The 72,089-nt window shown below is 39.5% G+C and overlaps 1 long non-coding RNA gene and 1 other non-coding gene across 2 annotated transcripts; one reads left to right on the top strand and one right to left on the bottom strand.

The window, feature by feature from the left end:
* Positions 1–39,064: 39,064 nt before the first annotated feature.
* Positions 39,065–39,195, bottom strand: LOC131489992 (small nucleolar RNA SNORA18). Its single transcript, XR_009250889.1, has one exon. It is a non-coding gene; the product is annotated as a small nucleolar RNA SNORA18 (small nucleolar RNA).
* Positions 39,196–43,239: 4,044 nt separating this feature from the next.
* LOC131510119 (uncharacterized) lies at positions 43,240–45,556 on the top strand. Its single transcript, XR_009260913.1, has 2 exons — positions 43,240–43,323; positions 45,242–45,556. It is a non-coding gene; the product is annotated as an uncharacterized LOC131510119 (long non-coding RNA).
* The last annotated feature ends 26,533 nt before the right edge of the window (positions 45,557–72,089 follow it).

The following is a 72,089-nucleotide window of genomic DNA, read 5'->3' as shown; positions in this document are numbered from 1 at the left end:
AGCCCGATGCAGGGCTCGATGCAGGGCTCGAACTCATGAACCACGAGATCATGACCTGAGCTGAAGTCAGACGCTCAACTAACTAAGCTACCCAGGCCTCCCTAATTCTCCGTTTTAAAAAAAAATCTTGGTAAAGACCCATAAAATTAATTTCATACCCACTGTAGGTCTTGGGAATAAGAATCCTTGGAGAATGAAGTCAGGAGACCAACATTTTAACAATAAGCACACTGATGATTCTTTTGCACACTAAACTGTGCCTTCAACCCTCAGCTGCCTCAACTTATCTTCTAAAGGAACTATTGAAATCATCCAGGAATTCTCAAAGTCTGGAGGTGGCATGCTCTGTCATGCCTATTCTAGGTCTGTTAGGGTTAATTTTATGTGTCAACTCACCTCAAACACTAGTCTAGATATTGTTGTAAAGGCATTTTGTAGATATGATTAACTTTTACTATCAGTTGACTTTAAGTCAAGCAGATTATACTCCATAACATGAAATAGCCTCAGCCAATGGGTTGTGGGCCTTCAGAAGAAAGACTAAAACGACTAAGAAGAATTTCTTCCCAAAGAAGAAATTATGCCTCAAGACTATAACAGAAATCCAGCGGGGCGCCTGGGTGGCGCAGTCGGTTAGGCGTCCGACTTCAGCCAGGTCACGATCTCGCGGTCCGTGAGTTCGAGCCCCGCGTCAGGCTCTGGGCTGATGGCTCGGAGCCTGGAGCCTGTTTCCGATTCTGTGTCTCCCTCTCTCTCTGCCCCTCCCCGTTCATGCTCTGTCTCTCTCTGTCCCAAAAATAAAAATAAAAAACGTTGAAAAAAAAAAAATTTAAAAAAAAAAAAATAAAAAAAAAAAATAAAAAAAAAAAAAAAAAAAATAAATAAATAAATAACAGAAATCCAGCCTGAGCAGCCAGCCTGCCAGCCTGCCCTACATATTACAGACTTGCCAACCCCCACAATTTCATGAGCCAATTCCTTAAAATACATCTGATTTAATGCATTATATATATGCATGTATATATACATATATACAAATATATACGCATATACATATAAAACTCCTAGAAGTTCCTCCTTCTGTTTCTTTCAAGGATCCTAACTGACACAAGGTCTTAAGTCACATTTACTACTACATAAACTTCTTAAAATAAAAAAAGAGAATGTTTACTCTAGCCACATGCTGGAAACTAATACTAAAGAGTAGGAAGAGTAGACAAAGACTTGAAATCTAGGTGAGAAACAAGTACCTAAGGTTGAGTAGTGGGAATGGAGAGAGTAGGGTGTGTTTCCAAAACATTTATGAGCCATGGTCTGTGAAATTAATAGTTAATTTCTTAAAAGGTTGAAGGAGAGTAAGAATTACAGAATGACACCCAGGTTTTGGCTTGGTTTGGCAAGTAGAAATAAAAAAACAGAGTGGGCAGTTTGGGAAAGAAAGATGATTAATTGAAATTTATACATATTACATTTGTGATGTTTCCAAAAACCCATAGGTGAATATATCTAGTAGGTGGCTGCTACATATGTCTGGAGTTTAGAATCAGATCCAATCTAGAGAGAGATTTTGGAGTCATTCACTTCATAAATGGGATTTGAAGACATGAAGAGTAGATATGTATATTAATTAAGACATTAGTTAAGACACAAACTGAACAAAAAAACGTTGGAGTCGGGGGAGGGGCAGTAGTATTTATTGGCTCATGTGTTTAAAAAGTGCAAGAATATGCTGGCATTAGATACAGAGGGGTAAGGATGTCCAAATGTTCAAATATCCAAATGTCCAAATATTACCACTAGGAATCAGTCTCTCTCCACCTCTTATCTTAGTGTTTCTCACCTTTCGAGGTGGGATAGTGGACACCAGCACTTCCAGGCAGACATCCTACAAGTTTAAAGTTACCTCCTTGAAAAAAGACCTCCTCTTTCCAAATAGATCCAGCAAAATTTCCAGGGCTGCAAGTTTGGGCTATTTTCCCAGCTCTTACCTAGTTCACTTCCCCTCATTCAGGTCTGAGCTCAAATGTCAATCTCTAGTGAAGACTTCCCTGACTCCACTGTCTAAGATAGCTCTCTACCTCACTCATTTAACCTTTATTCTACTTTATTTTACAGCACTTGTCATTGCCTGATATCGCCTTGTTAATTAATTTGTGCACTTAATTGTTTTTATTGATCTTCACAACTAGAATATAAACACCACGAGCACCAAGACTATTTAGGTTCTATTCACCTTCAGGATTCCCAGTACTAAAAACAGTACCTCCTGGTACATATTTGGTGTTTGATAAATATGTCTTAAATTAATAGGCTCTGAGCATGGTAGGAGTATTTACACCAGGGAAATGTTAAAAATCATGGCTTTTTCCCCCTGAATGCTGATTGTTAAAAATTCACCAGCATACCAGAATCACATATACTAAGAGTGGGAGAGGTTTTGTTTTTTTCCATCATAACAGAATAATTTGCTTTAACTAAAGGAAGGGTGGGATGGATACTGGGAGGGCCAAAACAGCAGATGGCCACCATAATAAAGTTGACCAGGAAGAGTTCATATGCCAAGAGAGATATATCAGAGATAAAAACTTGTAGGGTACCAACATTAAAAGATAAGTGGTTAAGTAGAACCCACAGAGCATATATTGAGAAGAAGCCACCAGAAATGAGAAAATCAAGTCATGGGGTGTCATAGAAGTCAAGGAAAAATTGAATTTCAAGGAAGAAGAAATGAAACATTCTATCTTATACTGCAAAGATTGAGGGAGCCTAAGGTAGTAATTAAAATTTCGGATCCTTATTTGATTGACAAGATGGCAAGATTCTGACATTGACTGGTCCACATTTCTCTATTGGGCAGAATTAACATGTCAAAAGTTATTGAATACAAGACACCTGTCTCTTTTTTTCAACTGTTGGTGTTCTCTGTGCCTACAGAGTAAAAGCGGGCTCTACACTCTATGTGGCTCATTGGAGTACCACTGGTGTAACAAATCTTACTCTCCCCTTGAGTGATATCACCTTAAAACCCCAATTTGGTGGGTATGGAGGAGAAATGGGTGAAGGGAGTCAAAAGGTACAAACTTCCAGTTATAAAATAAATAAATCATGGGGATTTAATAATGTACATCATGGCAACTATAATTAATAATATTGTATTGCATATTTGAAAGTTGGCTAGGAGAGTAACTCTTACAAGTTCTCATCACAAGAAAGAGAAATTTTTGTAACTATGTACGGTGTTTAGATTAATTGTGGTAGTCATTCCACTGTATATACAAATATTAAATCATTGTGCTATACCCTGAAACTTATATAATGTTGTATATCAATTATACCTTTAAAAAAATCCCAATTTGGGAATGAAGGAGAAAAGTAATAGTGATGCTATGGAAAGACTTCATATCAAGTTTCCAAACTAAGTTTTCAGCTTAAGCTGGAGACCTCCATCTGTGTTGCGGGGGGGGGGGGGGGGGGGGGGGCGGGGGGGGGTGTGAGTCTTGGGTTATTTGGTTTCTGCAGAACTACTGAGTGGAAAAAAGAGGAGTGCCACTTGATGCAAGGCTGAGTTTGCCAATTGCTCCCTCTTTGCATACCTCATCTTCCCACCCCAATTCCAAGAATTTGATTAGAAACCATAAATATCACTGACCTAGGCAAAAAGACCTAGGTCATAGGTCCCAAAACATAGACTTACCACTATGCTTTGTGATCCTACTTAAGTCACTGAACTGTACTGAGCCTCTGTTTTCTCGTCTCTAAGAATACGAAGGGTTGAACTACACCACTTTAAATGTATCTGCCAGCTCCAAATTTCTGTTTGTGTATCTTGAACTTCTTCTCTATTCCCAAGCATCTACCATTATGTGTAGTGCTCTCATAAATATCTACTGAAGGACTGAAGGGTAAAGAAACAATATATTACCTAGCCATCATATTATCACCAAAAAGGAAAGAGTGAGGAAAACAGAAGGCAAGTTATAACCAAGAGAATTAACATCAGACCATGAGTTAGAAATTCATGGATTCAGAATAAGGGCACTCTGTCTTGGCCCCTATTTGTAAATGGTTTTTTACCGTAAATTCTAGAAGGCCCTCATATATCAGTCTCATTTACATCATGATCCTACCCCACAGACAGTGTTGTAACAAAGCAACAAAATGCTCCTTTCTTTCCTTCAGCATTTCACTGGCCACAATTCTCACTGGAATGCACCCCATCACTGGTATTGGCTAAACTGAAGAGATGATTTATATCATTTAGCACTTTCTGGTGGCAAGCAACAGAAGTTGACTTAAGGGATAAAAAAGCAATTATTGTAAGTCTACTGTGCAGCTTGTGGAATAAAAGAAAGAGCTGGACAAAGCACAAGAAGGACAAGAAACAGGCAGCTCAGGGATATCAGTCACTCATGTTTTCTCAAGAGCACTGCTATCAGATGACTCAGCTTCCTCCTGTCTCTATGTATCTCTGCTCAAGATTCAAATGCTGGGAGGAGAAAATGATTTTGCCTGTTTTGGGTCATATACTTACCACTGCAATCAAAAAAGAGCAGTGACTTTTCCCAGCAGAATAGTGTTCATATGGTGTATGTATATGTGCATATATTTATATGTGTGGTATAAGTATGAATATGTATGTGTGTATGTGCATATATGTGTGTATATGTGTAGCTATATCTGTATGTGGTATGTGTGTATGAGGCTATACATATGAGATTGTATGTATACATGTGTATTATGTGCATATATATATATACACGTATATATATATATATATATATATACGTGTGTATATATATATATATACGTGTGTATATATATATATATATATATACGTGTGTATATATATATATATATATATATATATATATATATATATATGTGACTTTGCACATGTGCAAGGGAGGACATGCTGGGAAGATAAAGTCCATGATATCAGATATTTTTTGGCAAAGTCTTTAAGATGTTTTTGAACTCCAGTAACATTCCCTACCAGCTATGTAACCAGCTGCATAGCCCATTATCTTTAAACATTAGTTAATCCCCTTTATAAAATGTGAATACTAGTACTTCCTTTCAGGGTTGCTCCAAGGATAAAATAAGACAATGCATGTATGCAGTAGTGGTACAACAGGTGTAATAACCCTCATAAATAGGAGTTAATATTCTTACTATCTTATTATCTCTGATAGGCTATGTTGTTCACAAACAGGTCTAAATCAAGTCCAAAAAAAAAGGTCTTATTCAATCTCATTGTTTCTTCCCCAAGAGCATCACATCAGGAAATTCACTCTTGTCCCCAAACCATAGGAGGCTACTCCTTCAATCTCATCTCGGGACCCTTACTAATGTATTTCTTTTCACCTGGATATCCACCTTTCTTGAAATCCCACTACTAAATTTTCCCCCTTTTTAAAGGCTGGGCTTCAACCCACCACTCCCATTTAGCCTTCACTGGCCCCTCCAGACCTCCTCAATCTCCTGCATGAAAACAACACTTACAGGACAGATGGTGACTGTATCCACCAGTTGTGGCCACCTGGGTGCTATGTTGAGAAGGATTCTGAGACTGAAACCATGTCCAGAATCAGGAAGAAAAGAATTAGAGTGTTTGGCATGGGGTGCAAGAAGTAGATACTGTGAGCTACGTGGTATATGGTTGGGATGCTTGCCATATTAGTCTTTGATCATGTAAGGTGTTACACTGTTCACTTAATGCTTCATGTGTGTTCTTTCCTTGAAACCAGGGACCTCATTTCATATTTTTTTATTTATGCCCACTCTAACTAGTGGAGTGCTGAGCACAAGGCAAGGAATCAATCAAGGCTGGTGGGAGGATTAATTCATTCCTTGACTGGTAGCCAAAAAGCATGAGGTCATGTACTATAAACTCAGATCATCTGGGGACAATGAGCAAATACAATCCCACAGTCTCCCCAGCAGGGACCATGGGGACAGTGGTGTGATCATGGTTTTTTGAGTAAGACAAAACTGAGCTAGACTCCAATCTATTGATTAATTGGGTGGCCTAATGGCCAGGTCATGTAACCACACTAAATGTCAGTGTCCCTCCCCATAAAGAATGAGGCTAATAATATCCACATTGTAGGATTATGGAGAGGATTAGAAAAGATCACACATATAAAAGTCTTGGCCCAGTTCTGGGCAGAAAAGAAACATTCAGAATATCTGAGTTTCATTTTAAGATATGAATAATAAATTTGAAAAGAATTCAGAAAGTCATCATCGTGTGGCAATCTGGTTTCCCAGGAAGACAGTCCACACCAACTCCTTGAATCATGCCTTTGGGCGGCATTTATGAGGAATCACCTCTTCCCTCCCACTTAGTCTCCTAGCCTACTACCCACCTTCTACACTCTCACCACCCCCTTTGTAGGTAATTTGGAGCTCTTCTCACTAGCACAACAGGCTCTCTTTATAAAGGAGGAGTGGAGACTGGAATGCTCAAACACGTTTTCCACTGAATCAAGCCTGTATTTCTCAGGCAGGAGCTAAGCATACTTAGACATGTGGAACGTCAGCCAGGATCAACAGAGACCCTGGATTACCCTTGCTTATGTAATTTTCTGGGGAAATCCAGGGCATTAAAGTCACTAACCACCCTGCTTCAGTTGAAATAGTGTCTCCTTCTAGAGCCAAAAGTCAATCTAGAATAAACCATACATTCCAACCCATAGATGGAGCATTTATTTTTGAAAACAGCGACCATTTACTGAGTGCTTACTATGTGCTAGGCACTATGCTAAGAACTTAATAGACATAGCCATACTTTACCCTCCCAACAAACTCAAAAGGTAGTATGAACTACTGTTTCTCCTTAAATCTATATAAACCCAGTCATTACCACTGTTTCAGTGGTAATTAAAATGCACAGAGATATTACTGCCCCCTGGGCTATATCTCTGCCCTGCCAAACACTCAGCACAATCACCAGGAATCCAATGGAGAGAGATGCCCAGGGGCAAAATTCCCAGTCTTGCTCCAGAGCCCCCAGAGATTTCCTCCTAGAACATCCATTAGCCCTGGCAGGCGTTGCTGGTGTAAATCACCACCCAGCACTAGATGAGAATATAGTTATTATAACAATTGCTGCATTGCATGATGCTTGTGCCATTTGGAAATGTAGGTCTAATTAGCTCTAAGCTGTAGAAGATTTGACTATGGTAGTTTCATTTTGGCTTAATGCTCGGTGCCTGGTGTAAAATCTGAATTTATTACTCTTTTTTTAATCATTTCTGCATGGCTCAACCAGTCGTATCAAAACTACTGCATGTTATAGACTTTAAAAAGTGATTCCCTGTAGGCATTTTAAGGTATAGGATCTATTATGGGAAGATATATATTTGACAGCATTCTGTTTATTACTCAGTTCCGCTACATTGTTCACGAACCCAGTGAAAGATGTTCACAGTGGTAAGTAACACTTTATTCCAGGAAGAAGAAACGCAGGGCAACTTCCTTCGGTAAGTACTAGAATCAGTGCGTGGTGCAATTACAGGACTAATGGGCAAATGTTTCACACACTCCATCAAGATCCTCAAAAACAAGAAACTGCTTTAGTGCTCCGTAGCCCCCTAGATTTTGTCCAAGAATATTTTTCCATTAAAAGTAGTGTGTCTCAGCAATGGATAATCTATGGTACATTTCTGAACATTTTAAAGGACAAAACCCAGGTAGTGTCATCCTTCCTAACCCAGTCCCTGAGAATAGCTGTTTGGAAATACGAAAGGAAGACATCCTTGTTAGTCTTTATATATATATATATATATATATATATATATATATATATATATATATATATTTCTTTATTCTATTTGTGCCATAACTAGTCCAGAGTTGGGGCAAGCATCTGGGGAAGGTAACCCAAAGGTCTGACCCCACCAAGCTACCAAACCAACCAACCCTGGCACTTCCTACCTCCAGAATTCTTCTTAATGTGCAATAATCCTATTGTTTAAACCACTTTCTGTTGGATAGTCAAAGCATCCTGATTAATCACTAGAAATAATACAATATTCCATCCTCAAACTATACAAATAGGTAGAGAAGAAAGAAAATGTACTTGACACATAGACCTAGATGCACATCTTTACTCTGTTGGTAGCTTTTTTATTGATTTATCTGTCTCCCTACTGTACTGTAGGCCTCTTGAGGATAAGGAATATGTCTAGTTATTCTTTATCTGTAAAGAGAATGTCCTAGTCTTTTACAAACTCAAACATCTTGATTGCAATCCAGGCTCTGCCACTTACTAATTCTGTGATCTTGAGCAAATGATTTAATTACTCTAACAACAAAAAAAAAGTAACAAAAAAAAGTACCATAACACCTACTTTATAGAATTGTTGTAAGATCAACTAAAATAATCCATGTAGCAAACTACTTAGCCTGGTATCTGACACAATGTAAGAATTTTTTTCAAAAGGCAGTTAATAATACTAGTTTTGTATAATTACCACCTACCAATTTGATAAGAAATTGTTGAATGAATGAGTGAATGAATGAATAAATTAGTGAATAAATGGATGAATGAATAATAACTTTGCTTATGTTGCTTTGAGTGTTCCATGAGGCATAAATCTTGGAGTCTTGAGACACTCAAAATTAACTTGGAGTGTGATATAACTTTTTAAAGTTATATTTTATATTTTAAAGATATATTTTTAAAGTTATATTCAGCTGGTTTGTATCAAGTTTAATGGTTCCATTTTTTAAGAATCTCTAGGAAAGATTTGCCCAAAAACAACATGTTCCCTTCTTAGGAAATATTCTCACTTGATCTTGTTCCCAAGGGCATAGAGCAGAGATGCCTCCCACTCTCTTGTCCAGTATCAGCTTTCTAAAGCTCAAAAGCCAGCTCTGGCTTCTAAGGCTGGTCCTCTGCTAACTCTGCCTATGTCCTCTGCATTTCTCCACTCTATCTCCTGGCTTTAGAAAGCAAATATTTTAGAACATCAGTCACATTTCAATCACACATAGAGGATGCTGTGGAACACCACCCAAACTGACATATTCATTCCCATAGTTGCTAGGAATATTGGCTCCTTCTCTGGTAGCAGCCTACATCCAATGACTGCTCATTTCTGCAATGCAAAGGTCTAGCCCCCTTGCCTCAATTCAGTGCAACCCAAGGACTATGCCAGTCCTGAGGCCACAGTCTCTGCTGTAATTACCAATCCGTTCTACATCCACCTCTATCCAATCCTACTACCTCACTCCCTCACAAGTGTTGCTCCTGCAAACACATCCCCAGAAAATCTCTTGCACACTAGTTTCAAAGCCTATTTTCAGGAAATCTGATCTAAGACAGAATCATTCTAAGTGCCAGAGATGTGGCAGTGCATTTTTCTGGAAGCTCTGTTACACAGGCATGATTAGTTAAATCATTGGTGATTGACAGTTAAACTCAACCTCCAGCCTCTTTACCCACCCCCCAGGAGGTCAGAGGTGTAGGATTGAAAGTTCCAACTCTCTAACCACATGCTTAGCCCCATAGGCAACTGCCCCCCATCTTTAGATGCTTTGGGTGCATTCCAAAAGTCACCTCATTAACCTAACAACAGACACCTTTATGTTCTCATCTCTTAGGAAATTCCAAGGGTTTCAGAAGGATTATGCCAGAAACTGGAGGAAAGAACAAATATATATATATATATATATATATATATATATATATATATATATTTTTTTTTTTTTTTTTCTTATTATAAACCACAATATTATCTCCTTCAATTCTCATTTCTGAAGACTGTCAGCTGGAGGGAATTACTTTCTCCCAAAGTAAGTTGTCCACTCAGCAGGTATTTAACAAAAGACCCAAGGACAAAACAACTGTAAGGGTGGTAAGAAGTAGTTAGATTCCAGATACATATTTAAGATTTTCTGATGGATTATACATGGTTTTGAGAGGAAGGAAGGAAGGAAGGAAGGAAGGAAGGAAGGAGAAGGAAAGAAGGAAAGAAGTAAGAAAGGAAGCAGTCAACAATGATATCAAGATTTAGTATGAGCAACTAAAATAAAAGATATTACAGGGAGAAATAGGTTTGAGGGATAAAATTAAATTGTTACATTTTAAGCATGTTAAGTTTGAGTCACCTAATAGACACATAAATGAAACTTTAAATAGGGAGCTAGGACTCAAGGTCAGAAGAGGGGTTCAAGCTAAAGATATGATTTGGTCATTATTGGCATACAGATTGTATTGAAGGCCGTGAAACTGATGAGACCATCAAGTGTAAGTGGCGACAGATAAGTCAGGGTCTGAGGGCACTCCAGGATTTAGAAATCTAGGTGATGATAAGGAACCAGGAAATAGTACTGAGAAGAAACAATGATGAGGTAAAAGGAAAACCAAGTGAGTATGGTGTCCTGGAAGCCCAGTGAAGAAGTACTTTTAGAAACAAGGAGAGATCAACTGCTAACAAGCTGAGCAAGACGTACTCTAAGAAGTGGCATTTGGTCTCAGCAATATGGAACTGAATCACCAGTAACTTTGACAAGAGTTGTTTTCGTCAGTAGTAGAGATGAAAGCCTGCAAAAAGGGTTCATGGAAGACCAACAGAACAGACGCTACTCCAATGACACAACTGCCTAGAGCTCTATGCTAAGACTCTGAAATTAAGCCGGAGTTTAAAGAGTGCTGTGCTCAATTAGTGATGTCGGCCATGAGTGCAAGATCGAGAATTAGTGGTATATAGGATACATTTTTACTATTTTTAATCCAGGATATAGAGTGGCTCATTCCATATCTTTATTTTATTTATTTATTTATTTATTTATTTATTTATTTATTTATTTAGCTATCCATATCTTTTTTATGCTATCATCCATTTGGGGCACTCATTAACAGTTAATTCAGTATTGTCCCATTAAACTTCAGCTTTTTCAATGTCCCAATATTCTTGAATAGAAAAAGATGTTTTATTAAATTCTACACCCTAGCTGGATAGTTTTAAACCAGTTGCCGGTGTGCCATTAAAGTGATTTATGAGAGTCCTGAAAGAACTCTGTGTGTCTTAAGAAGATAGCACATCTCTCTGAATAACTAACTTACTAAGCAAAGAGCCTTCAAAAGAGTAAAAAAAGAAAGAAAAAAAATCAACGTTTGACTATGTGATGCATACTTCCATTTCCTGTCTCCTTCTTCCCTGGGAGTCAGAACTAGATAAGAGAGATTTTCACATATTGATGTATTTTGTACAGTTATTCTTTTTCATTGAAGGTCAAATGAGGCTACTTTATCAAATGGGCACAATGTACAGTAAGAGAAACTGAGAAGAACAAGAGGTGTACAGAAATATTAAAATTTAATTCAATGGCCAACTGATTCCCAATATGACCACACTTGCTTCAGTCTTATATTTTATCCTAGTCTCCAAAAGCAGTTCTTTGTTACTCAATTCCTTAGGAACATATTTCCTAGAAGGGTATTTTCTATGGTCTTCAAAAGTTAATTTCCCTTTAAATTTGCATGCCTGCATTCTCACAAATAACTGCTCAGAGTTGGAAAGTGTCTTGAGTTATCTTGTTCAAATATCTACTCCCTATGTGAATGAATCCTAAGTGCACTATCCCTGACAGATGGCTTTTGGATCTCTGGTTAAACACCTCTGGTGATGGACAACTCACTTCCTCGGGAGAAAGCAGTTCCCTCTAGCTGTCAGACTTTTGAAATGAGAGTTGAAGGAGAATGTGGACATTCAAATAATTGAAGGGTTATGCACATAGGTGAGTGTCTTTTCTCACACAATTGACAAGTTTACATAACAAGATGCTCAGATTCTTTGGTTACCTGAGGCTGACTTATTTTGATGCCTCTCTGATTTCTGAGACTCCAAGACAGAGTAAACATTCTTCATCTGTCAAGTAAATGCCCTCCAACTATGCCCAGACTTAAGAAGGTTCCCATTAAAATGAACTCAGGACTGATTTTTAAATGTCTTTTGTTCCTGGGCTAGCAGAGAGGCATGTGGTTGGGAGGGTGGAGGGACAACTGGAATAATGACCTCCCAGTTCTCTAATTATGGCACCAATAATTCCCTTTATATTCTGGTGTTTTGTAGCATGTTTATGGTTTTGTCTTATTTCATCTTAAAGGCCAAACAAAAGCTGACTCCAATTGCTACAAACTCATGAGGCCCCAGCCACAGGCCTCAAGCAAGGAAACAAACAAATAGAATGCATGGGAACCAAGTTTCTTAGATTAAATATGACAATGGTGTAGAGTCCATATGTCTCAGGAAAAAGGGGACATTGAAAAAGTCTCCAGGGTGCTCTGTCAAATAAGGATCATCCAGGATCCAAGCAATTGTTCATTTTTCATCCTCAGTGAAATGTCATATGGATTCCGTCCCTCACTTGTGCTTAAAGATGGATGGCCTATTGTTTAAGCCTGGTGTTTTTCATTAATTAGTTCTCTGCCAACAAAGCTTTAAGTAAAGTCATTTAATTTAGACTTTGCCTACTGGATTATAGAAAATCAGTATTTATTACTATTTTTCATTAATTTTTATTTTCCATAGGACTCAGCCAGTCAAAGAGACTAGGGTTTTGAAATTTTACAAACCAATTCCCCATAGATAACAGAAAACATTGGATTTATTGCCCTAAGTAAGCAATTTTGTAATTTGTGCCTAAGTATGTCCAGAAAACAACAACAACAACAACAACAAAAAAGAGCAAGAAAATGAAAAACAAAATTTGGCTTTTTCCACCTGTGGAGGGATGAACTAAGAATGTGTTTTAGTTAATCTGTGGATTCTAAATGCTTCTTTCCAGACTCAAATATCAAAATGACATTCTCATTCATTCTGGGGATGGTGGGAGTTTGGTAAGGAGTGATTTTTTTTTTAAAGGCCAGCAAGGCAATCTGGTTATATCCATCATTACCCTTAGTTAATGACCTACTTGTTAGTTAGCAGCTGCTGTTGCCAAGGAAAGGTACCTGGTTTCTAACAGTAGTACCTCATTGCTAGTTGGAGTGAGAGTAATCAATGGCCTGTCTCAGGGCCATGTGGGTGAGTGAACCTAGCCTGAAAAGAATGCGCTTTTCTTCAGTTACCTAGAAGGACTGTAGGTCTCTCCCTTGGAAAAAACTTAGAAAAAGAGCAGTCCACGTATAAAGTTATCCTAAAACTGGGCAGAACTATTTGATAGAAACAAGGTTATAATGAAAGCATTTCCTTGGAAAAGAGTATAAAATATAATTTTGGCAACAAAATGCCAATTCTTTTCATTTCTAGTGAGAAACTAATCATTGAGCAAAAAGAAAATATTCATACCGGTATGATTGGGGCATTCTCCTCTTGTCAAGCCACACAGAAAGTCAAACATGAGGATCAAAAGGGGGCTTGGAGTTCATGAAATCAGAAGAGAAAAGAATGGATGAATGGGATCTTTACTAGCATCCATCTGATGGTGACAAAGATGTTGACAATTGGACCATAAATTTTCAAAGTCCCTCAGCTAGAATTCTTTATATTCATTGCCACAAGCCCTAACCTGTAACTAAAGCTGAAAATAAACACAAAACTAAAATCAAGCCTCTCCTACTGGTCATTGAGCAATCCATGGAGAATTTGGTTGCTTCCTTTCCAGGTGATTTGGAGCCAGGGAGATAGCCAAGTTCCAAAGCACAAACACTGACCTATGTATTCCAAACATTAAAGACAATGGAAATATAAATTAAAAATGCAATCTAGGAACCCATCAATTAATGCTCAAGTCCTTGAATTTATAGTGATATTTAAAAAAACTAATTGGTTACCTTCAGAGGAGGATAGGAACCAATTTGTCATCTTTATGGTAAATAAGGAGAAACAATTAAGCATAGCCTCAACTGTACCACTGGGTAATCAAAGAGTAGATGAGGGAAAGCGTCTGCTCATAAGTTTTCTAGCTAATAAATGCAAGGGAAATGGTAGAATTAGACATCACCATTTAGTAATTCCCAGTAAACTAATGGATCCAGACATTGAGCATTGGGTGATGTTAACATTTAAAAAAGAGCAAAAATTGGACACCACGTACCTCCTGGTGAAACAACTCAATGCCACCTGCCAAATGAACCTAAAATTAATCATGTCTCAATACAATTCCCAACTTGTAGAAAATACAGAGGACAGAGGAACATATTGAACTGTATAACGAATGTATAATCAACATCCATATCATAGGAAAACTCTACAGGTCAAAAGGTAAACTGTAAGAAAAAGAAAGGACTAGATGAGAAACATATACATTAAAGGAGACTTGAAAGACATGTTATTTTTTTAATGGCCAAGACTAAACCTGAGCATCTTGGGATGCTCACTTGGATGATAAAACTATACAGGACACAAGGAAGTGTTTATTATAAAAACCAGGATACAGGTTACTTTGGGGGTAAAGGAGGGGTGAGATTGGATGGGGCAGATAGCCTTCTGGGGTGGATGACAAAATTTTATCTCTTGACTTCAATAACGGTTAGAAGGGTGCTGCCTTATAACTTATTAAACTACATAGCTATTTTGTGCAACTTTTCGTATCGGTGTTCTATTTAACAAACTGAGCAATCTACTCTTCCTCTTTCACTTTGGTTTTGTTTTATGAGTACTTGGCCTGAGGAAGACATCTTACCTCTATAAGAAACTCAGAGCACCTGGGCCACTCAGTTGGCTAAGCATCCAGCTCTTGATTTGGGCTCAGGTCATGATTTCATGGCTGTGAGACTGAGCCCCATGTCTGGCTCTGTGCTGAGTGTGAAGCCTGCTTGGGATTTTCTCTCCCTCTCCCTCTGCCTCTCCCCATCCCTTCCCTCAAAATAAATAAATAAACATTTAAAAAAAGAGAGAAAGAAAGAGAGACTCAGCCAATCAGCCAATCATTCAATCACTGCTCAATGTCATGATATTTTGGAACAACTGTGTGATGGGTTATGCCCTTTTTAATCTGATGGTCTGGATTTGACTGAAACCTCTTGAACTAATCTGGCCCAAAAGCAACATTTCTAAGAGGCCTTCCAGAAATGCAAACCCAACCCAGGAGCCCTAGTAGGCTATCTCCTAGTGGTGACAAATAGGACTGATAGTTTGAGATGGCCAGAGTCATTCTCTTGAATAGTCATCCTTCCCATGGACCAGTGTGTCTCTTGGGAAAAAGAGGGTGACTTCAGCTTCTTAGCACATTATCAACATGAAAAAAAAAAAGAACTTATCAAAGCCAATCAAGAAATTATACACTGTTTAGGACAACTGCTCACAGTTATAACCAAGTGACAAGCTACAAACAGTTCATAAAAGCCTTTCAGGGCATGTAGTAGGGTGGGGGAGACAGGATGGCTTCAACTGTATCCGTTTTTACAGATCCTTCTCCAGCCCCCTTCTGCTGCCTGAACAGGTCTTGGCTGTATACGTGCCTACCCTGCCTAATAAAATAAGAGCTCTGGCACTTTTCTTGGATGAGCCCATCTCATTCCCAGGAAGTTTTCAGTGAATGCCTGGATAAAAGAAAACTGGTGCCTTGAAAAGAGAAGTGAAGACCTCAGCTTCAATCCCACGAGATCTCCTTAATGGTTTTTTTAGCTCCCTGACCCAAAATCATTTCTATTATTTTCAATAATAATGATTATAAATTATTTTTGGAGTTCATGACTCAAGAGCACTTGAGACTGGTTTATATTAAATTGGCCAATAAAGCATCTTGAGTTGATTCAAATTGTGAAAGGATGCAGAAATTTGGGAGTATGGCACATGGGAGAAGAGGGAGCTATTGGAAGAAAATCTCCAAGCACAAAGCACTTTATAAGTTTTCAAAGTACTTTTAAAGTCAATCTGATATGTAAGTAAAAGCTAACAAAACTGCACATATATATCCCTCACCTAGATCACATTCACATTGGGCATGTAAAATCCAAGATGCAAGATTTTATGGGAGCTGGAAGCCATAATGTGTCTGCCTCTCAGGAAGCTGATGAGACAAGACTTTTGATGACCTAAGCCAGTAGCACCCTGGGGCATAGACAATTGCTTTGACGTATCCAAAGCCCTGTAAGGAAGTTTCAATTCCATTCCTTAAGGGGAAATGTCCGTGGACTCTGTGATAATAATCCTTGCATTAGAAGCCCATTTGTCCAATATCCTCAGTTTATCAGTGGAAGAATTAAGGTCCAAGGAGGGACATACTTGCTTAAGGTCATTGAGGTAAACACTAATTCTATCCTCCTCTTCTTCTCCTTCTTCCCAGAGGGCAATTTTTTTGAGTAACCACTTGCCATACAGCTATGTATTCAGAAAAGGGGTCCACTGCTACCCCCAAAAGGAATGAACCATGGCTGGCCAAAGACAATCACAGCCACATCACTGCCTTAGTAGCAGTGACTGGTTAGACACAGACATGTGACCAATCCTAGGCAATGGGATCTGGGGATAGTTTCCAGGGAAATTTCCAGTAAATACTTTCCTCAAATAAAAACAGGGGAAAAACCAAGTGCCTGGGTGGCTCAGTTCGTTAAATGTCCAACATTGGCTGCTGTCAGTGCAGAGTCCACTTAGGAACCTCTGTTCCTCTCTCTGCCCCTGCCCTGCTCATGCACACATGTGCACACTCTCTCTCAAAAATAAATAAACATTTTTTAAAAAGAAGAAAAAGGGCACCTGGGTGGCTCAGTCGGTTGAGCTTCCGACTTCGGCTCAGGTCATGATCTCGCGGTCCATGGGTTCGAGCCCCGCGTCAGGCTCTGTGCTGACAGCTCAGAGCCTGGAGCCTGTTTCGGATTCTGTGTCTCCCTCTTTCTCTGACCCTCCCCTGTTCATGCTCTCTCTCTCTCTGTGTCTCAAAAATAAATAAAATGTTAAAAAAAATTTTTTAAAGAAGAAAAAGAAACACATAGGAAGAAATACTCTTCTTCTTCATGGGATACTATGTCTGCCTATGACACCTGAAACTTCTATATCCACCATACAACCATGACAAAAAAGGCCAAGCAGAAAGATGGCAAACTCTAAGTCCTCAGTGATATAATGAAGCTGTAAATCTGGGCTGCCTGTTATGCATGATAGTAAATAACCTTGTTTAAGTTACTTTTTTGCCGTACTTTCAATTTCTTTCAACGTAAAACATCCTCACTGTTACAATCTCTCAGAAAGTTCATGGTAAAGCTAGGATTAGAACCAGACATCATCATTTCCAGGCCAATGAAAGCCTCCATGTAAGGCGTGGTGAAGTCTGTTAGCAGCTATATCCGTCTAGGTTATGTGGCAGTAAGAAACAACCCCAAATCTCAGTGGTTTACTACAGCAAGGTTCTATTTCTTGCTTGTGTAACATGTCCATCAGTGTTGGCCAAAGCTCTGCTCCTGGGACCTAGGCCAATGAGTAAACTCTTTTCTGAAATATTGCTGATTTTGTGACAAAGAGAGAAACAAAGCATGCCAAACCATGAACTGGCTCTTAAAGCTTTTTCAGAAATTATGTGTATCACTTTCAGTCACATGCCATTAACCAGAGCAAGTCACATAGTCTAGCTTGATATCAATGAGGAAGGGAAAAAGAACAATTTCTTATGTAAATACTACATTTAGTCTGTATTCAATTCTTCTAAGAAATAGCTGAGCACCCTAGGGTTAACTAAAATGGGTACTGAATTATTTTGATAACATCTCTAAACTTCAGGATATTTTAGCAAACACAACTGCCATGCCTTTTTTATAATAAACTCCTCTTAAAATATCTTTTGTTTTAGCATGATTACATGCTCATTGAAACTCTTTCCATAGTGTATTTTGTGTATACACTGTATTTGTGTGTAATAGTGTATTTAGTGAATATTGCTAAGAGAGCAGATCTTAAATGTTCTGACCACAATAAAGAAATGGTAATTTTGTGATGGGAAGAATATATTAGTTAAAGCTATGGTTGTTATCATTTTGCAGTATATAAATGTATCAAATCACCTTATACCTTAAGCTTATACAATGTTACATGTTAATTATATCTCAATAAAGCTGGGGGGGAAAAAGAGAATAAAAAGGTCCAAATCAGTGAAAGATTAAAAAAGATAAAATGTCTTGCTTTCCCAATTCTACCCACCATAGATAAATCACTAATAATTTGGTGTATGTCCTCTGGTCCTTTTTCTATGTACGTTCACATCTGTATACATATGTAGATTTATACATATATTTGTGGCTTATTGCAAAGAAAAATACCGTTTTACACAATTATACATAATGTCATGAACATTTTTGCTTGTCAATATATAGCTAATTACTTTTCTTTTTGATGATTGCATAGTAGTACACTGTGTGTATGTACCATAATTTATATATCATAATTTCTTTCAGGATAGACGTTTGGTTATTCTCACATTCATCATCACAAATAAGTCTGTACAGAAGTACTCATTAGGAGTATGCAGATATCTATATCACTCTTTTATATATTGGTATAGATATCTGCATACTCCTAATGAGTACTTCTGTAGAATAAATTCCAAGAAGTAGAATTGCTGGAAGAGAAAACATAAACATTCAAAAACTTGACAGGTATTGTAAAATGGTCCTCCAAAAAAAGATTATATCAATTATACCTTTGAACTGGTGGGCCTACTAAATCCAGCCAACAGTGTTTTAGACAGTGATCCTTATAGACACACACACACACAAAGTGCTGCGTTCATTATATGTAGTCAGTATAAAAAGATTCTGGACATATTTATAATGGACCCCTCTCCTCAAGGAGCTTAAATCTAGTGAAGGAGAAAACAGAGACATATGAAAATACTAAAAATACATAAATGCTTAGTATAAGAAACTGAATCAGGCACAGTCTGAGACAGCTGCAAGGAAGCAGATGTGATAAGAGAATGTTCAGTGAAGTGAAGGGTGTCAGTGTAGGGACAGAAGAGCTTTTCAGAAAAGAAGCAATGTCATCCATTACAATTGATAGAAGGGGGAGCTGAACCTTGGAAGACTGTTGCAGATGGGGTTGATGACAGCACTGGGAGAGGAAAGAATAGCTTGTATGGGCAAATGAGCTCACAGGGTCGGTGTGCTGGGCAAATCACATTAGGGTCAGAGTCTCTTTTTCAGGCCAAGATTTTACATAACTAGATCTGTCCTGGGTAATTGTCTGTAGACTCTCTTAGCAACAGGGAACTGGTCTGAATGGCCAGTCTAAATAAGTGAGACTAGAAGAGTTCTACCTTCTTGCTTAGAGTCCCTAAGCTATAAACAATCACTATATCTCAGCCTTTTGATCCCCTGGAGAAAAAAAATAAATCCATCAACAGGATAGAGCCAAATCCCCAAAGGATCTGGATTCATAGTCCCCTCCTGAATACCTTAACCTTTAGCTTGCACAACAAATAGACTACTGGGGGTATCATTAGGTCCTCTGTGAGCTTGGTTTCATGGGAGAGACCAGAACCAAGTTCAAGCTTAGGGGTCAGGATACAAATGCACGAAGCAAATGCTCCCACATCCTCCCTTCAAGCCCAAGACATCTCTGATTGCAACACTCTTTTCCATTAGATCTAGAAAGCCCTCAGAATCCTTCTCAACACAGCCTTCCAAGCAACTATTACCAATCAAATGGAATGGGCATGGGCATGGAAGCCCATTTGTCATCCCTGATTTATAGCAACAGATTAGTCCTTTCTTCACCAGTGTTTTCTCCCACCTATTACTTCACCAAGCATAAGCCTTTCTCAGAAGAAACCATAGTCATTAGGACCTCATACAGACCTAAATAGCCCACGCCAGGAAGGGGGGAAGCCACCTTTACCCATTATAGCATCCACTCCTCCAAGCCCCCACATCCAAGAGGAGTTCCTTCAAAGATATTAGCTTTTCATCTGTTTTTACCTCTGCCTAGAGGTGGTCACTTCCACTCATTATATCAACAAATATTTACTTGAGCACCTACTATGTTCCAGGTCATGTTCTACAGACTGAGGCTACAGCAGTGAACAACATACACAAAACCCCCGTGCTCATGGAGCTTACTTTGAGGGAAAAGACACAGATGAGAAGCAAGTGGGCTGATACAAATGCTAAGGGGACCCCAAAAATGCAGGAAAGGGGAACAGGCAGCATTGGATGTAGGGGGACGGAGAGAAATTTTAAAAAGAAAAATCTGAGCCTGGGTGGCTCAATCAGTTGAGTGTCCAACTTCAGCTCAGGTCATGATCTCATAGTTTGTGAGTTCAAGCCCCACATCAGTCTCACTGCTGTCAGCACAGAGCCCACTTCGGATCCTCTGCCCCTCCCCAGCTCATACTCTCTCTCTCTCTCTCAAAAATAAATAAAACATTTAAAAAAAAGAAAACTTTACTTGGGAGATGAAATGTAACTAAAGACCTGAAGAAGGTGAAGAAGCATGCCATTCAGATATCTGTGGAAGAGCCTTCCAGAGAGAGGTTCTGAGGCAGGAGCAGGTCAGGAACAGTGAAGAGGTCGATCCTAGTGGACAAATTGGGGAGTATAGAAGATGAGGCAGAGGATGAAGAAAGGGGGTAGATTTAGGGGATCGGGGTTACAGATCATAAAGTGTTTCATAGTGGGGATCAAAAGAAAATCTCTGACATAGATGGTTTCTGACTTCACCAAGTTTCTATTTATAATGGAAGATAAAGAGTAAATACAATATTATAAATAATTCACTCTAAATGTAACAAATGTAGCACATTTGTAAAGGGGGGTGGGTGGGTTCAAGGTGCCATGGGAGATATAACAGGACAACTGATGGCATTTGGTGATCATGGATGGCTTCCTGAAAGATGGACATCTAAGCTGAGTCCTGAAGGGTAAGGAGTTTTCCCAGAAAACAAAACAAAACAAAACAAAACAAACAAACAAACAAAAAAAAAAAAAACAAAGGAAGAAGAATGTGCCAAGCAGAGGGAACAGGGTGTGTTTAAGGAGGTTGGAGGTAGAAGGGCTATGTCCTCAGAGCACAGACATCAAAGGGCAGATGGGTATGCTATCAGTCTGAAGAAGCCCACAGGAATCAGAACACTCAGGGCCTTGCAATGTTTAAGCGTCTTCAACTTTTAAGCAAAAGAGGAAGTTTTTGAAACATTTAAAAAAATTTTTAACATTCATTGATTTTTGAGAGACAGAGAGAGACAGAGCATGAGCAGGGGAGGCGCAGAGAGAGAGGGAGACACAGAATCTGAAGCAGGCTCCAGGCTCTGAGCTGTCAGCACAGAGCCCGACATAGGGCTCAAACTCACAAATGGCAAGATCACAACCTAGGCTGAAGTTGTATGCTTAACCAACTGAGCCACCCAGGCACCCCAGTTTTTGAAAGGTTTTAAGTTTAAAAATTATCAGTCTTACCTTTTTTGTGAAAAGATCTCTCTGATTACCATGTCACCGTCCATACCAACCTCTTAGATCCTTGAGATGACACAATAAAGCAAAATTGTTTTTAAAAATTGCCCTTGCTTCTTTTCTAATTAATTAGCACCTTGAAAGCCCACTTTTCCTTTCTGAACTCCCTTCCTGACCAGTGGAGGTGACCAGAGATCAGAGGAGCAGCTGCTCTCCCATTCCTTCTTGTAAAACAAAGCCTTGGCCACTCCTTACCTGTCCTGAGACAGGTAAGTCCCCACAGACGTTTTCTAAAGCAAGACAGGATACACATGTATGAAAATACTTCTCTGAGAATAAGGAGAAGAAAAATCTGGTTTACTCTATTTGCTCCAGGCTTTTACCGGACAGAAACTCAACAGATCAAAACCATTCCAAACTGGGATGAAACCATATGGTTTCCAGAATCACACATTGTTTTACAAAGTTCAGTGGTTGAGACTGCCTTTCTCTATTGGTGGAAATAAAGCAGATTTTTTCCATTTGCTATTCAGGGTCAATACCTGCAGGTTAATTAATTCATTTGTTCCCATGTAGACAACATGTAAGGTGCCACAGGTGATCTGGAATATACAAAGCATCAAAGACAAGATTCCTTCCTTCTGCCTGCAATCATCTTGAGTTCTGTTTTTCTCAAAAAGCCGTGAATTTGTAAATCTTCAAGCAGCGGGAACATGTTGTTTTCTTGTGTTCTTTGTATTCTACAGTCTTGGTATATTCCATACTCTAAATTAGGCCTCAAAAATATTTCTGATTAAAAATTTATACAGCTCATGACAGCCTCTTTCTAGAACATAACCCCTAACTAATTCATGTTCACTTACCCTGCAGTTTTCTATTTATAATATTTTACAATTTCTGTGTATTTGTATTATAAATTATTAAATGACATCAAGGTTTTTATTTTGATGAGGGAATTTTTGATGAATTTGACAGTGTAATTACTTCAGATACTGCTCCGGATTGCTGGGAAAATATTTAATTTTATTTACCACGATGAATAATTAAAGCATGCGAGTGGTGGGCTCTCTTGCTGTGCCTTCTAGCTCCTTACTTCTCTTTGCTCCTAATTAAAATAGTGATGCTTATATGTGTAGTGCCTTAAAAGACATAAATTACAACTTTGGGGCAGTGGGGAAGAAGTGGGTATGGGATAAGACTTGAGAAACATAAAGTAAAGAGGAAGGAGGGAGATGATGAAAACTTGGCTGTGTTTAATTTCATGTTTTTCTAGTAAAAGTAGGGAGAGGGAAGTGCAATCTCCTTGTTTATTTGGTGAACTACTCTCCCAGTTCTAGAAATGTCTTATGTGCAAGCTTCCTTGATTAAAACAGCAGAAATGGTAATGGAAACAAAAGCAACAAAGAACACCACAACTTGCATTTCTAAAGCCCAGAAGATTCCTGATTATAATATGGGATATCATACTGGGTTCATGGATTACATCTTTATATGATTTCCATTTGGTTATCACAAAACCCCGTTATGGTACACACAAGGCCAATCTTAATAGTTCTACCTGGGGATGAGAAATTTGAAGTTCAGTTTGATGAACAGCCTAGTCCTACATCACTCACAAGTACAAGGTCCCAGGTTTCCTGACTCTTAATCCACTGGGATTAAGAAATCAAGGAATAAACTTTTTCTTACCACCTGATCTTAAGTTATCCAAAATACTTGTTAAAAATAAGACAACATTCCCAAAATAGAGTCATTATGCTAAGCCCCATGTCACCAAACCAAGACTTCATTACAATTTTGGCTCTCCCAGAGATGGAATCTTAAACCAGTCAATCAGGGATCGCCTGATCAGCATTAGTTAGGTAATCTGCCCAATTGATCCCTGCCATCCGGTAGAGGAAAGTTACCTTGCAATAACCAATCTGCTTTTTTGCATCCTTGTTCCTGCTCTCTTCTGCCTACAAAAGTCTTTCATTTTGTACAGCTCTTCAGAGCCCCTGTCTTCTAGAGTGGATGCTGCCTGATTCATGAATTTTTTAATAAAGCCAATAATATCTTTAAATTTTACCAGTTAGATTTTGTTTTGTAACATAACAAACATGTTACTAGGCATTCAGTATATTTTACCAAAAGACAATTTACATATATATACACATGTGTGGGTATGAATTTCAAATGCCAAAACACTTGAGACATCAGTGGAAATAATACTAAACTGTTGATCAGTACCAATCACTCCTCTACTCTAGATCTCAGTCTCCTCATCCAAAAATGGAGACAATATTGGTATCCATCTCTTAGAGTTATAAATGTTTAATAGGTAGTGCAGAGAAAGAACTCAGTAAATACTAGCTGTTCCTAGTTTTCAATGGCATATAGAGTTAAATATGGTACCAGGAGCAGCAACCACATCTTAGCCTTCTTTGTATCACAACCTCTAATACGTTGTGGGTTATTCAGTAAATGACGTGGATGGATGGCTGAGGGGTTTTTGGCTATTCCATGACCAGACTGAAGGCTTCCAATTACATCATAAGGTCCTTGAGGGCAGGACATTACCTTGTTCTTTTCCTCCATTCAGTATATTGCTTGAACACAGATGATGCTTTAAAAAAAAATGTCTGCTGAGTTTTACTGGAATAGAATACTCAGTATCATCCACACACAGCCGAGAAGGGTTTGGCAGCAGCTTTTCCCAGGAGTGTTGCCTGAGGCAGGGGCTGTAAAAATCCTGGAAGTGCTGAAGCCACCTTAGTAAAGAACAGGGCATTGTTTGGGGCCAGAACCCCTAGTGAGTGAGGTCTTTTCTAATCAAAGGCCCAGTCACTGGCGTGTGTTCCACAAGCCCCTGGGGCCCAGCTCTCATTGTGTGGCAGGGCCACTGGAGGTGGGGACGCCCACCTCCCAGACTGTATCGATTAGCTGCTCCATCTGCCACTCTGCAAACAAGCTGTATGGTCCCCCATTGGATGAAAATGTCACCCATGGTAACAGATCCTCACAGCTGGCGTCTGACCACAGGACCCTCAGGGAGGGAATAATCAGATCCTGAAAAGCAGTCAGCCCACACCAAGCTAAATGCAAAACGAAAAATAAATAAATGTCTATTGTAATCTCTTCCCTCCCTTCTCAGCTCCAAGCACCAGATATTATTCTCAAGTTGCACTGCCACAGCAGGGGACTGTTGGCCCTCAAGGTAGGTTGCTTGAGGGTCCTATGTATAGTCTGTGGGAATTATAACTCACAGACCTCCCCTGGCTGGTTCTGGAGCTATAGAGAATGCACTGAAATCCTGCTCTAACCACTCCAGATTTCAGTTCTTTCCTAGGAGATCTGTCTCTCTTCAATCTCTCTCCCCACCCCCATCCCTATATCTATCCCTGCCCTCTTCCCTCCCTCCTCCTTCCCACCCTTCCTCTCCTCTCTTTGCTTTCTTTTTCTCTCCTACACCCAATACTCCCTCTTCTTCCTGTCCCCTCTCTCCTAATTTTGTTCTTTTTGCACAGGACACTCTTCCTCGTAGTCTTTCCTAGATTTCTTCTACTCCTTTTTCAGACCTCAGTTTAAACATCTTTTCTTCTGGGCATTCTGACAATAACACTCCCCCAAACAAAGTGAATATCCCCTAATACTATGCCCCTCCCACTCTGTGCTTCCCCTCTTACTCTTCAGCTGTCTCTTTGACTAGGAGTGGTAACCTTGTCTGTCAGTTGACTATTATGTTCCCAGCACCTAGTACAGTGCCTGGCACATAGAGGATGCTTAATAACTATTACATGACTAAACAAACAATGCCAGGTACAAAACAATTCTTATAAGGCTTCTGGATTTTTTGAGACTCTGAAGATATCCATGCCATGAGATTCTCTTTGTCAGTTTCCAGTTACTGAACTAGCCTAAGTTGAAAATCAAGAAATTTGTCAGAAGGGCTCACAAAGGTAAAGGAAGCATTGCCATTTTGGACTAGAGTATTCTTTATAGTGGAGGGCTCTCCTGTGCATTGTAGTTCTACCCACTGGATGCCAATAGCACCTTCTGCCCCCAGTTGTGACGATCAGAAATGCCTCATGCCGTAAGGTGAGGATTCCAGAATAACAGGAAAAAGGTTCAGCTGCTCATAGCCAGATATAATGACAAAAGTCCACTACATTTTTCCTGTTAGACCAGTGGTCCCCTGGGAATGATTATGCCTGCCTCTACTAGGGTGTATTTACAACGTCTGGAGATATTTCTGGTTGTCACAATTAAGGGCAGGGGATCCAAAGCCCCCCCCTCCACAACAAAGAATGCTCTAGTCAAAAATGTCAATAGTGCAACTATTAAGAAACCCTGATCTACATGGATACGATAAAGTTTCCACTAGATATTTTAACTTTTCACTTTAAAGCCTGAACTATCTACTTCTTAGTCTTAAATTCCAAAGATACACCAGGCTCCTTGCTTTTTTTTTTTTTTTTTTTATGCCAGCAGATACTCTTTCATCCTGTGGATAGTTCCTGGCATGAACATAGCAGGCTGTCAAGAGACCCAGTGAGGCATCTCTGGTAGACAGCATTATGTAGTGTGATTAACAGTATTGTTATCAGCATTATTAACAGTATTCTTTTCTGGTTTCAAATCCAAGTCTGCCACTTTCTAGTCATGTCCTTGGACAAGTTACTTAATTTTTCTGAATCTTAGTTTCCTAATCTATAATATGGAATGATAATATACCCACAGATGATAATCCAAGGAAAGCACATGACACATTACTTAGCACAGAAAGAATATTAGCTACTATTTTATTCATGTGACAATAAACAATCGAGATTTTGTAACAGAGTTTTCACTGACTCATAGTTACTTTCCTTTTTTGACAAGTGCACTGGCTATTACTATTTGAACTATGACTAATCCATAGCTGTAACAAATGCTTCTGTATAGATGAGTGTTGCCCCTGGGCACAGAGCTGTAGAGGTATGAGAGGGCAGGGTGTATTCTGGCCCAGGTGAGGTTCCTAGCACAGGAGGAGCTTAAAGTGCATGGATGTGGGGGAATGGAGGTCAGCAGAGCTTAGCCATACACTGAGGACAGATCACAAAAGGCCCAGCCAAGGGGTTAAAAATTGATTTCTTGGGGATCAGAGGCAAACAGGGACTTTAATTAAGCAGGTGAGTGGCAATCAGGTCTGTCTTTTAGGAAGCTGCAATGGCAGCATATTGGCAGTTGTTCACTTCCCTCATTGTAAACCCTGTTTTACTCTCCTAATGGTGGCTCTTCATGTTCAATTGGAACAACTTTGAAGTGGCCGAGATGGGAAAATGCCCACCTCAATTACCACCCCTAGTACTATAAATAAATGCCACCTTTCTGCAGGCAGTTTGGCAATGGGTCTTAGGTGTCTTAAAATAGGCACACCCTCTTACCCCAAAAATTCCACTTCTAGGAATCTATCCAGAGGAAATCATAGAAAACGTGCACAAATATCTACCTATAAGAAAACTCATTTTCAGCACTGTTTTTAGGAGTAAGAAGATGAAAACCCTAAAAGTTCAAAAATAATTAATTGGTTAACTAAATTAAGGTACAATGACTTGCCATAGAGTCATGAAAGCTACATTAGTGACATGTGGGAAAATAGGTTACTGCATAGTGTATGATGCCTTTTCAAAGTACCTACTTACACACACACACACACACACACACACACACACACACGTCTTTTCATGTTACAGATATCCTTTTGTCCCAGCAAATTCTTTCTGGCAATTATCCTTAGGAATGAATGAAGGTAGTAATAGCAACATATGTAAAAGTATGTATATATACACATAAACCTACATATATGCACACAAAATAGTCCGGAAGGGTAAAGATACCAAGGTATTTAGTGCTTGCTATGGATGAGGGGATTATGGGAGACTATTTTATTTTCTTCTTTTTGCTTTGTCAAATTTTCAAGTCTTTCTAACAGCATTTATTATATTTATAATGGACTTTTTTTACATTAAGAATAATAATAAAGGCAAAGAAAGGTCATCCCCTATAATTATGCCCAGAAAAATTTTATAGAATATTTGATCATCCTGTAATTTTTGAATGACTAGAGGGAGACGGGCTGAGCTATACTTTGAAAGTTGTTGTTGATTTTCCTTAGATTTCAGTATAAATTAAATTTGTTGTCTACTGAGTTTAGTGTGGACTGAGCTGCCAATATCTGCTTAGCTACATCCTGAGTGATGTGCCACTACAATGAAAATGGAATCTATATGATTCCTTTCCTCAAATTACTCATAGTCGATCCAGGATAAATGATATATGTGAAGGAGATACTAGGACTAATTCAAGGCCACTCATGGTAAAGTGCTAAATCATAAGGGAGAGCTGCTGAGTTATACAGAGGTTCAGAGAAGGAGAAGATAATTATGTATTGGAGGGGTCGGGAAAATCTTCACACACAAAGAAGATGGGATGGCAGAAAAGAGAAGAGCGGCAACATCAAAGGCATAAAGGCAGGAATGATCAGGGTGGGTTTCAGAGACAGCAAGAGGCCAGCTTGGCATAAGCACCGAGTTCTAACTGAGGGCCGAAGGTAGTGAGGACCAATTAAGGAGGAGCCTCCGTGCTGGAGTCAGAATTTTGGACAATAATGTATGTGTAATAAGGCTCTGGGTTAAAACATAACATGGAGATAGTGACTTAAAAATACCAAATATGAACAAGATGTTGATAGTTTAAGCATTAACCATCTAGAAACTACCTAAAAGAAGAAAGTAATACAAGGAAGGACATTATAACCTCTTTTAAATGAGCCCCCAAAACCCACTCTAAAAATATGTTTTGGGAAAAGGGGTAATAGTGGTCCTTTCAGTAGGAAGTAGGCTTTATGAATCCTCAGGAAGTGGCAGGAGAGAACTGGGCTTAAGGAAAGGAAAGTTCATGCTGACAAACGGTGGTTGAGAAATTTGGATGAAACCCTAAGTGTGGAAAATGTGTTTCAGTCCCCAAAATGCAACTTCTGTAATGAGTAAAATTCATTATCTTAAACTTTTGGCTATGATGTGTAATTGTTAACCTCTACTGCTTTGGTTCAAGGCTCCCTTCAGTAAAATATATTGTTTGCCATCAAAGTTGATGTGGATTAGAAGCTGAGCATGTGGCCTCCCTTTTAGGTTATATTAATATACCAAAATCGATAACATGCCATAGCTTTCAGAAGTAGTAATAAAATACCTTAAAATATTCCCAGAATATGTCTATAAATTATTTGTTCAATGTACTTATGTTAAAAAGGTTGTCAGTTACAATGCTCTGGAAAACTCTAAAATTACAAGCCATCGTATTTGTATTTGATAAAGCTCTTGCTGTTTTGGGTCAGAGAGGGTTATGCTGTGGGGGGAAAAAATCATTATTTTCCCTAATAAATAAATTACTTGCCTATATTTCATGTATCACTCAGGCCAGCCAGTATTGAAGGTTTAAATAATAAATAACAAATAGCTCCATTCATTTATTAATAATGATGCATCACGTGTGTGTGGGTGTGTATGTGTGTGTGATAGTATGTGTGTCTCGAGTACATGAGTTTCCCTTTAGAGCCTTGGGGTGACAGATTGAACAGTAGTCATCTGAAAGGACAAAAAGTCATGCCTCTGAGATCATTACCATTTTTCCAGGTTGAGGAAATCATCTAGTGATAACAGACCTTTCCACTCAGTCAGTACCTAATGTAGAGGACCGTGCTGGGATAAAGTTCTTGAAAGGCACAGAACCACCCAATGCCTTTAGCCTAAAATTCCTTAAAGGGCTCTCCTAGTATTAACTCTTCTCAATTGGATCACCAAGGCAGAGTTCTAGGGGAAAAAATAGAGGGAAAAGAAGACAATCAGACTCTCTTCAAAACACTCTCCTTTTATTCAGTATAAGAAAGGAGGTTAGCCACATCTGCTTCAGGCAGTTTACATCACCATTAGTCCCAGTTAATTAACTGACCTCACAGATGTAAGTATCAATCTCCACCATATTGTCACAAAGTGACCCTCACGATTCCCTGCGATGCTACTCCTTTCATTTGAAACAGACAGAGGCAGGTTGAGCCAGGGTACCCAGTCCCACAAAAAGCCAGCTAAGAAATATATTGCACTACATTCCATTCCCAAAGGAATACCTGGACCAAGGAAACGACTGGAAACGACTGGAAACAGCTGGACCTTGCAATGAGTTACTGTTGGCACTAAGCCAAAGCAAAAGCAATCAGCCTTGCGGTGAATCCTAAAACAGATGGATCCCCTCCGTTTGTCCTTCCCTTCTTCACACACCTAGGGCAAGCACAGGGCTTGGCAGGAGCTCTGGGGACATGCACATATATTTAAAAGGACATAAGTCTTAGAACTACTCTTTTAACATAAATTGCATACCTTTTTTCTACATTATTTAGCTCAAGGGCAAAAGATCTTTCACCTCTGAAAATACATAAGAAAAATCTGGCCTGCTCCAGTGACCTAGCTAATTGGGCCCGAGAATGCTGGGTGGAAGAGTCAAGTTCTGACTACTGTTTGGGGTCTGTTGCTGATTCCTTTTGCCCCAGGTAAATCGCCTCTCATTCTTTGCTCTCTTCTTTATGTGACCCTCACCACCAAACAGCAACACAGAGCAGGGCACAGCAGGCTGCCACACCATCATCCTTGTTTAAAGAACAAGGTCAGCTCCTTGCTGTGAACAGATTTTCCTCTGTGGAAACAGGTTCATGTTTATCTTTCAAGTTCCAGCAACAAACTCAGGGTCGCCAACATGTGCCGCACAGCTGCTGCGGTGCCTGATTTATGAACAAATCTGCATATAATTGTGTTGGTTCTTTTTTTCCCCCTGGCCTATATTTTTTCTTTAAATAAAATGGCTTAGTCCAGGCTGCAAAAAGCCCCAATTCTAAAGCCATATAATTTTATGGACAAGGGATGGGGGTAGGAGTAGGGGAGTTCTTTTGTATGGCACCTGAACTCATTAAAATCCTAAATTCCATAATTTTACACTACCATGTGCCACAACTGAACAGCCTAATTGCTTACCGTCTTTATGAGAACCACAAACGGGGCAAGAAAACCAGGGAACAGGTGGGAAGGCCACACTGGGGTTTGGGTCCAAGCCCTGTCAAGAGGCGGTGACCAGACTAGAACTGGATGATTTTGTATAGTAAGAGACTTTACTCTTTACAGAGGCCTGAATTTAGCCAAGTCAGTGGTGGTGTGAGGTATGTGTCAAAATTAAGAAATTCCCAAAATTAGACATCTACTTTTAGTGACCACACAGTTGGGGTTTTTAAAGAAAGAGAACTACAGGATAGGTAAGAATCGATGGCTAATAATATCATCACTGCAGGTTCCTGGACACAAATAAAGACTGGATCTTACAATTTAGAAAAAAAAATGATTTGGACTTCAAGAAATCAAGTTCCTTCCCTGGCCCCTCATGACAGGATATGGTGATGTGGAAATTATGGATATGAAAATTCTTTAGCATCTGTTCTGTAGATAGTAAAAGCAATTGATGGGCTAGAATGACTGGTATATTCGGCATCTTGGTTGATCACTTTGCTTTCCTCACAAAGGAAACTAGTCCCTTTGAAGAGAATATTATAGTTTGGGGATTGTGGAAAAGGGCCCAGAAATGTAAAATTAGGAAGAAATTTTCAGCATTTTCTTATCTGCCAATTGATAGCAAAGAGCAGGCCACCCAAGTTTCAATTGTCACACCCCATTCTAAAGACTGGACAAGCAAGCTTATTTTCTTCGCTTAAAATGAAGGAAAAATTCAACATATTTCCAAAATTCAGTACTTCTTTGAAGCCTCTAAAAGCTTCACCTCTGAAAATTAAGAGTGCTAGTGTTAGACTATCAGCCTAGGTAACCATGAGATATGAGAAAGCAAGTTGATGAGATCCAGAAATGTACTAAATTGAAAGAGGTTGGAAGGTGACCAAAAAAAAAAACAAAACAAAACAAAACAAAACCCAGGGAAATTGACAAGTCCATAGAGGTTAGCAGTGGAAGCTACAGTGAAGACTTTTTCAGAACCTGAGAAAAAAGTCTAATATGAATAAAGTAAGCATTAATGGTAAATGAAGGGTTCAATGGATGGATGGATGGATGGATGGATGGAAAGATAATGAGTTAAGAAGAAAACTGCTGATGAGATACAATCTCAAAAAGGAGAGTCCTAGAGGTGAGAGTGGAAACGGAGTAGCCATGGGAATCCTGATGATGATCACAATCAGAAGTTGTTGAGAACACTGCTAGTGAATGCTGTCACCTAACTAAGAGATCGAGATACCTTACCAGAGATCTAGTAAGGCCTAGAATTAGGGGTAAGCTCTTACTCCCAAAGGAAACTTTCAGAGTGAGCTCCCAGGTCTAGCCAAAGCTCTGGCCACTCAGCAATATTTCCATGAGCACTGCCAACTTCTTCAGAAATGTGCAGAAAGATCTTCTCTCTAAATCAGAGGGACAGAATGTTTCAGGCTAATCCTCTGCAGAGGCCTAGGATCTCACACCAAGAACATAGTGTTTTGCATTAGGAAGTCACTGAGACAAAGTGAGGTCAGATGGATGTCTGGTGTGCCAGGCAGTCTGTGGGGGTACAGAGGTCTCTTATTTAAGCACACTAATTAGAAAGTAAGACTGATACAGGAGAAGAAACATTAGACAGGGAGTCCTGCTTCTAGCTTTGCTAATTCCAAAATTAGGCCAAAACTACGAAGTAGGACAATTCTTTTTGTTCACTTTCCTTCCCCACCCCTCTCTTTCTCTTTCCTTCATTGCTCTCAGAATCTGTTTCCAGGTACTTGTCCTCATGAAACATCCCAGACATTCCTCACCATTGACCAGTTCAAAACTATGTAAGAACTTACTTACCATTAAGCATTTTGCATTCATTGCTTCATCCAACCTTAATGACAACCTGGTAAGGTAGATACCATAATTATTCCCATTTAGCAAATAAAGAAACTGAGGCTCAGCAAAATCATATGATTTGATTAAAGGTAACCTTGTCAATGTTGATGTTTCACATCTGGTCACCTGCCTTCCCTACTTGTGCTTTGTTCTTATGGATCTCCTCGCTCCTAAAAGCTGTGACTTTTTTTTCAGACTACAAGGTTTTTGTTCACCCAGGAATGACTCATGGCTTGTTATACTCTGCATAATGGTAATGACTATAAAAGCATTTCATAAACCATAATAGCGTGTGTGTCTGTGTCTGTGTGTTGCATCCATTTCTGCTTCTGTTTGGTTTCTGACTTTGCCTTTCTCCTGGATGCATTCACCTGAAATTCAGAGTCCCCAACCAGAGTAATGCCCACCTCCTAGGCTAGTCTTCATACATCTGCAGTATGCCTGAGTGTTCCCAATTCTAGTTCCTTTCAAATTTGGAAATGACCTGGGGTCATTTCTGTGCTAGACCTAGTGGCAAGGTGCTGGCTTGCTGATTGAAATTCTTTATGAAGCATCCTCTTTCCTAGCATTCTATGGCTGTCTCATATGTCCCTATGTCCTTTGCACTGATTTGTACTGCCCTTTAAATTGTCCCTATGTACCCTTTTAAAAAGCTTGAAATAGCCTTTCCTATCATATGTTTATAACGCCAACAACAAAATTCTATTGTGTCCAAGGAAAATGGACACATAATCATAGCTAATACTACTTGAGCATTTACTATATTCCCAGCACAGGGCTAAGCATCTCACATACATTATCTCATTTACCCTCATAATATCTCTGTGAGATATATAGAATTGTTATCTCCATTTAATGGATAGCAGAACCAAAACAAAGAATGTACCTAATATCACACACAACTAGGGGCACCTGGGTGGCTCAGTTGGTCAAGCGGCCGACTTCAGCTCGGGTCATGGTCTTATGGCTCATGAGCTCAAGCCCCATGTCGGCTATGTACTGACAGCTCAGAGCCTAGATCCTGCTTCAGATTCTGTGTCTCCCTCTCTCTCTCCCCCTCCCTCCCTCTCAAAAGTAAATAAACATTAAAAAAATGTAATAAAAAATAAAATAAATAAAATAAAATAACACACAACTAAGATGCCAAGCAAAGGTTTATTTTTTTTTAATTTTTTTTTAACGTTTATTTATTTTTGAGACAGAGAGAGACAGAGCATGAACAGGGGAGGGTCAGAGAGAGAGGGAGACACAGAATCTGAAACAGGCTCCAGGCTCTGAGCCATCAGCACAGAGCCCAACGCGGGGCTGGAACTCACGGACCATGAGATCGTGACCTGAGCCGAAGTCGGACGCTCAACCGACTGAGCCACCCAGGCGCCCCTCCAAGCAAAGGTTTAAATTGGATCTCATGTGTGTCTCCAATGCCATATGCTCTTAATTAGTTAATACAAGAGATACTTTTGTTATTGTTGTTTTTGTTTTTTGAGAAAGAGAGAGAGAACACAAGTGGGGGAGGGACAGAGAGAGAAGGTAAGAGCGAATCTCTGTGCTGACAGTGAGGGGGGCCCACCCAGGGCTTAATCTCACAAAACTTGAGATCATGACCTGACCTGAAATCAAGAGTTGGATGCTTACTGACTGCCACCCAGGCACCCTAAGATAATTTGTTTTTATTCTTTGAAATGAATGAAGGCTTTCCAACTCCAGATTCACCAGAAGTCTCCTGGCTCCCAGATCAAGCATATTCCCAGAGGGGAACTACACATAGGACATCTTGTGCCTATGCTTTGTGTCAACTGGCAACTTGGTTCAAGATCCTATGAAACCACTGTTTTCTGGTCACCAATCCATGAATGTTGACACACAGCTACTGCCAGAATTTAGAGAGCAAGAGAACTTGTTAATACAACTCAAAGAAAAGAACCAAATGCAAGTGGATCTCACACATAAAGGAGAAGACACATTGTAGGTTGTTTTTGTTTGTTTGTTTGTTTATTAGTCAATAGGACTCATCTGCTTTCTGGATATCAGACCCAATATTTAGAAGCCGGAGTGTCCCATTCTAGACTCCTGTATCCATTTCAGTACTCCTTCTGCCCATCAGTTTACTCCTTAAGTGGCAGAGTATTTTAATAAACCCATTCATGTCACAGAAACAATATACAGTATCTGCATCTAATAGTGTTTGCTTCAATTCAACTGACACTTGAGCAAGTGTTCTGAAGTCTGACCTCTTAGGTTAAACCCCTGCTTCATCAACTTTTTAAATCTCCCTAAGCCTTAGCTTCCTTAGCTGTCATGAGTATCCAATGAAATAACGCATGTAAATTACACTCAGATGCTAAACTAAACCAAACCAAAAATAAGAATAAACCAAGAATAAACCAAACCAAGAATAAGTAAATCAAGGCAATGAGAAGGCCAAAGTGATGCTGGGTAGCAAAGCTGTACTTCTCTAATTTTTCTGCCACAGCCAAAGGGAAATTAAAGGGCAGAGAAGAAATAAAGCTCATCTTTTCCTAGCCCTTCTAAATGGCGTTAGGACTCAAAATGGAGTTTCTGTGAAGGGTTGGCATGTCTATCTCCTTGTCCCTGCAGGTCAGTGAAGCATAAGCCCTTCAGGCAAGAAGGGAAGTGTTTCAGCCATGGTCAAGAGCCAGGTCTTATTAACCAAATTCCTCCCTCTTTTAGAGAAGGGAGCTCAGGAAGGAAATGAATAAGTAAACAGGAAGGGACGGGGTAGTATGAGTTAGTGGAGAGTGTGAAAATTCTGATGTGTTTTCAACAGAAAGCCAATCTTTCGGCTATACATACCAGACATCGTTGCCTTGGATGTGAGTTAGGACAATCGTGTTGTATAAAATAAACAAGGGGAACAAACAAATCCAGAGCTGTGAAACATCCTCTTCTGGAGTCCACGAACATCTCCCATTGCCAGTTCGGCAGTGGCAGAAATCAGCATTTCACCGTTTAAGAGCCCATGAAACCTCCAAGTAAGAACAACTCGTTTCCTGGCTCTCTTTATTACAATTCCTTCTAATTTAAAATTTATAATGAATGCGAACAATAATCAGTTTGTAAATACTGTTTTTAAGTTCACTAGAGCTTTGCCGAGATATTCCTTCTAGGTAACAAGTATGTGGCTCATTACTCTCTCATTAGCAAGATAGAAATAAAGATGCAAAAAAAAAAAAAAAAAAAGGAAGAAAGAAAGAAAAGGGAAAAAACACCCACTCCAAAGATACTGTTGAAGTCTAATTGCCTGCATGGAATTCTTAATAATGTTTACTAATGCCTTTTCAGCCTTGCCAATTTTAATGCTCATTCCAGATTCCAGGTGTGACGTCTGTGGTCCCTGCTGTGATCTTAGTGAGTGAGTTTAGACACCTAGAATAGCAGCTTTGGAGAGTTTTTAGCCCCATCTTATGTCCCCAGAATGCAATCACACCCAATGGGGCTTTAAAAAGGAAATCTCAAGCAAGCTCTGGCGTTTTTATTTAAAATTAAATCTCTAATTGGACAAGGCCTGCCCTTTACCTAGATAAGACACGATGACATCTCAGCCAGTCTCATAGAGGGCAGAGCTCCAAGAGTGAACCTTGTACTAGACATTGCAAATGGCTAAGCATTTCCCCCCCTTATCTCCTAGAAACTCTGGGCATGGTAGATTATACTCTTTAGACACATAGATCCTTTGTAATCTCATTTGGCATTCTGGAAGTCAAAAATCAAATGGAAAATATTCTACAGAGATGAAGAGTTATAGCAAAGATTAGCTTCTTGAATCTTACCGCTGTTAAAGCAAAGAATAACAAGAGGACTTTCAGTAAGAAACTATAGTAGTTTGGGGTGGGGTGGTGTTGGGGGAAGCAAGGCCTATTGGTTTGTGGGTTTTTTTATTCTAAACAACAAGTGAGTTATTTAAGAATAAAATTTAGGAAATAATTCATTGACCCTTGCCAGAAGAACTTTGCATGTGAAGAAACTAAGGCAGGGAATTTGTAAGTTCACTGCAGTTTGGATCATATCCACTGGAGGTTTATCCTCACAATTCCATCCTGGCCACCTTTCTGCCTCTTTCTCCTGTCCTCTAAGAAGTTGAAATGGCCTTCCTAAGCCCATAGGATCAGGCTGAGTGTGAGGCTTTCATTTTGGGGGCTAATTTGGGGATGCAAATTTAAAAGGAAATTACTCCATTTCCTTTATGCCAGTGAGCCTTTCTCTTACAGTTTTATAGTGAGAAAGGAAGGAGGAGAGGAGAAAGCAAGTCCTAACTCCATCAAAATTCCTTGTAATTCTACTGTTTAAAGAAAAACTTTTGGAACTGACATTTGCAGGAGTCTGCTGTTGATTACAGGGGGGAACTAAGCAGAGAACTGTGAATAAGGTCCTGCAACCATGTTCATAAAACAAGATTGAAAAAGTTATAAAAAGCCATAATATCAAAACCATCATGCAAAAAATCGGATATTGTGCCCAGATATAGAATCCATTCCTCAAGCAGGCCAAAGCCTCCAAAGGGCAAGCAAAAGCTCCTTTCAGCCCAGGATGGTGAAACAGACTTGGGCTAAGGTTCTGCCATCAACTAGCTGTGTGATCCTCAGCCAGGTGTTCAACCTCTCTGAGCTTCAGTTTTAGGATCTATAAAATGAACAGGTTTAACTTGAAACCAGGTGAATTCTGCTGCTCATGTTTGAACCCTGGCTCTGCTACTACTTAGGTGTGTAACCTTATGCAAGTTATTTAACCAGGGTGTGCCTCAGTTTCCTAATTTGTGAACTAGGAATAACTATACTACTTCCCTCACAAGGCTGTTGTGAGGATTAAAGGAAAAATAATACAGGTAAAGGGCCTATAATGGTGCCTGGAATGCAACAATCAGTAGACACTGGGTGCTGCTGCTACTAAATGTTGCAAAATGGCTGCAACTCATTGAAACTAACAGATGCAAGAAGGACAAAGCAGTAATCTAAGCTGATTTAGGGTGAAAAGCTTCTGATTTCCTGATGAGTTGGCCTCACCACTAATTGACTCTTCCAGAGACTCAGAAATGCTGATCCCTACCTCCACGAAGAGGCATTTTTACCTGCTCCTCTTCCAAAACACATCTGCAGATACTAACGTTTGTTTTTTTTAAGACTATAAGTTTTTTATTTAAGAAATTTTACCTGTGATTCCTTCCACTCCCAATCACCACAGTTCCTCCAAAGTCAGAATCATAACCTTCAAAATAGCCCTTTTATTTTTTTAATGTTTATTTATTTTTGAAGGAGAGAGAGACAGAGTGTGAGCAGGGGAGAGGCACAGAGAGAGGGAGACACAGAATCCCAATCAGGCTCCAGGCTCCAACCTGTCAGCACAAAGCCTGGTACCGGGCTTGAACTCACGAATGGTGAGATCATGATCTGAGCCAAAGTCAGACACCCAACCACCTGAGCCACCCAGGTGCCCCTAAGACAGTCCTTTTAAAACGAACCTTCAGGGAACCTGGATGACACAGTTGGTTAAACATCCAACTGTAGATTTTGGCTCAGGTCATGATCCCAGTTAGTGAGTTCAAGCCCTGTATCAGGCTCTGTGCAGATATCATGGAGCCTGCTTGGGATTCCCTGTCTCCCTCTCTCTCTGCCTCTCTTTCGCCCTGCCTCTTTCTCAAAAATAAATAAACACACAAACAATTTTTTGAAAAGAAGAACTTGTGTTCAATCCAGTTGTCACTATCAGTCCAGAGTTCTTTTGGTTGGGCTTCTTTGATCACCACTTAAATATGGACATACTTCAAAATTCCCCACTTGTGGGAATGCAAGCTGGTGCAGCCACTCTGGAAAACAGTATGGAGGTTCTTCAAAAAACTAAAAATAGAACTACCCTACAACCCAGCAATTGCACTACTAGACATTTATCCACGGGATACAGGTGTGCTGTTTCAAAGGGACACATGCACCCCCATGTTTATAGCAGCACTATCAACGATAGCCAAAGTATGGAAAGAGCCCAAATGTCCATCGATGGGTGAATGGATAAAGAAAATGTGGCATATATATATATATATATATATATATATATATATATATAAAATGGAGTGTTACTCAGCAATCAAAAAGAATGAAATCTTGCCATTTGCAACTACATGGATGGAACTGGAGGATATTTTGCTAAGTGAAATTAGTCAGTCAGAGAAAGACAAAAACCATATGACTTCACTCATATGAGGACTTTAAGAGACAAAACAGATGAACATAAGGGAAGGGAAGCAAAAATAATACAAAAACAGGGAGGGGGACAAAACAGAAGAGACTCATAAATATGGAGAACAAACTGAGGGTTACTGGAGGGGTTGTGGGAGGGGGGATGGACTAAATGGGTAAGGGGTATTAAGGGATCTACTCCTGAAATCATTGTTTCACTATATGCTAACTAATTTGGATGTAAATTTTAAAAACTTAAAAATAAAATTAAAAAAAATTTTTGAAGATGAAAAAAAATATATAAATCTTTCCAACAAACCTACAAAGTAAGCATATAATTACTCACTTTAAAAATAAAGAGGGGCAGAAAGAATCTAAAAAAAAAAAATCCCCACCTGTAATCTTTGGGATCCAATTCCTTTACTTTAAGGCCATATTTAGGGTCAGAGTAGATGAATCTCCCCGGTTTTTAATGTCAGACGCCCTGTAAACATGAATGAGTTCAAATCATATTCACCCCTAAACTATCACACCCAAGAACTATACAGATTGTTGGAACACGCCAATACCTAAGATTGTAAAAATCTGACTATTAGATCTTTCTCAGAGTGTCAGCAGATAGATGTCTTGTAGTTCTTTCCCACAGATCTAACACATAGTTCTGTGAGTAAAGGAAACCACACATATCCTCTATGAGGCGTTTCCAATGATGTACGTCTACAGAAAAAGCCCCCTCAGGATAGACCTCAACCAAAGTTTAAATTCCAGGTTCCCAAACCACACTTGGCAAACACCAGTTCCTGTCCTGGTATAGCTGCCCTCAAAGGCTTTCTGCATGCTCCTTTCATAGAGAAATGTCTAATTCTAAGCTGGCTTTTTCAATTCATTAGCTATATGCCCTTGACCAATTCATTCCATTTCTTGACCAATTTCTTTTTCTGGGAAAACACACACACACACACACACACACACACACACACACACACACACAATATAACATCAGTATCTTGCATGGCTTTAGAGATGAGCAAATAAGGTAATTAATGCTCACAACTACCATTTATTGCCACTACTAGGTACTAGGCACTGTACTAGAGATTTTACATATGTTATTTCAGTTAAATAATCCTCACAACAATCCTAAAAGGCAAGAATTAAATAGCCCTGTCACTTACCAGTTGCTCAGGTCAAAAATCTTAGAGTCCTTTTTTGCATCTTCTCTATTACATTCTATACCAATCCATAAGCAAATCTTGGCTCTACCTTCAAAAAAACAGATTCAGACTAATTCTCACCAATTCTATCTCCACCACTCTTCCAGGAGAACTGCAATAGCCTAGTTTGCTACCATGTTTGCTTGGCCCCGTTTCACCTGCTCCCCACTAGGAGTCACAGCAGTTGTGTTAAGAATGTGATGTGCCTGGTGGCTCAGTCAGTTAAGCATCCAATTTCAGTTCAGGTCATGATCTTGCTGCCTTAGGTTCAAGCCTCGCATCAGGCTCTGTGCTGACAGCTCAGAACCTGGATCCTGCTTCAGATTCTGTGTCTCCCTCTCACACTCGGTCTCTCTCTCAAAAATAAATAAAACATTAAAAAATTTTTAAAAAGAAAAAAAAAGAACGTAAGTTAGGTCCATAGTTTACAGGTCAGCCTCTGCTAACATTTGCAGGAACCAGGGCAAGAATTCAAATGAGGGTCCACATACCATATTTAATTTTTTTTAAGTTTTAAATCAAGATAAAAAGTATTTTTAAAATATTTTTTTCTAAAGAGGTTAGAGTGGAAGAGAGCCAAAGCATACGAGACTCTTAAAAACTGAGAACAAACTGAGAGTTGATGGGGGGTGGGAGGGAGGGGAGGTTGGGTGATGGGTATTGAGGAGGGCACCTTTTGGGATGAGCACTGGGTGTTGTATGGAAACCAATTTGACAATAAACTTCATATATTGAAAAATAAATAAATAAAAATAAATAAAATATTTTTTTCTGTTATCTACTTGATAAATCCATAAAATGGTGAGATCTAAAAATATATGTAAATCAGGGTGCCTGGGTGGCTCAGTGGTTGAGTGTCCTACTTCAGCTTAGGTCATGATCTCATGGTTCATAGGTTCCAGCCCCGCGTCAGGCTCTGTGCTGACAGCTCAGAGCCTAGAGCCTGCTTTAGATTCTATGTCTCCTTCTCTCTCTGCCTCTCCCCTGCTCACACTCTGTCTTTCTCTCTCAAAAATAAACATTAAAAAAAAATACATACATATACATATATATATATGTACATCTATGGCCGTTAAAATGACTAAAAGTATAAATCTATGATTAAATGCCTAAAAATTGTCAAAATATCAAAGATTATTCAACTTAATTGTTATTATGAATATTTGGCTGTTTGGATGAATAAGAAGTAAATATGTGGATAAATTATGAATTATTATGTATTCGCTCCATAAGTTTTTCTTGTCTTAACTTTAACAAAATTAATCATCATGTCATAATAATCTAGATTTTCACATCATTATGTTCTATTGATAGCAATAATCTAAAGTATTAAAAGGTAATTATATTGAAAGTATATAATATTTGAGTAAACTTTCATTAAAAAATTTAATTAATATAAATAAAAAGAACAAAACACTTAAATTTTTGTTCGCAAAAATGCTGTTTTTATCCTGAAATATTCAAAATTATTTACTAAAATTAAAAGGTGTAAGGTTAATTCTAGTAATTAATGTCAATATTTTAAATCATTTAAATAAAGCTGAAATCTATTTATTTTTTTGAAAAATTAATTAAATCCATCAAATATTATTATTAAAATGAAACCATTTGTAGATTTGGCTTGAAAGGTCATCTAGTCACCAGTATAAAGACTCAGAATCACTCTGTTTCACGCTTTTCACCACTATATATAAAAATATAGATACAAATTTAAGAGTAATATGGATTTCTTACTAGTGCAAAATCTTCCTCAGCTACCCCATGCAACTGTGTTCATGAATAGTTTCAGAAGCATATTTTTGAATTTGAGGTGATGCAAGAAAAGAGATGTTTCACACAACTGGGAAATAATTTTGCACTTCATTATGCAAACGTTTTTTGATATCTGAGAGGAAGAACTTATCAAATTTGTCTTTTCTTTTACCTAAATACTTCATCTAGTCAAATCCTTGCCACACTCCAAATTTGTGTCTATTTACAAAGTCAGCAGCAGTAAGTTTCACTCAAAACTTTACAGCATTTGGATACATTGCTGACCTTTTGTTTTGAGGACACAGGGCAAGAGATGTGGGAAAGTGTTCCTCTGGGGCCTGAACAGAGTTAGCTGCAAGAGTGGATGTTTCAAGTTTGGGTTGCTGTGTGTTAACACTGAATGCTGATTCACAAAGAATGGAAGCCAGTGTGCTTGTTAATAAATTGATGCTTTCTGTGATTGTGGCACTTAGGATCTTTTAATGCTCTTGCCTGGGGATAAGGGCAATACCGCCTATAGGTCCCATATGATCTGGCTCCTGGTTATCTCCCCATCCTCTCTTGTCCCTCTCGTCCGCTACAATGCCAATACAATGGGATTTGAACTGCCTTCTTGCAGTTCCTTGATCACAACAGCCGTGTTGAACACCTTCAAGGACTTGCTGTCTCCTCCATCTGAAGTGTCCTTCTTCTAGATATTGATGCAACTCACTCCCTCCATATTCTGTTTCTGTTCAAATGTCATGTTATCGAGGAGGCCTCCCCCTGTATCCACTATCTAAAACAGTATTCTTAGCACTTTCTATTCCCTTACCCTACTTTATTTTCCTCGTCAGACTACTAATCTGACATTAAATATATTACTTATTCCTTTATTTCCTGTTTTTCCCAGTAGAATGTCCTACTTTTATTCACAAAATCCAGTATAGCACATTCTCAATAAATGCTTAGTTATATGGGAAGCACTCAGTAAGTCTTGATTTTTTTGTGTGTGCTCTTCTTGTTTGTTTTTTTGATTTGTTTTGTTTTTGGTTTTTTGCTAGTGGTGGTGGGTTTGTGGGGGGGGGGGATTTTGGCTTTTTGGCTTTGGCTGGGGAGAGATGTTCTCAGATGGGATTCCTTAATCACTGTAAGGAACAACTGGTTCTAGTTTCTCAGACTTGAAAACAGTAGAGATGCACCAGGTGTGGGTCTAACTTATTACCCCCAAACGAAAGAGAGAGAGAGAGAGAGAGAGAGAGAGAGAGAGAGAGAGAACATAGATGACTAATAACATCTCAAAGTCATGAGAAGAGAGTAAATAACAAAAGCTATTACCTTTAAGAATAGATGGCTTTTGCAAGTGATCCACACCTCCAGGGGTTATTACTGTTGGATCTTGTTAACTGATTCCCTGCACTTTCCCCTCCTTAGCCACACCCTTTCTCTTATAAGAAAATTGAGGTCGCCTTCCTTCTACATTCCTTTTTTCCTTTTCCTACCACTTACTGGAGCATCGAGCATATGCCAACCACTGTGCTTAGTGCTTGCCATGTCCTGCTTCATTTAACCTTTACATCCACCTATAAGCAGCTGCTATTGTTATCCAAATTTTACAGATGAGGAAGATGACATTCAGAGAGAGAATAACTTCTTTCAAGGCTAGCAAGTATAAAGCCAGCTTTCTAAAACAGTTTTGTTTCTCCCTGAAGTCCATGCTCTTAACTACTATAACTTCTGCCTCCCCAAATTCACTTAGATTCTTCAATTCAACCAATATTCACCAGAACCTTCTAACGGAAGGATGAGGTAGTTGCTACGGAAACACAGGATAAGACACAGTCCATATCCTTAGATCTAAAAGGAAAGGCAGGATTTTCACATGCCAAACCAAGAACAAAGACTACAGTATATGAGTTCTTGGAGACATGAGGGTATGGATAATAAGTGCTCTCGGAAGATGGGGCAGGGCGGGAGGGAAGAGAACATAACAGCAGACTTTAGTAAGGTGAAGAAGTTAAGAGGGGTGAACATTTGAACCTTACCCCCAAAATATGGCAATACAGTAGAATACTCCTCTATGTGCAGAGATACATGTGAGGATGATGTTTTCACTTATTTGTGCATTTATTTACTGCGTAAGATTTACTGATGTCTTATCAGGTGCCTGGAAAACTGCTGGGTTCTTGGCAGACTAAAATAAGTGCTTTGCAGGGGAAAGAGAACAGTGCTTGGCCAGTGAAGAGAACAGATCTGGGCTCAGTGAAACATGGGAGGCTGCCTTCCTGGCTCCAAAGATCCCATTAGAAAAAAAATGTGTTCAGCATTCTTTCAGCATACTACCCAGAGTATAAGAACATTGTGTCATCAGGAACCACTAAGTGTACCCTGGAGACCATCCATCCAGTACCAGGTCAGATTTCAGAGGTTCTTTTTTGGAACTGCCCTGGTGAGACAAACTACAGTAGTCAAAGGAGCAGGTCTGAATTTTGACCTCAAAACATGAGTTCTGTGTCTCTAGGTGAATAACTTAACCTTCTTGGAGCCTCCTTTTCCTCAATTATAAAATATAGAAGGTAATTCTCACTTCACAGCGTTGCAGTGAGGATTAAATGACATAAGATCTATAAAAATGCTGGCACATAATTGGAGCCCCAAAACTTAATAGTTCCTTTCCCTTCTCCATTTTCCTTAGAAAATAGTTTCTTGCTTTCTGAGCAAGGAAGTGTACGCAATTGTGGTCTGATTTTTTTCTGAAACTGTAAGTTTCTTGATTTCACCCACCCCTGCTAAGTGATTCCAACCATTTAACTTCCTTTGCAGGGTCTTAACCTCCCTGAGCTCTCTCCAACATACCCCTAGCCCCCAACCCACCCCACTTACCTTCATCTGTCTCCTAGATTCAAAGCTTCAGCTTCCCTACCCAGGGTTAGAATCTGCATCAAGTGTCTTAGACCTATTTGAGCTCATGTAGCAAAATCATTATAAAGGGTGATCCCCTGCTTTCCCCTGTAATAATCAGGCTCCCTCATTGGGATAAATGACTTGGCCATCAGGTTTATAGTTTACCCATTTGGGAACTGGATTATTGCTTCATAAAACTGTGCTACATGGTACTATTATCATTTAATTATATTGCCTAAAGAAAAAAAATAAAGATTGCCTTTTTGAGCACTACTCTCCAGTACTACCCAAGTTTTGTGGGAGCTGACTCCTTCAGCACATTTCCTGCCCTCAAATATCTTTACAGGTAAAAGGTCATTCTGTTTGGCATGCTCTTCTTTGCTGGGCACCTCTCCTCAAAAGAGTAGTTTGATCTCTTTTTTAACATGCTATTTCAAATCCCCCAGAAAAATGTGCTAGACTTTATGGCAACATTTTCCTTCCCAAAAGCATTATGTGTCTCATGGTCCTATATATATATGTATATATATACATACATATATATATGTATATATCCAGTATATATATATACTGAGTCCCAACACTCAGTGCTAGAACTGAACTTCCTTGTATGCTACATGATTTTTAAAAAAGCACCTATGGAAATTGTTTTTACTGGTAAAATGCCAGTAGTTCCCCCTTAAAGATCCATTCTTTTGGGTTAATTTATTTTGTTTATTACAATTCAATTGCAATGGAAGCTGTCTTAGGAAGGGTGGAGTGGGTGGGAGTGCAAAAGAACCAGGATCTGCTTTTAGTTGATTACTGTGGAACCTGGTGGTATTCCCCAGCTCAATATCTCTCCACTATCAATGGATTTGAAGTTTTTGAAAAGCTGTTACCCTGGGAGGATTAATAGAGTTAGTTTCATTTCCATTTTAGCATTAATAAATTTATCATGTCTGATAGGATCTTTCAAGAGACAATGCAAGTATTGATGATGGGGAAGCAAAGATGAAATGCTTTATGCTCAGCTCCACAAATCCTGCCGTGGTTCGGTGCAACTGTGGGTTATACACCATGGAGCAGTAAGTAAAATGTGGACCCATGAACTGAGTAAAACTTTGGGGAAGAATGAAGTCAAGAAGGGTTTGAATACCTGGTCACTTCAAGGTGCTTGAAGGAAGAGGAGAGTTTGTATGGATCTAGGGAGAAAGAAGAATATTCCAGAAGAGGGAAATGATGTAAGGTGAAGTACTAAGAATAAACACGAGCTGTGTCCTGGATGGCTTCCTAACTGGTCTCTTGCCCTCAATCTGGTCTCCACACTGCAGTCATAGTAATCTTTCTAAAACACATATATGATCTTCTCTTGACCCTATTAAAATCCCTCGTCATCTTCTCATTGCACTCAGACAAAAGTCCCAAATTTCTAGTACATGGACCAGGCTCTGTGCCTGGCACACCCCTCTCTCTAGCCTAATCTTGCACTGTTTTCTCCTCACTCTCTTCTCTCCACTCATAAATGCCAGAAAACAGAATAGCATCTTAATAATGGCTCTCTCGGGGTCATCAGCTTATGGGTAATTTCTGTATTTCTTTTTGCTTGTCTTTCAGTTTCTAAATTTTCTACAATGAACCAAGATTATGTTTTTAGTAATAATAGTATTTTTTTAAAGGGAATGGGAAGTGGCTTAGGAGGCAATTTTGCCAATAATACTAGAAGCTTTCAGGAGGGCAAGCAGGATAAAGGCTAACAGAATACAGGAGACACAGAGCTGCAACAATGAAACTGCCTAGAAGTGACAGAAATCAGGGAAGTCCTGGGGGCAGAACACAAAGTAAGGCAAAACTAAAAGTAAGGTAACATATAACACCTATTCTTCAGAAGAGCATCTGGAAACATAGGGGAGACACAGAGCAGTGGTTTGGGAGGGAGGCAGAGTTTAAGTCCTTTTTTTGTTGTTGTTTTAATTTGATTTGAAGATTCTTTTCCTGTTTAACTTCTTTAAATTTAAAAAAATTTTAAGTGTATTTTTATTATTTATTTTGAGAAAGAGAGAGAACACATGCATGCACCTGCAAGTCAGGGGAGGGAGCAGAGAGAGAGAAAGAGAGAGAGAATTCCAAGCAGGTCAGCACTGTCAGTGACATCCAACTGACTGAGACATCCAAGAGTCCCTGATTTGAAGATTCTTAAATATGTCTGCCCGTTAAGTGAAGTGCTCACCAAGAGCACTCCCCGTCTCTGCCTATATCACATGTGGCTTCTCAGTTGTTGTTTAGGGGATGATCTTCAAAGGTTACAAAATATTTTAAACAAACTTTGTTTTCAACCAAATTCAGCCAGGTTCCATTTATTAAATAAATAAATAAATAAATATCTGTAAATGAAACTATCATAAAGATGAAGGTGGTTGGGAAAGGTCCATCTATTATCAACAAATGACTCAAGTCTCACTATGTCCAGCCTGCTTATTATTTGTTGTTTCTCTAATTCCTTTCAGCCTCCGGATCTCTATATTGATACTAATCCACAAAAGTGATTCCCAGTGACCTCTGGAGGCTTTTCAGTCCAGCTCACAGAGATTCTATGATTTAGGGGCTGGATAAATACATATTTGCAAAGAGCATTCCCCACCGGCCTCAGAAGTTGGAAAGGGTTATTTAATTACATCACAAAGAGGCTAAAGAAATAGATGGTTGGTGTCTTCAAGCTACATGAAAACTCCAAGAGCTAGCTATTCCAAATCTTACATTTAGAGCAGGAAGCTGAAGCCATGGGGGTTAGGATCTGTCCACTGTCCTCCACAAAATGACAGGTGAGCCAGGGTTTGAGAACACAGATATTCAATCTCTCAACCCAATGTTCTTTCTATCGGCCATCATTTTTCTGACAGTGCTCCTAACCAAAACAAACATCTCTCTCCTAACTCTTTAGAATTCCAGAGTTCCTGGAGAAATGGGCCTGATGGAGTTCTCTTTAGTATTATTATTATGGGGCGCCTGGGTGGCTCAGTTGGTTAAGCATCCACCTCTTGATGTGGGTTCAGGTTATGATCTTGCAGTTTGTGAGTTCAAGCCCCACATCAGACTCTGCGCTGTCAGTGTCAGACACTGACACTGACAGCGCAGAGCCTGCTTGGGATTCTCTCTCTCTCCCTCTCTCTCTGCTCCTCCCTCACCCCAATATAAATAAATAAACTTTAAAAAAAAAATCTTAGAAAATAAAAACCTGCCTTGGAAATGATAAACATGGCCACAAGCAGAATAAATTCCCAGCATTGTTAGAACCAGAGGAATCCCTTAGTGTTATCTGCCTATGTCCTATGTGCTGTATATCAATGAGACCTCTACACTTAATGGACTAAAATGGAATTACACATTAATTAAATGTGTTTAACAGTCTATTGGGCAGCACAGCTACTTCTGTGGTTGGTTGGTTGGTTGGTTGGTTGGTTGGTTGGTTGGTTGGTTGATTGGTTTGTCCAGACCCTCAGAGCCAGATCTCATGCTCAGGTACAAACAGCTGGCTGATGGATAGCCATCATGTCCATGTGCCCAAGTGTAGTAAGAAGAGTTTCCTCGCTGCAAGTGGCAAAATCCTGCCTGAGGACCCTTCCTACTTCCTTTCCTTGGCCCCCTACAACTGTTTCTAGGCCCCTCCATAGACCCTTTATATTTGGTCCTGCTTCTTAGGAGCTAGTCTTCTTAACCTCTAGCATCTTCTCTGATGACCAAATGACATCATGAGGTCAGCACAGGCCATAAAACTGCACAACTAACTCCTCTAAGGAAGCAACCCTGAGCTACAGAAGAGCAGAAGATTTGCACATCCTAAGAAGAATGTGATCTGATTTGGAGGGTAGGGGATGTGCCTTGGCTTTGTGCACCTTTTTCTTTTCAATTGGTCTTGTTATGACATAGCCCAGACATTCAGTCACCAAGAAGAGACAGCCTAAAAGTAATGTGATGAAACTGTTGTCTTTAAAGGGTGAGCAAATGCATTTAACGATTAAGTTACCAAGGCTTTGATGAGAGAGCACCAGGACCTCAAGGGGAATATGGTCCCAAAATCATAAGCAGGACTTCCAATAGGTTAGCCCCATCCCCTGCCACCTTCACCCTTCCTCCTCCATGAATTCAACCAATTCCAAAGCCCATAACCCACGGAATGGAGACTGTGGTTTGGATAAAAGAGTCTGAACACTGGAAAGTTCAAAAGTCAACCTGGGTCAGTCAATTACAATAAACGTAAGTGGCATCAAGGCTCCTAAGCATAGTTAAATCTGACTTTGGAGGACCTGCCACCAGGTGCCAGCTCACAGCATATCAGGACAAATAATCAAAGATCTTTAGTCATGGGGATGGTGACCTCGTAATCCAGATTCATCTGATTTCATGTAGTTCTATTATTTTCAGTAAGTCAGTTGATTCCTAAATTATATCTCATGTGTATGCAAACGTGAACCAGACACCAGAATAGTATAGTGATCAAGATAACAGATTTGTGAGTCAGAAAGACAAATGCCATTTATAAGCTTTGACTCTGATTAAGTCTCTTAACTTCTCTAAGCTTTATTTTCCTCATCTGTAGAGTAAGATATTCTTGATATTTACCTGACAGGATTGTGGGAAAATTAAAGGAGAAAAATCACATAAAAGCTAAAAACAGTATTTACTCAATAAATATCAGGTATCATTATATAAGTAGACATGATTTTATTTTTAAACCTTTATGAGACCTTGATTAAAAATAAATTCACCTGGGTGACCACCTGGGTGGCTCAGTCGGTTAAATGTCTGACTTCAGCTCAGGTCATGATCTCATGGTTCACGAGTTCAAATCCCGCATCAGGCTCTGTGCTGACAGCTCAGAGCTTGGAGCCTGCTTTAGATTCTGTGTCTCCCTCTTTCTCTGCCCCTCCCTTGCTCATGCTTGATATATATCTCTCTCTCAAAAATAAATAAAAACATTAAAAATTTTTTAAAATATAAATTCTCAAATCTAATAACACTTTGACTACAAGATCTAATTTTTGATTTGGAAACTAGTCATAGTAGATAGAGATAACTGGAAGAATCAACATGTAAAATGTAAATTAATCAACAATGCTCTTCTCTATTAAGTACATCATTTCTGTAGGACTCTAAATCTATCCATCAATTGCTTTTCCTCCTTATAAAAAATGCAATGCCATAGGGTTTAAAAACAAATCAACAAGGAAAGATAATAACTGAACACAGGTCAGGAGAACTTAACCCAGGTCTGGCTCTGCGATTAGCTGAATAACCTGTCCTTGACATACACTGTGAGATTTGGTGGCCTCTTATATAAGATAAGGCTTTGGGAATGTACCTGAAGTTACTTTCCAGCCCTAAGGTTCCAGTGATCACTCTTTCAGTGATTCAGTAAGATTCATAAATGGTAGTAAAGGGTTCTGACATCAGTGATTGACTTCTCCTCTTGGCTGTGCAGAAGGCTACAGGCCAGATGAAAAACAAGTATCCAGACAAACATGGGATGGAGTAAGGCAGCACTGACAAACTCTGCAAGGCGTGCTATTCAATTAGCAGGATGGCAGTGTCCTGGGCTGAGTCTATAAGGCAGTAGTTACCTCTGCAGCTAGTCCTCTGTCCCCAGGAATGGGGCCTCCACATACCTATCAAGAAATTACCCATATCCTTCCGGCACATGGAGTGTTGGCAGCAAGGGAAATCCTGGCTCTAATCCAGGCCATGAGGCAAACCTCATCAATATGAGAGTAAGCCCTCAGCTTATCCCAACATCATTGTTCCTGGAAATAAAACTATCATCAAAATGTCTTCAAATGGAGTGCAGCCATGATGCAGTCCTTGAAAGTATGGCAAATAAATGTTTCTCCAGATGCAGTGCTCAACCATGAACCAATAGCAATTATCATTAGTTCATCACAACACCAAGAACCCATATGAAGCCTCAGAAGTCTTTTAAATATCAATGAATTGTATGTGCATCAAATTTAAAGCCTACTTGTCATAGCTAATACAATTTTAAATTGGATATAAAATAATATATATACAAACATGATATTAGCTATGCTTTTTTTAAGTTTTTTTATTTATTTTTAGAGAGAGATTGAGAACACAGCAGAGAGGAAGAGAGAGAGAGAGAGAGAGAGAGAGAGAGAGAGAGAGAGAGAATCCCAAGCAGGCTTCACACTATCAGCACAGAACCCCATGTGGGACTTGAACTCACAAACTGTGAGATCATGACCTGTGCCGAAATTGAGTCAGTTGCTTAACTTCCTGAGCCACCCAGGTGCCCCTAGCTATGCTTTTTAAAACATGATAAAATACTAAGATTATCTCTGGGTGGTAGAATTACAGGTCTTTTTTTCTTATATTTTCCAAATATTCTGCAACTGACCTGTATTACTTTTATACTCAGAAAAAAATAAGAGTTTAACAACAACAAAATCACCTTGACTGTTCTTTGACAATGTTTAAGAGAGACTACCAAGCTTGTCCATTCATTTGGGAGACTAATTTGAATGAATTGAATGCTACATTGAATTTGCTCCTTTGAAATGTCATTCCTATGACAGACAGTTTAAATCAAAGAGTAGTGTAATATTGCCAGAAAAATAGAAAATCAGAAACCCTAAATCCTACTCCTAGTTCTGCTCTCTAACTAGCTTGAGATTGTGACCAAGTGACAGCTTCTCTGGGCCTCAGAGTATGGGACTAGAATCAAATCACCCATGTCCAAATCCTGCCTCTTTTGCCTTCTACCTGTGTGACCTAAGGCCAGCAACTTAATCTCCCTGAGCCTCAGTTGCCAATTCAGAAATTGGGAAAAATAATTGTCACTGCTTCCCAGGACCATTGTAAAAATAAAATAAGAGAGTCTATGGAGGCCTTTGGCCTCATGCCAGGCACTCTGGAAGTGCTCAGGGAACACTAGCTGGAATCATTATTATTACCTTTCCTGTCCCAAAGCAGAAGGAAAGCAAACATGTTTTTGAGGGGGGCCTTCTGTGGGAGGAACCATGTCTCTGCTCTTCAGTGCTTTGCCAGAGGCCTAGCCAGTTCTTCCCCACAGAAGCCCAAACTGTCCACAATGACCAAGTTCTTTTTGCCTTCCCTTGACACTCATTTATTTCCCACTCTTCCTCCTAAGCAGCTTCTGAGATCACCAGGTTTCCCTGGGGGAACAGGAAGGGGGTAAAAGAAAGCGTGTGGTGCCTGCTGACATCCATAGAACATCAAGATGACCCCTCTTACCTTTAAAAGAAATGGTTTGCGTGTGTGGCCCAAGACAAAGGGAGTAATGTTGACTTTTACTTGTTAGACACTATCTCGGATCTCCTGGGTTTGTTTGATGAATTGTTTTGGGTAGATAAAATATCCCTGTTCCCACTCTCCCCGATTCTGCCACTGGGAGCAGATTAACAAAAAATGTGCTCTTCACATCGGAAAATGCAGCCCTACAAAAACAGTTCTTGAGGGAGAAAAATTTTTTTGTCTCTGCTGATAATGTTCCCACGCTTTGTGGACAGCCCATGCTGGCCTGAATTTGGGGTCACCTTCTCTCATTTGGAAGTGTCAGGAAGAACTTAGGGTTGAAGACCCTACACACAGTTTGCAGCTAATGCTTCAACGGATGGAAGACAGGCCCAGGAAATCCATGGGGAATGAAGAAGACCAACCCCTACCCTCTGTGACTCATGAGCCTACAACAGAAAAGGAAGGACGAGAGTGACCTTTGGCTACAGGAAAAAAGAGCTTAGAGAAAACACAAATAACAGTTGCAAGAGGCTGTATAGCCCAGAGGTTAAATGTATCATGGGCTTTGAAGTCCAACAGGCTTCAGTTCCCATTCTTGACACTGCCCCATACTCAGGCAGGCAACTTCGCTGAAGCTTAGCCACACAGGGGAGAGGAAGATTGACCCCATAGGAGTTGTTGTGAGGCCTAAAGGAGTTGATGGAGACCAAGCACCTGGAGGGTGAAACTGGTGGCTTTATTAATAATATGTACATCTTTGATAGAGGTCTTTCTCTAGAATAGGAAGCATTTTCCCATGATAGCAGATAAGGTATAAACAGTACAATGGAGAACCAACACAATGCTTGCACATGGTTTTCACTCTGTAATTGTAGCTGATATTATATTAAATTATAAAGGCTGGTGGTTATTGAGCAGTACTATGGACCAGGCACCATTCTAGGTGTTTACATGCATCCTCTTATTTGAGTCTTAGAGAAATCATTATAATAACAAGTGTTACTATTATTACCCCCATTTTATAGAAAACCAAGACTTATAAAATTGCCCAAGGTCACTCAGATAGTAGATGGTAGAGCTGAAATTACCTATGCACATACATGATCCATTTCATGCATCTTATTGGTTGTGGTCACTAAAGACTTTAACTCTTTTCTTTTCTTTTAATGTTTATTTTTTGAGAGAGAGAGACAAAGCATGAGCAGGGGAGGTACAGAGGGAGAGGGAGACACAAATCTGAAGCAGGCTCCAGGCTCTTATCTGTCATGACAGCACTGAGCCTGATAAGGAGCTCGAACTCATGGACCACGAGATCATGACCTGGGCCAAAGTCAGGTTAAGTTGGCTTAGCCAACTGAGCCACCCAGGCACTCCAGACTTTAACTCTTCTCTATAGAAAGATGTTGGGGTGACATTTTATCACATATTAGCCCTTCATCTATGACCAGACTCACATCCCACATTTGCACCACGTCTTAGGTTGGGACGCTGTTAGCAGTGGCTGGAAATTATACCGAAAAGTTTCTCCAGCCAAGCCCTCAAAACCTCTTAATCTGTACAAACATTTAATGGTACACCCCCAAAACCCTCACAGATCATCACTCAGTGCCCTCCCCCCCCTTATAAAAGAGAAAACAAGGTCTGGAAAGGTGAAGTGACTACAACAAAGACATACAGCCAGCTCCTAGCCTAGCCAAGTCTGGAAGAATTCAGCTCTCCATTCTTTGCTACCATTTCATGCTCCATTACCTCTAATATCACAGTCTTCCTTGCAAATGAAATGTGGGCTTTCACCAGGGTTAATGATAACAGTTGGTAGTCCACTTTCTATCCCTCGTTCCCAACACATGTGTCCATGTGACAATAGGGGAGCCTCCACCATAAATCTGACAAGCTGATACCTGCCACCATGCCAATGAGGATGCCCATTTGACAGTATCACAAATCTATCCTAAGTATAAGGCATCCCTCTCCTTCATCTCACCCATTTCCTGTAGCCCACCCTTGTCTTCTTGCTGCCTTGTTGAGACCATGCTTAGCCAACATGCTAAAGCATAAGTCCATTGTGAACGTTTCTTTTCTCATCTACAATGACTTTTGTTAATGGGTTCTAGGATGTAAGGCGCATGAAGAGGATGAATGCTCACCCATTCATTTAGTAACTAAATAAATATTTATTGAGCACCTATTATGCAATAGGCATTGGACTTGAGTGCTGGAATATAGTAAACAACCAGACGTGATCCCAGATCAGAACCTATAGCCCAGAGGGTGACACAAATATAAAATAGGCAACCACATCAACAAACAAAATAATAACATGCAATGAAGGACAACAAATAAGATGCAGTGGAGAGAATAATAGAAGAAGCTCAGCTAGGAGCAAGGACTCAGGACAAGGCCTCTCTGAGGAGGCACTCTCTGAGTACATGCCCAGGGAATACTTGAGCTCTCCATGAGAACATCAGAGACTTCTCTCATAATTCTGTCCCTAGCCACCCTTCCAGGTTTTCAGCTTGTCTCAAATCATGTTTAATATTTTTTAATTGTAAAAATAAGATGTATTCATTGTAGAACATTTAAAAAATCAAAAAAAGATAAAAGAAGAAAAATTGTTCACAAACTCATACTTCCATTAGTGCTATATATATATATATATATATATATATATATATATATATATAGACCATTATAAAAAAGAAACTTTCATTATATGGACATGGTAAAAAAAAATCCAAGGCATGAAAAATGTCTAATAAAAACTAAGTTCTTCCACTCTATTCTTCCACTGTAGCCACTACCACCCCCAGTTTTATTCCCCAGAGTATCAGTTTTTTGTGTGGACTTGAAATATATACATTTTTTACCTAAAGTGATATTATTCTATAGAACCTATTCTGCTTCCTTCTTTATTATTTAACAATATATCCTGAAGAAGCAAGTATATATAATTTTATTCATTTTAATAACTATTAATGCCTATTTTTACATAGCTGAGACCACATCGTATAATAATTTTGCATCCTGCTTTTTTCACTTAATATTACATCATTAAAAACTCTTACTTCATTTAAAATTATTTGTAAAAATTAAAAAAAAACATTTTAATGACGGCAAAACATTCTACTATATGAGTAAACCATAATTTACATAAACATTACCTAATTATGCATGAAGCTGCTGCTGTGTTTTTTTCTACTTATAGAATCTTGCATTCATTTCTATAAAAATTTATTGAGACCTCTTATGAACCCAGCATTGTTCTCTAGTCTACTACAATATACCAAAGATGGATATGATATGCATATTAATATCCTTAAGAATACAAAGAATATGCACTGTGCTGTATACAACAGCTCTCTAGATGGTCCCATCTGCCAGCAGCCTAAGTCAGCTCTGCTATAGGCAGCAAGACTAATGCCTGTTTCTTGCTATTTTTGCTCTCTGACTTACTCCTCTCACCACTGACCTTTGCTTACCAGGAGTAATAAAATAGAGTCAAGGGCTCAGAAAAGGAGGCAAAGGAGACCTCTTTGCCAGTTTACATTCTAGACCTCAATCTTCTTCTGCTTTAGGCAAAACATGTCCCCCATGTGGCCCAAAGGATTCTACATAAGGTATGAGGCTAAGCTCAAGATGGTTATAAAATGTCCCTTTAAATGGCTTTGTTATGGCCATACATCTTTTAAGAATTTTGCTGAGGAATGGCTGAGACCAGACAGAATTTGGATGCCTACAATACCTCCACGAGACAGTTCCCTATCCATTTGCACATAATTACCAGCTCAATGTATATGACCATGGGTCCTGGAGCCAGAGGGCAACTACTTACTAGGCTAGTAATTTGACCTTTCTGCGGCTCCAATGACCTCATCTTTAAAATGGTGATAATAGGGGCACCTGGTAGCTCAGTCAGTTGAGCATCCAATTCTTGATTTTGGCTCAGGTGATGATCTCACAGTTTGTGGACTCAAGCCCCACATTGGGCTCTGTGCTGTCAGTGTGGAGCCAGCTTGGGATTTTCTCCCCCTCACCCCCGCCCCTCCTCTGCTCTCTCTCTCTCTCACTCTCTCAAAGATAAATGAATAAATGTAAAATGTTTTAATGAAATAAGTAAAATGGTGACAATAGTAGAGCCTACATTGTTGTATTAATGTGAGAATTTCATGAGTTGATTTCAGGTAAGTAATTTAGAACTATGCCTGAGATGCCATAAGCACTTAATAAACGTTTATTGTTAGAGTTTGTAATAGGTGAAAAAAGAAGTTGAGTGCTTAAGTTTAAAGAAAAAAAAAACCTAGGGGCGCCTGGGTGGCTCAGTCGGTTAAGCATCCAACTTTGGTTCAGATCATGGTCTCGAGGCTCTTGAGTTAGAGCCCCACGTTGGGCTCTGTGCTGACAGCTCAGAACCTGGAGCCTGCTTGGGACACCGTGTCTCCCTGCCTCTCTGCCCCTCCCCCAGGCGCACGCGCGCGTGCGTGTGCGTGTGCGCGCTCTCTCTCTCTCTCTCTCTCTCAAAAATAAATAAACATTAAAAAAAAAACTTATTAGGGGCACCTGGGTGGCTCAGTCGGTGAAGCGTCTGACTTCGGTTCAGGTCATGATTTCACAGTGTGTGAGTGATGGCTGAAAAGAAGTTCATATGGTTTGATCTAGTCCTTGATCTTAACAATTCAACACATTAAGCAGTGTTTACTACTTTATTCTGGCCATGTTCCCCCTAGTCCCATACTTAAATATATGTTGAGGAATGTTAAACATTTACAGTTGATTTTGTAAAGTATTTCATTCCTTTTGGACTTCTTCTGTAATGCTGTTGGAATTTAATGAGTTTAAAAAAATTTTTTAATGTTTTATTTATTTTTGAGAGCAAGAGAGACAGCACAAATGGAGGAGGGGCAGAGAGAGAGGGAGACACAGAATTCAAAATAGGCTCCAGGCTCTGATCTGTCAGCACAGAGCCTGATGCAGGGTTCAAACTCATATGGACTTATGATAGAGGAGATAGTATGTATCATTTCAACCATCCAATCATCTAATCATTTCAATTATCCGATCTTATTTGTAACTCCTCTAGGGAAGAATTAGAGAATAAATTTCTCTAAAACGCATTCCAAGCAGAAGGAATCGTATTAGACAAGCATAAAACCATGGAAGTATACTGTGTGCCCAAAGGAGGACAAATGGCTCACTGGAGACAATATTAGAGCATTTTGCGTGGTTGAAGCCAGAATCTAGCAGAAGGAGATGATCCTAGAAAGACTGGAATTGGGTCAAAATATTCAAGGCCTCTAAGGCCACAAAGAAGTGATTGCATTTATCCAACAAATGTAAGAAAAAAGGTAACTCTTCCTATTTTCATTTTAAATAGTATATATGGCCATATAGAGAATGTATCAAATGGCAGAAAAATTAGAGGCAAAAAGGCTACCTTAAGGTTGCTAAGAATCTAGGTCAGAGATGATAAAAAATATGATGTCAGATGATAGAAAAGTCAAAAGGGAGAGAAGAAGACATCAAAAGACATTTCAGGGGAGCCTGAGTGGCTCAGTTGGTTGAATGTCTGACTCTTGATTTCAGTTGAGGTCATGATCCCAGGGTCATGGGATCAAGCCCCCTGTTGGGCCCCGTGCTGAGCCTGGAGTCTGCTTGGGATTCTTTCTCTCTTTCCCTCTACCCTTCTGCCCTCTCCCCCACTTGTAGTCTCTCTTTCTCTCTAAAATAAAAATAAATAAAAATAAAAAGACATTTAAGAGATAGAAGCAAAGGGTTTTAGTGACTGTTTAACGTCACAGGCAAAAGGAAAAGAGAAAAGAGTTAAAGTTGTTCCAAATCATCATGTCAGAAAGATAAGTGATTAGAGAACAACACAGTGAAGTGTTGGTGGTTAGGAAGCATTCATCACGAGTAGGAGTATAAAGAGGGTCACATTCTGGTGGTGTTGAGCAGAATCCCCAGGCATCTAAGTCACTGGTTTCCCCTGGGATCAGGAGACACCTGACGTGGAGAGAGTTGTTGAAACAAGAGATTGAGGATGTGTGAGAAACAATCTTTACCCATTTGACTATTGTGCCAAGTGGTCCTGCCAATAAAAATCTCACTTCACTGCCTTCCAATGTGGTGACATCCTCCCAAACACTCCATAGCCTCTTTTTGCTTCCTACCAAAAATGATGTGTCATTCCTCTGTAACTCCATGGTACCCAGCATGTATCACCACACAATATCATAATTATCAGTTCCTCTACCTATTTTCCTCTAGACTATGAACTTCTTATTGGCAAGAAATATGTCCTATTTATCTCCATAATATTTATACCTAGCACCATGTCCAGCACACAAGCTATAATCAGAATTCTATAAGGCAGAATCCCCTCATTGCCTCATACACAAAAATAATCATATGCAGCTGCATTTGTCCCTCACAGATAGCTGCAGTGGTAATGTTCTTTGACCTGTTGAAATTGATAGAAGGAGGTGTATAGTCTGACAAATTTTAATCAAGACACTCAGATGTTGTCTGCTGCACTCTAAATGCACTATAGACCCATCTGCCTTTTCTTATATTCCTGCTACAACCATTTTGTTATCTCTATTTCTGGAGTCCCACAATAAATTTTTTTTTAAACCTTTACCATACCAGTACTCAGAAACATAGTAGCAAAGAAAGTAAAGACCAAATTCAAAATGAAAAGCTGATGACAAGCAACATATTTTTCTGTTTTAATTATTTTATTTATAAACCTGTTAGAGATCTGAATGGATTGTAAAGAGTATACCAGGATTTCGAGATTTAATTTGGGTTTTACAAGCAGTGAAAGCAAATGAGGCATTCATCTCAAAGCAATTTCTCAACTGGAATTATTGTACTCGGTGCACTGACAAGGAAACCAAGACATAGAATAAAGAAATAAACAGTCCAAAGTCACAGGCAGAAACTGGGGACAATAAGAAATGAAATAGAACTCCTGAGTCTGAGCACAGACCGGTGGCTCTTAACCTTAAGTAGGCAGAAAAATCACCCGGTACATTTGTTTTAAATGCAGATCCCTAGGCCCCAGCCCAGACCTGGTGAGTCACACTCAGGAAGCTACACTTTTCCAGGCTTCCCCAGTGGTTCTTATGAACACTTAAACTTGAGTGCCACTGATCCAATGGTTAGGGGTCAGAAGCCACACGTGGGAAGCTACTACACTTGACTCTTCAAATGGTTCTGCTCTATTTGGCTTAATCAGAAAGCCACACTGGCAAGAGTCTAAAGGAAGTCAGCAAGAAGGCATTATGGGAGGCTCCTCCCCAAAAGCCCTTTGGATCGCTACCACATTCTGTCTTACCAAGCCAAGTCTGACAAACAAGAACCAGCCCCCCACCCAGACACACACATACCCACTTCCACTCCCCAAGGCCACTGTGTAAACACAAAAACTTTCTCTTCAGTGCTGCTTCTGAAGAACAACTGGGACGGGACAGCTCCCCTTTCCCAATCCTTCCTGCAAGGTTTTTTGGTTCTTTTTTTTTTTTTTTTTTTTTTTTTTTTTTTTTTTTTTTTTGTTCTCTGTACAATTAATTAGCTAATAATTTTTGCTTCTGATCCATTCCTCATTAAAAAGCTGAATCCCCAAGTTGGAGCTGTCGGAACAAAGGTGGGAGAATTTATGTCTTAATTTTGGTTCATTATGGCAGGAAGCCTCTTGCTCCCATCACTCTCTCTCCTCAGCCCCTCCTCTCCCAAGCTCTGAAGGCTCTGTGACCCTAAATGCCTCTCGCGCAGCAGCCGCCATGGAGGCACTGTCTCTGCCCTTTATCTTCCGCCGCCTCATTAAGAGAAATGAACCTGAGTCTGAGAAAGACGACACAGGGGAAATAAAAATGTAATCCCTTGGTGCCACCTATAATGAATTGTTATGAAAACCATGAAAATATCTGTCTGCGGATATTGTTCTTTGATTTGAAGTCAGTGTTGTAAGCGGTAATTTTTGTCATTAAAGCTGTTAATCTGCTCAGCGCTCCTCATAAGTTTTTATGAAGAAAAACAGCCCTGCTGCCTCCCTGCTCATCGCAGGGTACTTTGGAGGCCAACACACATGCAGAGCACTGTGGAATAATTAGCTTTAATTATGGCTGATACTGCTGTCTGTTGAAAGTGGAGGGACTTCATGCTGCTAGTCCTGGGGATGCGGCCTGCCCAGCCTTCGCAAGGCTGGAGGAGAAAGGCCTCCAGCTTTGAATCTTGGCTCCCAGCTGCAGCCAACATTGTGCACCACACCCCAGGGCAGATGCACTCTAGACACCACATGCTCACACTCAAACATGAACACACATATCTATGTGCACACACACCCATACACATACATACACATACATACTCACACACAGCCCTCACAACATACGCACACTGGCAACTTCATCTCTCTCTCATCCCCAGTCCTCATGCCCAAAGTCAACCACCACAAACACCAATACAATCCACGATCCACATACACTTCTAATCACAACTTATGTATACCAAGTCATGACAAGATATGCACCAACTAAGACACCACAAAAACTTAGCATACCCAACCAGCTACACCAACATAAACATTCAGCTATATCACAGGCATATGCCCAAGCCCTCAGCCACAACCTACACCAACCAGAACACGCATTCACCCTCCGTGACATATGTGCCTTGATGTATAAAGCAACCCAAATCAGACACACACCCAACTATGAAACACATACCAGTGCATTAGCTCTAAGAGACAGCCAGATCAATCTCCCACATTATGTGAAAAGCCTAGTAATAAGCTGTGGAGGAGTAAGTGTTCTTGATCTCAAAGAACTCACTATATGATCAGAAATAAGAATCTAGACCACAAGCAACTGGCAATTCATTTAGCATCTATTAATGCACGGAGCACAGACCTAGGCACTATGGGGATTTCACCAGTAAATAAGATATGGTCTGTGCCTTAACAAGCTTGTGGTAGGCACTGACTGCCTTTCAAGAAAGAATTTGTCCCCCCTGCTGGGAGTGCTATGTGCAGAGATCCTTTAGCTGCCCCCACTCAGGGGAATATAGCAACTGCAGAGAGCTGCCTTGCCCAAGACCACTCCCTGCCCAAGGTGGCCACAGCCAGTGACTGATAACCATAGGAGTGTAAAAGCTTGGCCATTTTAGTCAATGCCAAGCAACTCTGGCTGGTCATAGCTCCCCTCGTCAGTGGAGGTTCTAGTAACGTCTACCTACATCTCAGGTCTGTTTCTCCCTCAGCCCACTCTTTCATCTCCCTTTTACAGTTGTTAGTCCAAAGGGCAATCCCTAACAAACATCTTACCTTACTCAAGCCCACCTCAAAATCTGCTTCCCAGGGAACACAGCCTGTGGCAGAGCTAAAGTCAACACCATCAGGGCTATGTATTAAGTAAGAGCATCAGAATGTAAGTGCTAAGGGGACTCTTTGGAAAGAGGGAGGAATTAAGCCGTAAGAGAAGGATTTCTGGAGAAGGTAAGATTTAAACTTGATCTCGGGGGTGCCTGGGTAGCTCAGTCAGTTAAGCATCCAACTCTTGATTTCACCTCAGGTCGGGATTTCAGGGTTGTGAGATCGATGCCCGTGTCAGGCTTCACACTGAGTATGGAGCCTGCTTAAGATTCTCTCTCTTTACAGGGTGCCTGGGTGGCTCAGCTGGTTGAGCATCTGCCCTGGGCTCAGGTCATGTTCTCACGGCTCCCGAGTTCAACCCCCGCATCAGACTCTGCTGTCAGCGCAGAGCCTGCTTCGGATCCTCTGTCCCCATCTCTCTCTGCACCTCCCCGACTAGCGCTCTCGCGCACTCTTTCTCTTTATCTCTGTCAAAAATAAATGAACATAAAAAGTATTCTCTCTTCCTCTCTCTCTGCCTTCCCTTACTCATGTGTGTGTGTGTGCATATGTGTGCATGTGTGTTCACACAGGAGCACTTGCACACACCTGGAATGATACTTAGCATTACATAGCTGGGGAAACAGAGCTTTTTAGAGAGAAGCAACTTGGGCAAAGGGAAAGGAGTAGAAAGTACAAAGTGTGTTCTCACCTCACAGAAATGGTAAGATATAAGAATGAAACCAGACTGTGGGTGAGCTTGAATTGAAATTTTTTTCAGGAATTGCATTTCACCTGTTAGCCCAACTGAACTCAGTGCTTGGCACAGGAGATTAATCACAAAGGTTATGCACCCCAAAAGTACATCTAGCATGGTTACTATTATAATCATGGAGTGGGGGGACATTATAAACTGAGGAATATTTAAACACGTAGAGAGCAGGTTATGGTCATATCCAAAAAGGCTGGCAGCCACGGCCGTATTAGAGTTCTCTCCCTGTGCTCCTCCAAGTCATCCATCCAACCATTTTTCCATGTCTATTGGTAACATACTATGGATGAGTCACATTCCAAATAACTTCCCTCATTGAGCTTAACTGCTAGTTGTGAAGACAGATAGTAAACTGAGAAATGTGCAAACATATAGAAATAATTTTGTTTCATTTGGGATAGTGATGTGAACACAGTGTGTAATGTGAACCAGTCAGAAGATTCAAACTGACCTAAACTGGGTTAGGATAGCAGTCAAAGAAGTTTTCCCTAAAAAATTAAAATTTTAAATCGTGGGACCATTTTAGTACTGCAAAGGTGAATAAGACCTGTCTTCTGAGAAAATGGAAGGGGGCAGAGATGCAAAACTGTAGGACTGAAGACATTTTACCTATTTCTCAACTTTTTCATAGGAAAGCACCTACATGGAAAAGTAACTAATTTCATTTGCTTTGTTGTTATGACAAGAGATGGGGGGGTGGTTACAGATGCATTACATATATAAGTGTGTGTGCAGTTTATTTATCCTTCCTCAAGAATATATTCTAGGAAGTGACAGCTTGAGCTGGATTCCTAATACCAGGTTGACCAAGGTTCATATTCTACTTACATCCTGGGGTGATGCTGGAGTAACACTGCAACATCAGAAGTAAGAGCTGGAGTTCTGCTGCCATTTCCGGAGTCTGGCCACACCAACTCCAGCAGTATGCCTCCTGTTACCAGGGACTTTGCATGGATGAAGCATTTGTCCCAGCAGACTGAATTTAGAGACATTTGAAGTTCTCCCTTTGTTCCATTTCAACAGTACTCAAAAATATATAGCTTTGGGACTGCTTTGAACTAATTTCCTAGGGAGTTTTAAAAAGAAAAAAGACCTTTTCTTTGACTCTCACTCAATTAAAAAATAACATTTGGGTTTGGTTTGAGAGTTCAAAAAAATTAGTCCTCATTTTTGTCAGTGATTCATTTAATCAGTTTAGTTCCAGTTCCTACAGTTGGCCTAACTTTGAAAAATCTATACAATGAGGCATTGTGGCTGCTTAGGATTGACCCAAACTTTTCAACAACTCCCTCCTAGGCCTTGGCTTATGGGTTCAGGGGGAATGGGATGATGGCCCTAGTCTGAATAAATGAGAATAGTGACTTCTATTAAAGGGAACAAACAAATCAAACTATGAACACTTGCTAAGCTAGAAATCAAGGGAAACTTTCTTAACATGGTATTTAAAATATATATCAGATAGTAACAGTAAACTTATGTAATGATGAAAGACTAAGGATACCTGTATTAAAATTAGGAATAAGCAAAGATGCCAATACCACTGAGATTTGTTCTGGAGGTCTTAGCCAATGCAGTAGGACAAGAAAAAGAAATATGGAATAAATATTAAAAAGGAAAAGACAAAATTATTGTTTGTAATAATAATTATCTTCCTAGAAAATCCAAATAAATTAATTGAAAAACCATTTAAGCTAATAAGGGAGTTCAACATGGAGTAAGATAAAATATAAATAAACAAAAATTAATAGCTTTACTGTATGTCATCAAAAATCCATTAGAATATTTCATGTTAAAGAAAGATCCCATTTACATAGAAATTAAAAAGGTAAAATTCCTATGAATCACTTAACAAAAAAAAATCAAGACCAATATCTTTGTAATCTTTTAAATAAACCCAGGCATGATTGAAAAGCATCAAGCAATCTGAAGCTCAAACACATAATGCTATAAAGGGCTTGTAGATCTGAACTCCTTTCTGTCATTAACTTTTATTCTTGGTGAATTCTTTACATGGAAATAATGATTTTGCTTCACTAACAACCAACCATTTCTGGGTTATGGAGATCAACAGAATGCAGTTTTAACTTTTGCCTCTGAAAGCCAATCAAAGGATATGGTTCTGAGATTGCTGTAGCTCTGACCAACAGCACAGCCACCTAACTATTCAAAAACATTGCACTTATCTGAGAAGCTTGGAGATAAATACCATAGAATTAGAATTTATTAATGAGAGTTTATATATAATATAAACACATTAAGTATTTGTTAAATGAATAATTCTTACTAATGTCCAAAATTGTCACATCTTTATTATAACAATAAAATTACTTAATTCTACACAGCACCTTCACGTGCAATATTTTACTTCATCCTCACAAAACTCTGTAAGGTAAGTTGTGCAAGTGTGATTTTTAAACCAGTATGTAGGAAGCATATATCCTGTTTCATGGCATATACAAGCAGTGTGCAAAACATTTTATACACAATAACTTATTCAATGATGTCTTATGACATCATTCTGAGATTGGTGTTGTATTGATGCTTATTTTATGGCTAAGAAAACTGAGGCTCAGATAGGTTAAAAATCTAATTACAGAGCCAATAAATGGCAGAACTATGATGAGCCTAGTTAATTCTTACCTCAAAAGTTCACTCTAAACCCTTAGAGTATAACTCCTCTGATGGTGGCAGTTTTATTGTGACTCATCACAATCTCCAGCAGCAGCAGCATTATTACCTATTGGATTACTTTGCTCAGGCCTCCATAACATAATAAAACAGAATTAAAATACAGAAATTTAGGGGCACCTGGGTGGTTCAGTCAGTTAAGTGTTCGACTCTTGATTTTGGCTCAGACCCAGATTTCATGGTTCATGAGATTGAGCCCAGTGTCAGGCTCTGTGCTGGGAGCCCTCTCTCTCCCACAAAATAGATAAACTTTTTCTAAAAATTACAGAAATATACTTTCTCACAGTTCTGGAGGCTTGAAGCCCAAGATCAAAGTGCCAGCAGGCACTTAGTTTCTGGTGAGGCCTCTCTCCTTGGTTTGCAGGCAGCTGCCTTCTGCAATTTTAAATGATACATGTAAAATTCCTCACCTGGCCTTTCCTCTGTGCATGCACATTCCCGTACCTCTTCCTCTTCTTATAAGAACACCAGTTATATTGGAGAAAATCTCGACCTTATGACCTCATTTAACCTTAATTACCTCCTGAAAGGCCCTATCTTCAAATAAGATCATAGAGATTCAATCTACAAATTTCAGTCCATAACAGCTATACTTAAAGATAAGAAAACGGAGGTTCAGGGAAGTTAACGGACTTGCTAAGGGCACACAGCTATAAAGTAAAAGAACTTAGGCTCAGACCTAGATGCATCCAAGTTTAAATCCCATGTTCTTTCCACTTCCCCACAGTAATTATTCACACTGTGGGAAGGGAAGTGCTATGTAAACAATGTAAATGAACAGATAATACAAAACTCATTCTCATTCAGCTTTGGAATACTCAGTTTACATTTTCAAACCCCATTTTGTCTTCATCATTATTTCTAAACTGCTACTAAAATGAGTTTGCATTGCCTCATGGTGCCCTCCCCACTATTCCCAACCTGAGAACAAAGAGAAGTAGCCCAAAACCAAATTGACATGCATTGCAAAGACAGCAGGACATTAAAAATCTACCATAGCTAACCACACACATATAAACCAGAACTGACTGTATGTACTTTGATATACTTAGAGAAAAAGGGCTATATAAATTCAAATTGCTCTCCTACCTAGATATCTAATTCAACTTCACAGGGTCCTAGGATGCAGGTACAGTATTATTTTCCAGTTACATTCATTCATTTATTTATTCAAATAGCATTTACTGAGCAGTGTCCACCAATTAGTCAATCCCAAATGAACTCATTTAGTCAAAGGATGACAGTTGCTGTTCTCAATTTCCCACAGACTCTAAAGAAATTTTTGTTGGAATCTCCCCTCAGTGTCTCTACCCATATCCTTCTACTCCCAACCCCTACACCCAAAATAATGTAATTTATCTCTGGAAATAACAATGAGGTCTTGTAACTGTGTTTTATATAGATAGAAAAACTCAGAGGGATGAAGTTCAATGTCATACTACCTATAAGTACAGTGTCAGGATTAGAATCCAAGCAGCCTGATACCAGAGTCTACACTTGTATCCACTATGCTATATTTCTTGATATGCTATATTTTTAATTAGTTTATCAACATAACAGAAGGAAAATTTAGGCTTGCAAAAGAAATTCTTAAGTTAGAAAAGTAAGGCCTAAGAAGTCAAGGGATTTATCCAAAGCCACCCATGAAGAAGGAGACAAATAGTGCTCAGAACATGCATGTCCTTCCACCCTTACCATGTGACTCCATTTTCATAGCATCCAAGGGATCTGGTGCCCCCATAATTCTGGGACCATGTTCTGGAAGGTAAGAGGAACACTAGCTCATGCCCACTATCCATTGTTCACCTGAGCTAGACATCCCATCCATGAGTCAAAGTAAGCAGAGGGAGGGCATGCATATCTGGCATAGCCTCATTATAGACAACTTCCCCTGTTTCCAGAAGACTGTGAATAAAAAATAAATTTAATAGATGAATTTTTGTATAATATGTACTATGTAACTAGTATGGTCAGGATAGGCTTCATCAAAAAGGCTACATTTGAGCAAAGACTTAAAGGAGCTCGCTATGCTGCTGTCTGAAGAATCGGCATTCCAGACAGAGGGAGGCTCCATGGCAGGTAGACATAGAGAGACGTGTTAGAAGGGTACCACACTAACCCAAGCTAGAGATGATAGTGGCTAGAGTAGCAGCAGTAGAGATGAGAAGGGGTTAAATTCTGGATGCATTTTGAAAGCCAAGTCCATAGTGTTTCCTGCAGCTTTGTTGTGGGATGTGAGAGACAAAGTATTTGAGCATGTCTCCCCACTTTGTGCTTGATCATATGGAAGGATGAAATGCTATCAGCTGAGAAGGGAAAATTTGTGGATAAGGCAGGTTTGGGACAGAGGTGAAAAGGAAGATCAGGAATTCAGTTTTGGACAAGTTGAATTTGAAATGTCTATCTAGTATGCAAGTGAAGAAGTTCAGTGTGCTGCAGAATGTATGAGTCTGAGGTTCAGGAAAGAAGTCTGACTGAATATATAAACTGGAAAGTCACCAGTATATAGATGGCATGTAAATCCAAGTGACCAGCCAAACTCCCCAAAAGAATGAATGTAGATAGAAAAAAGAGGAAGACTAGGGAATGGCCACGGGGCACTCCAATATTTAGATGTCAGGAAGAAGAGAAACTAGGAAAGGACATTTGGAAGAACCAACCAGTGAGGTAGGAGGAAAGCCAAGCAAATGTGTGATGTTCCAGAAGCCAAAGGAAGAAAGCATTAAGGAGCAAGTATTCAGCTGGATCAAAAGCTGCTGATAGGTCACATAACATGAGTTCTGAAAAACAACCACTAAATTAAGCAGTATGGAAGTCACTTGGTAACCTTAACAGAAACTATTTTGATGAGGGATACAGGAGCAAAAGGTTGAGTGGGGTGAGTTTAAGAGAGAAAAGGAAGGAAGAAAATTAAGACAGCACAGGAGAGAAAAATAAATGGAGTCACAATTAGCATAAAAGGCAGAATCAAGAGAAGATGTGAAAACTAACCACATATTTAAATGTTGATGGAATGACCTCCTACAGAGATTGAGGCTGTAGGAGAGAAAGGGGAGAATTGTGAAAATAATGTCCCTAAATGGCAGGATGTCAGGATTTAGGGTACAATTAAAAGAATTTAGCTTTAGATACATGAGTAATTCTTATTACAACAGGCTCAAAACTGTATATGGGTGCCGATACTGGTATATAGGGTAACAGATAGGTGCTTGACAGAGGGGCTGTCAATAAAGACTAGTGAAGGAGGCAGAGCCAGACCATGAAGGATCATATAAATTGCCATAAGTGGTCCAGACTTCATTCTGAGTGCAATACACAGCTACATTAAATTTTTAGGCAGATTTTCACATCATAAAATTTATTCACAGAAATATGTAGAATAGACTTTGAGGTGCACAAGGGTACCTAAAGGAAAGGAGACCAGTTAGGAAGATGTTGAAGTTGTCTACATAATAGAAGATGAGTTAACATAAATAATGGCACTAGGAATAAAAAGAAGTTGACCAATTTGAAATTTTTGAAGCAGTGGACCCCAAAGGACCTGATAATCAATTGAATATGGTGGGAGAGGGGTGGGAGTCAAAAAATAACTTCAGTTTCCTGGCTCAGGTAACTAGAAGGATAGACATGCCATTCACTGAGCTAAGGAACTTAAGAGGACAAACACGATTGGGGCAGAAGATGATAGTTGGTTCCTGGACCTTGATAGAGTTCTCACAGTAAGGATGTCTCCAAGGTTATGGTTTATGTAGAGCAGGAGCTAAAGAAAGAACTCTGAACTGGAACTAAAGACCCGGGAGTCATTCCAAACAGTTACTGCCAAAACATGGGCAGGGTTGAAGGAATTCATTGATATGTAATAGTGCTATCTGCTCCTACAGTCAATGGTCCAGACCATTCTGCTTTCCCAGGACTCCTTCCTTTGACTTTAGTTGTCCCCATGATTCTACAGAACTTACTTTAAATCTACCTTTATTTTACATTTACTCTATCTGTATAAAGGCATGAAAGTAGCTAGACCTGAAGAATAAAATAATGGACCTTTGTCACAGCAACTCAGAGACATTTTCTATTTTCAATTTTATGGATAAATTCTTGTTAAGGTTTTAGATAAAATGATGCTATTATAAAATGCATTTTAGTTTTTAACTGTAAACAACTTTATCATGTGCTACTGTAAATGATATAAGCATTGTCTGTCTCCATCTACAAGATTAGCAAAAAGCTAATTATCTAAAGCAGTGTTTCCTAAAATGTGGACACATATCCCTCCCTGTACCCTGAAGATGCTTTTAGGTGATACGGGAAGTGATTTTAGATGGTACATGAACATGGCCCTATGATATGTCATGGTGTTGGCCTGTTTTTGTTGATTTTGAAGGGAGTTCTCTGTGCCTCTTGGACTTGGATGCCTGTTTCCTTTGCCAGATTAGGGAAGTTCTCAGCTATAATTTTTTCAAATAAATTTGCCGCTTTCTCTCACTCTTCTTCTTCTGGAACTCCTATGATATGGAATCATCTCATTTCATGGAATCACTTAGCTCTGTAATTCTGCCCTCATGGTCTAGTAATTTCCTTTTGCTCTTTTTTTCAGCTTCATGATTTTCCATAATTTTATCTTCTATCTCACCTATTTTCTCCTCTGCTTCTTCCATCCTTGCCATCACTGTATCTAGTTTATTTTGCAACTCATTTACAACATTTCTTCTTTCATCGTGACTATTTCTTAGGTCTTTGATCTCTGCAGCAATAGATTCTCTGCTTAGCCTTCTATGCTTTTTTCAAGCCCAGCTATTAGTCTTATGTTATTTTAAATTCTTGTTCAAATATATTGTTTATATCTGTTTTGAGCAATTCTCTCTGGCTGTCATTTCTTCCTGGATTTTCTTTTGAGAAGAATTCTTCTGTTTCATAATTTTGGTTAGGTTTCTGTCTTTTATGTGTTTTAAAACTTGTTATGTGTCCTGAACTTGAGAGTACTACCATATAAATACGAAGTCATACACAGGTCCAGGGCCTGGCACTTTAGAAGGTGTTTTTGGACTGTTGCATGCACTCTGCTGTTGCATTTTGGCTGCTCTATCCCACTGGTCAGTCCTCTACAAAGCTCCTCCTTGTTTGTAGTGGTGGAGTGTTTGGACCTTCCAACAGGTGTGCTTTGATTTGTTCATTGAAAAAAGGAAGGAAAAAAGGAAGGTGGGGAGCCTGATCCCATACAAAGAGAAAAATGAAAGGGGCAAAAAAAAAGACCAATCAGAGAATCAAAAAGACTATAAGTCTTAGTCCAGACAGAGAGAAAGGAAAATAAAGAAGAAAGAGATATAGAAAAGGTGTAAAAAGAATAGAGTAAAATTTTCTGATTAAGCAAACAAACCAGAAAAAATACATTATATATATTTATTGATTTTGAAGGGAGTTCTCTGTGCCTCTTGGACTTGGATGCTTGTTTCCTTCCCCAGATTTTATATATATGTTAAAAACTGACCAAAATCAAATCAGAAACTATGAGCCTGGTTCCAAAGGGAAAAAAAAAAAAAAGAAGAAGAGGGTAGACAGAGAAGAGAAGAGAAAGAAGAGAAGAGAAGAGAAGAGAAGAGAAGAGAAGAGAAGAGAAGAGAAGAGAAGAGAAGAGAAAATGCAAACAGACTAACAGGAAAAAACACAAGGCAGCTGTCTGTTGGTTCCTGGACTGGTGGCTATGCTGGTCTGGAGGGGAGGCAGTCTAATTCTCTGTGTCAGTCTTGTTCCAGTAAGTAAGCAATTACCAGGCACAGAGGGGTGGAGTTAGGTGTAAGCAGGTCCTGCATCCATTCGGGGCCCCTGTGCTGTTTCCTGAAACCCCACTGTGACGGTGATGGGGAGAAAAATGGCAATACCCCAGTGTCTCCTCCCTGGACTGGGTGTCTCAAACCATGCCGTTCAGGCCGTCCTCCTGGATCAGCCCAGGCAGTCCGCTTGCTGGGCTCCACAGCCTCCCGAGCCTTCTATGTGCTCTGCTGGGATTCAAAACCCAATGTCCTAAAGGGCCCCGCACCTCCTGGACCCTGTTCTGGTGTAGCGCCACTCAGCCTTGCTGATAAAAAGCCTTTGGCTGGTGCCTGCAGGGTCTTCTGTCCTTGGGGAGGCAATAAACCCTCTTCCCACAGTACTCAGGGAAGGGGACTGCTCTCTCCCAGTGCATCCCTGAGATAGCTACTGTACCTGGGGTAGCTCCCTGCCCCGCCCCACCTCCAAGACGAGTGCACAGGGCAGTGGCTTTGGTGCAGAGAAAGTCCTGCACTTTTGAAAACTCTGATCTAGGGGCGCCTCGGTGGCTCAGTTGGTTGAGTGTCTGACTTCGGCTCAGGTCACGATCTCACAGTTTGCGAGTTCTAGCCCCACGTTGGGCTCTGTGCTAGCAGCTCAGAGCCTGGAACCTGCTTCAGATTCTATGTCTCCCTCTCTCTCTGCCCTTCCCATGCTCACGCTCTGTGTCTGTCTCTCAATAATAAATAAATGCCAAAAAAAATTAAAAAAACAAAAAACAAAAAACTCTGATCTTCATCTCCTGAAAGTGTTTGCAAAATAGAAATTGGCACTCTCCGTATTTCTCCTTCTCCAGTCCATGGTCCGTAGAGGTTTTTCTCCTACACTAACACAATACTGTAATTCCACAGCCTGTCTTTCCCCTTTGTCTCTCCACAGAAGGGGTTCCTTCCCCCCTGTGCCTGTCCTGTTTTATCTCCCCCAATTCACATACACGCACCTCGGTCTGCCAAGCTGTCTCCTTCCACCTACGGAGATCCTTCTGCCACTCCACAGATTGATTTCCTGGGTGTTCCAAGTGATCTGACCTCAATATAGCTGTGTTTGAGGGAGGAGGGGAATCCTGGTCCCCCTACTGCTCCGCCATCTTAACTCCTCTCTGAACATGGCACTAAGTAACACTGACTCTCATTGTAAGAAAGTTCATTTCATTTCCATTTTCTTTTAATTCTTCTGACCCGGCCAGTGCAAGAAGAAAGATACATTTTGATGTTAGAGTGCCCTTAATTCCCGCTAATATTCATTATAACAGAAATAAAGCAGGCCTTGGCTTCAGAGCGTCCACAAACCATTTCTAATTAAAACTCAGTAACATTGTTCTATTTTCATTGTATTTATTTCTTATCCTTAAATCTTATTTATGGTAAATAGTTTCAATTTGTAGTATGGATACCAAATGTCCTTGTAAAATAGATTAAGTATTTTAAAGTGAATTAATTTCAAGAAAGATATTAAGTAAAAGATAGTTCTTGGTTATGTCCAAAACATATGAAAATGGTAGTGTTAAAACATATTTTCCACCAAAAAAGTAAAATCATTATAACCTATACACACATAAAATAACATGTTAAAGATTTTATTTATTATTTAATAAACCAAACGGATGATATAACCAGTTCAAATGTAAAAGCACAAATTTGTGTCATTTAAAAGAATGTTAAAATGAATGTGAAAATGGACACAAAATGACTTTTGCATGGCTGTCCACCAGACAGAATTCAATTGCATATTCAATTGCATATCAAGAAACAAGAATTATTTTTGCCTTGCTATCTGTTATCTCTACTTTACAGAGTAATAAAACACTTTAAGTGTGATGAAAGGTGAGAATCAAACAGCCTAAAAGGGTATGCCCTAAACAATGCATAGTTTTCTATTGAAGAAATGGTTAAAGACCATTTATAGTCCAAATCCTAGGGAGGCAACATTGAAAAGAT

The sequence above is a fragment of the Neofelis nebulosa genome, chromosome 1, assembly GCF_028018385.1.
Source record: "Neofelis nebulosa isolate mNeoNeb1 chromosome 1, mNeoNeb1.pri, whole genome shotgun sequence".
In the NCBI taxonomy this organism is placed as follows: Eukaryota; Metazoa; Chordata; class Mammalia; order Carnivora; family Felidae; genus Neofelis; species Neofelis nebulosa.
This window is presented reverse-complemented; position numbering and strand designations above follow the sequence as displayed.